Source organism: Tetrao urogallus, assembly GCF_951394365.1.
Source record: "Tetrao urogallus genome assembly, chromosome: 2".
Lineage (NCBI taxonomy): Eukaryota > Metazoa > Chordata > Aves > Galliformes > Phasianidae > Tetrao > Tetrao urogallus.
The window spans coordinates 49,498,476-49,570,564 of NC_136814.1; the positions used below are offsets into that span (position 1 = coordinate 49,498,476).

The following is a 72,089-nucleotide window of genomic DNA, read 5'->3' on the forward strand; positions in this document are numbered from 1 at the left end:
ATTGTAAAGTTGTATTTGAATCCAAACAGAAAACATAATCCATTATTGCAAGTCTCATTTATAAGTCCTTTATATTTTGGAAAGCAAGAGTAAACTTATTTGCAAAACTGAAAGTTTCTGCTATGACTTTCATTAGTCTTACAGAGCACCAGAATTGAACATTTCTTGCATTGAACAGTAAGCTGTCAGTCATTCTGTTCCAGAACAAGGTAAGAAACCTCCTGACGACTCTGTTATGAATAATACCATAGGTTATTGAATTAGGTGGTGTCAGGGGGTAAGGCAGCCTTGTCTCAGAATAAACCATTTTTCTGCACTGTTTTAGTATTACTTCAGTTGTATGCTTACTCAATCTAGAATATCTAGTGTTACGATCAGAGGCATAGTATTCATTCAGTTAACTGCTTTCTCACTCTTGGATGATAGCTAACTCACTGCAAATTCAGAGGTCAATTCTGCATTTCAGAGGTCAAGGATTTGTGCATACATCTAAGTGTGAATCTACCCTTCCTTCTCGGTTTACTTCTTTATTCACTCTTCCCTTTCCTTCTCTGGAAGAGCTTATGCTACTGGAATAAATGCTCTGTAAAAGCAGTCACATGGAAGCTTGTGACCACTTTGAAGTCAATTTCAAAATAGTTTTTGAAGTTTTTTTTCCTGTCCAGTGTAGTATTCCATATATTTTCATGGGCAAAACCAGACCTGCTTCAATTTCACCCAAAAGGAAAGCTACCAGATTCTAGAGGATAGTTCATACCTAAAATATTTGAGTAAGTTTTCCAAAGGAGCACAAAGTTTTACCTGTTTTTGTAATATGATAAACCCCTTGCTCTACAATAATTTGAACAGTTGTCTCTTTACATTGTACTTTCAATTCCCATGGGAAAAGATCAAAGGGGGAGCAAAGGCCATGTACAACCTGGGAAACACGATGTGTTTCTCTTAAAACATTTGTGAAGGGAAGGGCAGCACTATCCTTCTGGTAGAAGACTGCCAGTGTTATTTGGCTTAGAAGGAACCTCAGAAGCTCCCTACCCCAATCTGTGGCTCCAAGTAAGCTCAACTGTGAGTTCTGAGTGGATTAGCCAGAACTTGACCCTCTTTGACCTTGAAAAGGGATGGACACCATGACATTTCTTTAGGGGACCTATTTCTTTAGGGGACCTATTTCCCCCCAGTTCCACCATTTTCATGATGGAAAAGATTTTCCTACTGTTGAGTCAGAACCTGTTCTGCCTTAAGACCGTCTCTTGACTTGATGTGTCTCTGACCAAAAAAGATACCAAGCAGGTCAAGAGATTACTGGATATTATCTCAAAATGATCAAAAATACTTAGGCGTTCTGTTCAGTCACTTCACTTTGTAGGTGCTGGCTGTTATTGGATGACCTCCCTACTTCAAGCTCATCTCTTCTCTACACTGAACTGAAATTCTCCCATCATCTCCAAACAGAGCATTTGCTTTGCCCCTTGATTATGTCTGTGGCTGTTCTTGTGACTATATTGGCTGCTGGAGATGGGCTTTTTCCCTGATTGAACCTGTTGTAGAAGAAAAACCTACAACTCTGCAATGCGATTTATTCTTTGTGTGAGCTCCTGTGAGAATGCAACTGTGTGATTCCATGTGTAGTTTAACTTCTCAGCTTTGCTGATTGTCAAGTGAAGAGCTGGATGCCTTTGGGTGAGATGGTTAACTAATGGAGCACGGAGAACTGCGGGGGGGTTTCGTCTGAGGGGAGCTGGTGTGGGTTTTGAGGGGGAGATAAAGAAAACATACCTGATCTGAACTGCTGTGTGTGTAGGGTCTAAAGAACAGCATAGAGTTCTGGAGAAATTCCAGCTGAATGTGCGCCCGTGACTCCAGCCTGAGCACTTGTGACAGGGTCAGCGCCAGGAGACAGGTAAGTCCTGCAGGAGGCTTTTCTGCCAGGGACAGCAGCTGCGTGACAGGGCTGCTGGTGGGAGCTCAGCGGGAAATACACCCCGGGTAATAAAATGGCCACTCCTCGCCGGACGGGGCTGCTACAGTGCCGCCTTACCAAGTTGTAAACGCAGCTTTGTTTTTCCGGCTTTGCTCTCCGTGAATAGTAATCCTCGGTAACTACTTGTGTCGTCTTCTATGATCTATTTCGCGCTTTCCTACGCCCTGTCGCTCCTTTCCTTGTCGCAGCTCGACGCCTCACAAGCATTCGAGGCGCGCAGCAGATCTGCTCCACGCACCCTCCGTACCGCTCTCCCTCCCGGGCCCGGCCGTAGCGCTCGGGGCGGAGCCCAGCTGAGAGACAGAGAGGGGCGTGCCCCTTTCGGCAGAGCTTCTGCGGCGCGGGCGCTGCCCGGCAGGTGGCGCTGTAGCCGCCTGCGCCGCTCTCGGCTCCTCTCGGAGCTGCGCTGCGAGGAGCCCCCGCGTGTCCGCCATATTGGTGCCCGCGCCGCAGCCGCTGCGCCTTGTTCCTCCATCTCCTCCCGGCGCGGCCCAGCGGAGCCCGACGGGGGAGGGGACGTCAGCGCCGCCGGGCGGGAAGCGGGGGCGAGGAGACCGCGCGCCGCCGGGAGGAGACGGAAACGAGCGGGGCCCGCGTCCCTCCGCGCCCGCCCCCTGCGCCACCCGCCATGGCGAGGAGGCCCGGCGGCTCCTGAGCGCGGCGCGCACGCACAGAGCGAGCCGAGCCCCGGCCCGGCCGCCATCAGCGGAGAGAAGCCGCCCGGCCCCCGCCTCGGCCGCGACATGGAGGCCGTGAAGGCCTTTAACAGCGAGGTGCGTGCCCCCTCCCGCGCCTTCCCCCGGGGTCGGGGAGCGGGCGGGGCCCTGGGGCCCGGCGCCTTCCCTGCCCCCTCCCGCTGCGCGCGCCTCGCCGCGGGGAGGGGGCGGAACCGGGGGGCCGCGGCCGGGCAGCCCCGGCCGGCGGGAGCGGGGAGCGGCCTCCCCCGGGAAGGTCACCGGGGTGCGGCGGGGGCCGCTGTCAGCAGGGCGGGGGGGGCGGCGGGAGAAGCTCCCCAAGCCCGGGCGACTTCCACCGAGGGGCTGCGGGAGACGGCGCGAGGAGGGCGGTGGGGGAGGCTGGGGGCAGCGGGCCTCTTCGGTGCTCCTGACTGGAGGAAAGAGCGGTGCCCGGCCAACTTCACGCAGGGAGCTCGGGAGAGCGGGGCATTTCCTGGCAAGGTCTGCCCCATTCTCCGATCCGCTCGCCTTTTCCGGCACCCCTTCCCACTTTTCTTGTTTAATCGTCTGCCCGCACCCCGCCAGCGTACATCTCGGCACCTCCTGAGCTGCTTGTGGATCGGGGGGTGGGAATACGAGGGCCTGGAGGCTCACCTCCGTGACCGAAAATAGCTCATTTAGAGAGGATAGAATGAAAGCAGACATTCCATACGTGTTATATGGAACCACACTAAAAACTCTGTTGAGAATGATACAGAAGATTTGCAAACACTGCTCACAAAGATCAGTTATTGATAGGATACGTAGCTTCTTTCTTCCTTTTTTTTTTTTTCTTTTTCTTTTTTTTTTTCACCAGTACTTCATCTTATTTCAGGATAGCTCTTAGGATAGCTCTGCTTTGTTCCTCTTCATTGCCAGAGTTTATATTTGAGAGCTCAGGTGAGAATAAGGAAAATAAATACCCGTTTTCTCCATGGGAAGTTCTGTGCCTTAGAAAACTCGACTTTTATTAAATGTAGAAAGTATCAGCTCTGGTTACAATGCGTACTTCTGTAGGCTGCTTGGAGTTGGAGCTCCGGGTTTCTCTCTCCAACATAGAAGTGGCAAGGTTTTAATAATTTAAAAGTTTTCTTTTATTAAATTTTATTAAGTGGCAGTTTTATTTTTTTAGTGGAACAGTGTGCTAACCATGTTGTATCTACAAGCCAAAATAAAATTTTAGAAGTGTTTTTTAAGTGGCGCTTCTTGAGAACTCAGTAGGAACTGACTTGGCCTAATTGATGTACAGTTCTAAGTTTTGCATGTAACACAATTTGAATTCTCGAGCGGAAAAATCATGTTGTAAGCAGAAAAAGAAAATACTAAAAACATTTCTGTTCTACTTTTTACTTTGCTTACATACCGTATTCTTAAGGAGGGAAAAGTCTAGTCCCAACAACAGAAGAACATAAGCAGTTTAGAACCTTTTTCTTGTGTATACCTCCTAGCATGAGCAATTGTTTTTGCTTCTGTATTCAGAAACAACTTCTGGATGAGTTGCTGAGCACGCAGATATAAATACTGTCAAAATAACAGATGAACTCTGCAGGCTTAGGGTAAGGAAGAGGAAAGCTTCAGAGTGTGCCCATCTTTTAAATGCTTGAAAAAGACTGGAGTTTGTGTTCTTGGAAAAAGAGATGCAGAAGATGAACCACATTTTCTCCTATAGTGTTAGTTGATAGCATCTATGAATAGATTTGTTTTTATGACTTCTCTCTGTTTTGGTTTAACGGCTGTCTCTGTATTTGAATACTGGTCTACACTGATAGGAAAGTTTTGAAGATGCTGTAACCAAACCCCTCACCCTGGAAGTAAGTGATACACAAGTTGCTGTGTTTGTGAAGTCCTGAGTATAGTTGCTAGATACTCTAACACCTCCGTATCCACTGCAGTACTTGATTTTAACTTAATTTTCTATAGTTATTTCTGGTCTAACTGACCTATACGTACTCAGCATTTTAGAAATGTGAAATGACACAGGGAAATAGCTGAAGTGGATGTGTCCATAGCTTATGGTCTATGCTATACCTGAATACTTTTGAGTAAGTTACAGAATATTTGTACTTTGCTTCCAAAATTCCTTTTTCTTTTGTACTTTGCTTCCAAAATTCCTTTTTCTTTTGGTTTATATTATGCTCAAATATGAAGCTATACTTCAGACATGATATTGGAGTTTTTTCTTCTAGAGATGTTTGCTTTAAAATAGATGTACATTAAATATAGCATCAGATCCAGTAGACTAAATTCATAGAAGAAAAACTTTTAACTCCTTTCTCTTATGCAGCTTGCATTCAATTCACAATTTTACAATAGTTTATGCAGTTTATGTAACTTACTGGTGAAATCTTAATGACACTTTAGAAAGAACGTTCCAAATACATTCAAACACTTAAATATGCAGACTGGGTACTTCTATTGTTTGTTTGTGCTTTTTTTTTCTTAGGGAAGGAGTTGTGTTTGGATTCTGCCATGAAGCTAAAATGAAAGCAGCTGTCCACCTAGGTAGTGTAAATTACTCAAAATGTTTGTGAACTGAAAGAAGATCTCATAGCTGTCCTATAGGAGAGTCACAGTGGAAGTGATTAACATAGGTCACTAATTTGATTAGAAAGAAATATCTCAAGTTTCCCCTTGTACTCTTAAGTACTGGATGTAATGCCTGCTGCTGCAGGTTCTGCATCGTGTTGATACTTGGCATTGTCATTGCTATATCTCATTGTGAATGTAAAATTAGCTGTTATATCCCATGTCTGGAGGGTTCAGGGTCAGGTTGGATGGGGCTGTTGGCAGCTTGATCTACTGGGTGGCAACCCTGCACGTGGCATTACATGTTTTCATGTAGTGGTTGATATTTTACCTTGGATTCAAAATGCCTAGCAATTAAACAGAAAGATAAAATATTTCACTGACTACATAGCTGACTTTGTATGCTGTTAATTGTCAGTGTTTCACTGCACAGTTTATCATTTACTATAGTTGACATCCTTGAAGCTTAGCTACTGCAGAATCATGTTCCTCCAGGTCTCGCTTCAGACTCCGAGCTTTTTCTCAAAAGCAGAGCATCAAAGTCAAGAACAAGTCTTGACAGTAGAAAATTATTTAAACGTTTAAAGTTCTTTACACATTCCATACAATGGATTTTGTTAGAAGGAACTTGAATGAACTAGAGGCAAGCACACGTACTGTCAAGTTCCAGCAGTGGGATAATAGTGGGTTAGTTGCAAATGTAAGTAACTAAAACATAGTATTTGTTGTATAGCTCTCTAAAAGCTAAAAGCTTTTAAAGAACATTATCAGCTTAGATGCTTATTTCCCTTAAAACTGCAGTAATAATTCACTGATCTAGTTTGATTAAATGCAGCATTCCATTTATTTGATGTTTCTCACATGTCTTAGTGAACTAGCTTAAAGCCTGCCTGTTGGTGATGCTACCCTTGCTGTCTTTTTGTTTTCTCTGTACTTAGAAGAAAAACACCTGATGCTTACCTTGGACAGTTATCTTTCTAGTTTTAAGGCAGCACAATATATTACTGATATCCAAGAGGCAATTGTAAAAAGGTCAGCCATATATTAAAAAAACAGAAAGACATAGCTTCTTGAAGCTCATACCAGGAACAAGAAATCTCTGTGCATTTGGGTATTGATCTTTTCATATGCAACTGAATTGAACGGTGAAATAAGTATCATTGTGGAGACATGGAATGTGCTCCATATTGAAGTGTTTGAAGGTGGGGTGCACATAATGCACTGAAAGATTGAGGAAGTGACTTTAGTTTGCATAAAGAGTGATGTGGATTCCTGTGTCTTTTCTGTTGTAAATCCACTTGTCTTCTAGGAAGAAGAGCCACAAGTAAAACTTGCCCAGAATTACTAGACTGGGCTTCAGGTGTTTTTAACGGATATCCATACATAGGTCATCGTAAAGTGGGGTCGCAGTGAGCATTTGGTGTGCAGGACAGTTTTGAGAGCTATGTAAGATGAAAGGAAATGGTTCATAAAATCTTCATTGTTACATTTGAGCTAACTAACTTCTTCTGAAATCTGTCAGTGGTAGGGATGTAACTGCCACTGATCATTTACTGCTGGTGCAGTTGTCTGTGTGCTCCACTTAACTGAGCTGTCCATTGCTCACCATGGCCATGATGTTTCTTCAGACAGCAGGTTTGCAGTGGTGGCGGGCAGCAGTTTGGTTAGCTGTGGTTTCAGAAATATCCTCTTGGAAATAACTCACACATTCATTACACACATTGGAGTATGGATGCACAAAAGTACAGCGTAAATCAGTTACTCTGTTTTAGAGGGCTGTATTTATATGGCAGCTTTTTTATAAAAGAATTCCAGTCGATGCTTAAAAGAAAGAGCCTAACTGGTGTGCCTCATAAAGGTGCTAAATAGAAATTGATGCTGAATAGTTGAGTAGAGTGATGAGAAGGATGCTCTGTGAAATGAGGAGCCAGGGCTTTGATTAGTGCAAGTAATGATAATAGCAGTTGTATATGAGGAACAGCAGAAGGGCATGTAAGCTACTCCAGGGCAAAACAGATTTCTGAAATCCTGCCTTTGCTGAAGCACCTGTAACATCTGCAGTTTTATTTTCTGTCTCTCATTGCTGAGAAAATGAGAAATCCTCTGCCTGTTTTCTTTTCTTTCTTGCCAATAGTTTAACAGTGGTGGAAAATAGTGATAGGAAAGTGCAACTTGCTTTCACATCCTCTGCTGTTCTAAAGGACTCTGCTACTGATACCTTCAAAGCTTTTTAACTTTTGGTTTTATCTGATATTTCATTTATCTTCTGTTCTTTGTAAGCTTTGTTGTAGCAGATTGGGATTCTTTTATCTCTTATTCGTAATTTTTAGGATTAAAAATTAACCATTTGTATTTGCATGTGCATGTAGATACCTATCCAGAAAGGTGTCTCAGTTTTTCATTCTTAACCTCTGGCTCGGAAGTGAAAATGGTCTTCAGTTTTATTTTGCATTATAATCCTATAGTGCTCCTTAGAGAAGAAAAAACAAACGACAGAGAAAATGCATTTCATTGGGATGCAGCAAAATGTGTAAGAATTTGTTAATTTCACTTTTGCTGTCAGGGCCATGAGGAGCAGTATCAGTAAAATGTAAATATTTCACCCTCTTGCTTCCCAGCAAGAGTCAAACTATTTGCTTTTTGTTAAGAGGGCACAGGAGCAGAAGTCATTTTTCTTACCAGAATATACTAAGTCAGTTTATGAAATCACCCGATTAAATGACTGTGTGTGCTGGATAAATATTTATAGTTTCAGTATCACATTTTCAAAAACTTGTCTGACTTTAGCCTTTCTCCAGTCACAGAATCTTGAGTAAATGATCATGCCAGGCTTTGTCCCAAATATTAGCTGTCTTTTCTGCATACTTTTCTCAATAACCTCACTTCTCTTGTGAATTAGTGTAGGGCAGATATAAAATGTTTTTCTGCCTTCCATTTTACAGTCTACATTTCTTCTTAACTCGTGTTCTAGATTAGAACCCTGTATTCTTGGAGTGTGAGTTTGAATGTAGGTCTCTGGATTCTGCCAGTACTCCTGGGTTGTAGCTGGGTTGTTACAATTATTGGTCCTGTTTGCTACTCATTTAGGGAACACCGAACCATTTTGCAGCTTAATACAAATGCGCTTCTGAACTCTTAGGAGTTCAGATCCTTTGATTTTCACATACTCACTAAAACCATGCCTAAGGCTACAATCTTCTGCAAAGTGCTTGAAATTATCCTGAGTCTTATTTGAGTTTGCCATCAGCAGTCTGTTTTCCTCTGGCAGTTGTAGAGTCTAGTAAGCCAAAAGACTTTCTTATGGAAAAAAACATTCAGAACAAGAGTATTTGATAAAGCATGTCTTCAAACATATGCTAGACATTTGGGTATTTTCCTGAAGATTCTTTCACTTGGAAGGTGGCGGACTTTTTTTTTTTCTGACTGTAATATTGGTTAGTCTTTCTACCTCTGGACTGGCAGTGAGAAATTTATCTCCGGATTGGCTGATTGAGCCTTGCTTAGAGCCTGCCCTCCTGGCCTCAACGAACACTGGTGTAACTCCATGGCGACAGTGGGTTACAATTGTTCGTGTATGTATTCAGAGTTCATCTTGGCTTTAACTCTATACAAGATTAGTCCTTTTTCTCATATCATAGCTTTTCATGAATTGCATGTACATTTCTTCTGTTTCTTCACTTCTTTGAAGTTATTTTTTGGCTGTATTGCTCTGGGACTACTGACAGCCAAGTAGGTAATTTTATTAACCTTCACCGGGAGCTTCTACACTGTATGGAATGTGTTCTGCAAGAGGTCTTCAGCTACTGCTGAACTAGTTTTCATTTTCACCTGTTCTTGGTCAGCTGTACCAACCAATACCAACCAATCTGTTTAAAAACAGATTTTTTTTTTTTTTTAAACTGGATTTGTTTAAATTTGGAGAAAGTAAGAGGAGAAGAGTGCATTGCTACCGTGACCCTCTGCCAGATTTGTTCCACCACGAATGAATCCCCTCTTTACAATGTCAAGCTTTTGTCAAGTGAATTACCATTTGTATAGTATGTATAGCATATATACTATACAAATGGTAATTACAGCCATGTATATCCATGGCTACCAGGGATATACAGTATTTTGCCATTGTCTTTCCTCTTGAGAGCTTGACTACAAAGTATATGTAATTGTGCTGGCAATTTAGATGGTATGAGCTTTTTTTGTTGTTTTAAGTATGTATTGAATAATACTGCATTTCTGTTTTTTTTTCTGGTTTTGTGATTATGTGAGCAAGTGGAGATTTTTCTGATGCTTTGACTACAATGCATGTGTTTGAAGTTAATAAAATGCATTTGCACGTGCAAGGTAAGACTTGGCACGAGAAGGAAAGCAACCTTCTGCATGGCAAAAGCAGTAACAATTTTCAACTTGTTTATTGTTTTGGAGGCTTGACAGACAGTTCTGTGGTTCCCATTTACAATCCTAGTAGATGATGAGTAAAGGAGGAAGAGCAAAGCTTAGACCCGGGAGGCACCACCTGCAAGGTGCAGGGCTTTGGGTAGGTGGCGACTGAGCAGTAGGAGAGCATAGCATAGCAACAGCTGAGAGGTTGAAGGCACTTGTTTTGGTAGCCTTGAGTTTGTTTATTTTGAAGTTCCCTCCTAATTGTAACATCAAGTTTGGAAGATAGGAGTGAGTATTCTTTGATGAACAGATTACAGCTGTACAAGGTGTTTTATAAAAGACAGTGAACAGCTGTCTTACGTCGTTGAATTGGAATTTTTAATTGAAATAACATGCATTTTTGGGAAAAATATTTCAGAAGATCCATCTTCTTGTGCTGTTTCAATGTTTCTGTATACTTGTTGATTTGAAATTGAATGCTGAGAGGTTCCATCTTTCTTGGAATGTCTTTTTTTTCTTTTTCATTTTCTTTTTTTTTTTTTTTTTTTAATTTATTAGATACTCATTAAAACTGATGTGTAATTAACTGGATGAATCCTTTGCTTTCCATACCTGTATTCTATAGCTTCTTTACACAAGCACAAAGTAGTATAAATTGAATGCTGCTTGTTCTAAAACAGATTCTTTAAAAATCTTGGCCTTAAAAGATGGCTTTGTGGTGCTCTCTCGACAGATCATTTATAAGCCAATAATACAGATAGAAAATAGAATTTAGTATTTTGCTATTGATGTGACCGAAGTTTAAAAGAGGAATAATCATGTTTACAAAGGTCTTTGCATTTTCCAAAAGCCAAGAGCAATATATTAAACAGATTGTTGAAGCTTATGGAAATCTGTGATCAGAGTAAAGTTTTCAGAACACTGGAAAAAACAAAAAAAGAACAAAGCTGGTTCAGAAGAAAAGGAATGGGGTTATTCTGTGGATATGCTCTGTATTTTGATTACAGATAACATTGGTCTTTGTAGCTTTGTTAATAGATAAGCAGCTGTAGCTTGTTCTGTTATTTTGAAGTGAAACACTTAGCAGGAAAGGGGAAACATGCATTTAACGAATATATTGGTTGCAGAGAAATCCATCCTGCTACAAACCGTGATTATTATTTTTTAAATTTAATTAATTAGTTTATTTTTAAATCATGAAGCTTTGTTAGGAATGTAGGGAATTTTTAGCCATACCTATGGAGAAAACATTTTGAAGTCAGTGCAACAAGACAGCTTCTGTTGCAAGCCCTTAGAAGCAGTTGGCAGAGAAAATGTGCTGGTCTTTGATTTTCAGAATGGTTGGGTCTGGCCCTGTACTTTGTTTCTCACAGCTGTAGAGATGTGATGGTATTCAGACTTGTCTGAGGCGCGTGACTTCACACTGTGCCACATCCTTGCAGATAAACGCCTTGCTGCGTGAGGAGAGGCGCTTCCCCATCGGGATGGCCTCTGGAATTCTGCAGGCTGACGTCATGCCTGGAGATGATAGATTTTTCAGTTGGTGATAAAAAATTGGCTAGAAGATCGTGAAAAAATGGTATTTATGGGGGAAAAAAAAAATAGTGTCAGGAATACTGAGAGAATTGCAGAAAATGACATACACCCTTTATGTTCCCTGTTTTCTTATGCAGTGTGCTTTCAAGTGTGGCATGGACCTTTTGATCAGTTGTCCTTCTGTTGTTGGGGGCTTGAGCTTTGGTAAAGGACTTAGTCTTGCCCAGCTATTTTAAGTGAACCATTTAAGTTTTTCTAAGCTTTTTGTTCCCAGGCTGTAAACATCCTAAGTTACTATGAAGAGAATAAGGGGAATTGTATTTTATGACTTGTTAAAGGTTTGAAGGCAATAAAGAGTGTTCTAGAGGCTATTCTCAACTAAACATCTGTTTCTTAGTAGTTGCAAACAATTCAGGACACCAGACTTGAATCCAGGTGGTTTCTTTAAATTCTGGTTTTAGGTTCACAGCTTATTGGTACAAAGCAGGTTATACCAACAGGGCTTATAAGCTTTCTTTGAATGCAGGAAAAAAAAAGAGGGTAATAAATTGAAGGTGGGCTGTAGTAGGACTTATGACTCTAAAATACAAAAGCTCAAGTGGAATTTTATAATTGCACCTACAGTTGTTCAGGGCTCGAGGGTAAACTCGAAGTTGTTGACTGCCTTAAAAAGAAATGGGTGGGAGAGGGACTAAATAAGGGCGATGTCAGTAATACCTGGCTTCTTCACATGCTGATAAGTGTTCAGCTAGAAACTGACTAGCTTTATGGCTTATTTTACTCAATTGCTTGTACAATCAGTTAGGATGAACTTTCAGATCACTTCTGCAAAAATTACCATATGCAGGGAGTGGCATGTCCTTAGTCTGGCATGGAGGGAGTAAACTTTTAGAGTGAACATTCTCAAGTGATTTTAAATATTTTGTAAGTCAATGAAGTGCAATATAAAAGGAAAATACTGGGATATCAAGCATGTTGACTGTTGTATTTGTTAATATGAACCACTGTATGGGAACTGCTGAGTCACAGCCTGAACCTCTGATTGATCACCTGAGGCGAGCCATGAGTCAGCCAGAGCAGCACAGCTGAAGGCAATTCACCTGTGCTGCCGGAAGGGGTGGAGCCAGGCTCCATCTCTCCTAGACCTAGTTAAGAGCTGGCTACCAGTGGGGAAGGATCTCGTCTGGAGATCCCTCCTTCTGGTATTTTGTGGTGAGCCCAGCATAAGGGTAAGCCTTCCATTTATTCTCTCTTGTTATCATAGTCCACTTCGCCTAACTCTCTTGTTTATTTTGCGATTGTAACATCTTGATATCTATTGATTATACAACCACATATCATGCACTTTAAATGTTTGAACACAGTTGTATTAGGATAGTTGCTGTTTTGTTCTGTGCTTTGCTAGCATTGGATATTATCAACCCGTATTGATTACTGGAAGATTGGAACTTTTCACTGTTCTAATTCCAGACTAAAATATTTTACGCAGAATGAAATATTTGTCATTTTCACCATCTTAAGTGCACATTTTTAGTCTATAATCTAAAATTTCTGTGCAACACAGGGAGCAACAAGGTGTTAACTGGGTTTAAATAGCAGTTTTCACTGGTAGGTTCCAGTCTGCTCTGAGCAAAAAATTTATTCACTGAGGGATGGGCTCAGATATTTTAATTAACTTCTCCTAGGCAATCAAGAATACATGAAATGCAACAATAAAACTTGTTGTTTCTATTTGTTTTTCAAAGCAATGACTGATAATGCTCTTTTCTTGTTCTTTGCAGTGTGGTGATGTAGATATTTTGGTAAGCAATTCAGTGACTCTTTCTGTATATGCAATTGGATTTTATTAATTTCTAATGTTATTGAAATGTGAAAAATTAATGTAATCTGTTAATATTTATTAGACTTACTGTGAAGCATTTATTTTATCTTCTGCACATCAAAATTGTAAACATTTACTACTGTATTTGATGTCTGGATAATGTTGTGCCCTGATGCCAGGACCAAATGCTTCAGAGAAAATAAAACTATGTCCGTAGAGGTATATGTAATTGATAACTCTGGTACCAATTCTGCTCGTGATCTCAGAGGCTTGTCTGAGTCCTCGTGTGTCAGTATCATGATTTAGCAGAGGGTTGTTAGAGTTTGGGTTGTATGGTTAGGTTGCAGTTGAACTTGATGATCTTTATGATCTTTTCTAACCTGAGCAATTCTGTGTATCAAAAAGTCTGTTCCTTTAGTTGCTGTAATAATGATGTAACTTCTGAGGTACAGATTTGAGTATTCCTTTGGATTGCATGACATCAGAGATGTTCTTAGTTTTCAAGCCTTCTAGTGGCAAAATTTGTCTTGTATGAATAAGTTATTGTCTAGTCAGTCTCTTCTGGCCTTTATAAGACATGACCAGAAGTATGAAAAAGAATATAATACTTATAAAGCTTTGTTTTAATGAAGTTAGCACATTGTTCTGATTTTTAGCCAGGATATCACTGTAGTAGGGAAGCAGTTGTCTGGCTGTCTTGCTTGTTGAATAAGGGTGGTGAAAGACTTTGGAATAAAATACTGGCTATTGTAGAAGTGTGGTATGCCATTGCCTTCCATGGAGATGCAGTGAGTTGCTCTGCTGGCCACTGACCATTCACAGAAGGGTACAGTAGTTCATTTTCATGGTGCCCTATCTTCACTGGAGAAACTTTAGGCTGTAGTTATGTAGTAGACTGCCTTGTAAAATACAGGTTTTTTACAGTAAAGTTCACTTTTTAGAGATACTTACAATAAAAAAAAAAATAATTTTTTAGCACTTTTTGAATTACAGTTTTAATGATATTGTTTGCATTAGTGAACAATCAGAATTTGAGATACGCTGATGATTTCCCGGGCTTTCAGTAATCCTTCTCTTAAAGACTACTTATCTTAAAGGAATTACAGTGAAACTATTGAGCAAAAATTCAGTGCTTTAACTACAGCATCAGCCTGATTTTTGCCTGTAACCCATTCCCAATAGATAATTTATGTAGCTTATTACATCTTTGAGCAAAATATGATTTTTACCCCTCTTCCCGTTCTGGAAGTAAGACTGCGATTTATATAAAATAACTTTGGGGAAAGAGATGATTAATGATGTGGTTAAGCCTTCTGTATGCTGGAATATTGCCCTTTACATGGATTCTTAGCTATCAGTTTTATTGCTTTTTGATATACAAAGCATTAAATTGTTACATTAGATGGGGAAAAATACAAAATTGTGAATGTAACTGGCTTTACTTGCCAGCCTCCTTTCCTGGGCATGACACTTAAATCCAGATTTTTGTGTGTGTAAGACTCAGTGTAACTGATGCATTTGGAACCTCTTAATTCTGAAGGAGATGTATGAGGAAATAATGCATTTTCTTTTGTCTGATAAATTCATTCAAAATCCTTTTGAGTACAGGCAATCCCAACTTATTTTCAGATAATATCAGTTGACTGTAATGAGTGTGAGGGTGGTATGAGAGAAACGCTTGTTTTAATGATCTGATAGTAAAGTTGACTTTCAAGGCTTTATTATTTAACTGGTATCGAGCTCTGAAGAAATAACTGTTGAAGGTGGTGGAAAAATAAGCAGCAGAATTTGTTTGAAACTGCTCGAATAGATGTGATACATGAGGAAGAGTTGGTGTGATTTTTATGACCACCAACCAAATAGTGTGGCATAGTAAGAGAGACCTTTTCAGGGTCTGTCTTTCAGGCCAGCATGTGGACTGTGGAATACTTGGTCATACCACGTGCTGGGATTTCTAGAAAGTAGTTGACAAGATCCTCCATGTCCAAAATTTTGAAAAGAAGTTGAATTATGTGGAGAAAGAGAATTCTTTCTACATCTTTAGATCGTATAGATAACTGCTACAAGAGGAAAAGTGGTAGAAAAACCATTTGTAGAATTTCATGAGGGAATCTTAGGAGATTTTATGGCAGGAATCCATGTGTAGTTATAAATGCTGTGCAAAAGGAAGAAACTTATGAGGTTATGAGCTACAAAGTTATTTGGGATAGTGATAATGAAGGGCTAGATTTGAAGAATTGCAAAATTACACTGCCATACTGATTTTTGGATGACAGACTGCAGTTTCATCTAGTTAAATGTGGAATAATGGCTGGGGAGACAGTACGAAAAAGGCAACCCTTCCTTCATGTACTCAGTGATAGATCCTGAAATTACATCATTTGGCAATTGGTAAGATCTTGCAATCAAGGTGAAATGCCTTTTATGCTCAGAAATATTCCAGAAATTTTTAGGAAAAAAATAGAGACTCATTGTAAATGCCATTATATCTTTGTTTTGTATCACATGTAGTCTAATTTCCAGCTCACAAAGCCATTCTGGCAGTACTGCGTGTACAGGGCAGAAGGGACAGTCAAAGGAACAGAACAGGTCTGCATGAGAAATTAGTAAATATTTATACTCTTTTCAGGCTAGAACAGAGGTCACTGAAGGGTCATTAAATAGGAGTCTATAGTACTGATGACACAGAAGAGGCAGACTACTATTTTTTCCAGTGCGGAACTTGCACAAATCCAATGTGACTTACGAACCTGAGCTCAAAACAAGAAAAGTTGTTTATTTGCACAAGTTTTGATTAAACTACCTGTCTTTGCTATAAGGTATTGGGCATGATAAAGATTTACATGTATTAAAAAAAATAATAAATGTATTGCTATACACGGAGGAAGTTTGGAGATTGTATGAAAACGTTCCCTTAGTGGTGGCTCAGGAATTGCTGAGCTGTGGTTGATGGTGGCTAAAATACTAGAGAAAAAAAAAGCATCAGAGACAGTATCAGTGAAGTGGCAACTGTGTATCTACGTGCTATAAGCATCAACTGTTGGTTGCTGTTCCCACTCACGTTGTCTACACTAGCGGTACATCAGCAAGTAACTTTTGCTGCTGTGCCCTCTTGAGGAAAGGGATAGAAGGTTAAAAATCCGCAAAAACAGAACAAAAGAGAACGTGAAAGGAAAAAAAGAGAGGGGAGTAGATTGTTAAGAATTGAAATGTAAACTAAAAAGAAAGAACTGTGTAGGGACAGAGAGAGCAAAGCAGCCCCAATAACAGCTACCACTTGGAGGTGTCCTAGAAGATCTTGGTGCTCTTTGGTAGTGATGCTCAGACCAGAGGCACAATTAGACAAGGAGCTTGAAATGATTTCCAGGTCTCTGTTGACACACTTCCTGCTTTTCTTGGCAGTTGAAATGGCCAAGTTAGCTGGGATTGGGTGAGGGCTGAAAGGAGCATCTGAAGGCTTGGAGAAGCTCTGGATGTGGAGGGTAAACAAAAAAGGGCAATTTCATGAGATTCCAGACAGAGTGGAAAAGGAACCTGGTATGCTGGGTGAAAGGGTCTTCTTATGGAATGCACATAAGTCAAGATCCTGTGGGAACATCTCTATGGCTTGAATCCTCCACTGAGCATTTTTCAATATATATTTCTGTTAAGCACTGAAGTTGGTTAACAGTACGCTCCACCACATTGATGTTTTTTCACCCTCCTGGGGCGTGTAAGTTGTACTACTTAACGTTTTGGTGTGACACAAGGCCAGCAGGGTGGAATAGCGAAGCACAGTTGTAGAAATGATGGTTTTTGAGGCATGATTAAGAGATGAATTGGTTAGCTGTTACGTGGCCTGCTGAAGAGATTTAGGGAAGAACTGGTGATAACTTTGGAGATGCAATGCAGGTTTGGCCCATTGTTTGTCTCTTACATTTCTGTACAGTTGAGTAAGGATAAGAGCTAATAAAATTGGGAAATCTGTTTTTCAAATTGACACAGTAACAAAACAGGTTGAGAAGACAGTCTTATTATATATAATAAAATGAAAGCAAGAATACACCCTTAAAACTGCCAGTTACTGTGATCAGCTTGAAGACTTTGTAATGTCTGTCTGATAAGCTGTTATGTGCTTACATGGCCGTTTGGCTGGCATCTGATTCTTGCCTTGTAAGATCATTACCCTGGGAATAGCTTTCATTGAGACAGATTAGGATTTGGTGATAAGTATATCTTTGCAGATTCATTTTGTCCCTTAAATGCCATTCAGATTCAGGCCATCCTTTTAAGGTCTTCCCTGTAATTTATATTCAGTATTTAATCAAACGTGAGTACTTCTTTCATGTGTTTATGGATTGTATTCCACCTTGTTATCAGGGTGGTGGTGGCAGGGCATGGCTAGATGGAATTATCATACAGCCAAGCAGTAAAACAGCTTCCCCTCACCCAAATTCATTGCAGATTGCCCTGATATTTATTTTAGTAAGAAATGGGGTGGGAAGACCAATTTCAGTTGTGTTTTGTAGCTTTCAGTTCTATTTGCAGTATATTTGGAGTTGAGCAATGTTTGTTCATCCAGAATACTTGAGACAGGCAATTAAGTATTTTGTCCATAGCTTTCTAAAAGAAAGTAATGGTACATTACATTTCCATTGGCATTGCAAACAAACATGTTAAGTGCACTACTCTGAAAAATCACTGGCACTTTTTTTTTAGAAACCTGAAAATATTCTTTTTATTTTTCTCACAAAGGAAGCTATTCCCAAAAAGTCATGTGGGAAAACTGCATTTGATGTTCTTTATAACTGAATTCCTTAACATTAGTTGCTTGCGTTTGTTTTTGGAAAAACTAAGCCAACAGTTTGGAAGTGATTTCTCTTTTACCAGCAGATCATGACTTGTCTCTGATTATGTCGGGCTTAACTTTCCTGTTTATTCAAGTCAGTTGGACTTAATGAAGCAAAGAAGAAAATAATAACAAAAACAGCACTTTTCCCCAGAGATTCTGTTTGTGTTCTGGTGACTTTTCTCAGGAGAGCCTTCCCATGTTAGATTGAATCGTGGGTGAATACAGAGCTCTGTGTAGTAGTACTCTTCCGGGCAGATGGCAGAAGGCTGTTTTCTTCCCTTCAGATATTAAGATAGCTGAGAAATGAATGTTACTTTTGTTTGGGTTAGCCAATTCTTTTTAGTTTCCAGTGCGAAATCTGACTACTAAATGATACTAAAATGAATACTAATTACTAAGTGAATACAACAAATTGATTCAACATTATCAGGTGGTTTTAGAATAAGATTTTGAACAGATAGGTGTGCACGTCATCAACTGTTGATAGATGTGCCATGTTCACAGAAGAATTTGTATTTTCTTAGAACAAATTATAGAAGAGACTATGAAGTGTGGTGCCCACCACAACAGTGCTTTAAGTTATTGTACTTCTTATTATCTGTTTATGCTAAATATGTGTGTGTGTGTGTATATATATATATATATATATGCAAACATGTTTAAGTATGCAAGTCGTTTCAGCTTTGAAGTTATGAATTTAAGTAGAGAAGGCAGGTTTTATGAGTGGACAGGTATCTGTAGAAATCTGTGACAGATGTCTGTATTGATGCAGATAGGCATCAGTTGCATAAATAAACGCTCATCAATTTGTCTCTTTTTCAGCATTTGGTGTGTGTTGATGCTTATCCAAAAAATAGATAAATGACTAGTGATGGAATTAGGTAGATTTTCTTCAGAATGTGCTGAGTCATGTGGGAGTTCATTTGCTAAGCATGTTTTTTGAAGTTTGCATTATGGTTTGTGTGTGCTCCCATGCTTTCTCATTCCACATTTGTATTCTTAATGTGAACAGCGTGTTTCAGAAACTCTGAAACTTCTTGGTTTCGTCTGCCACAGGAAGGGTGCAGTATTTCACTTTCGCTACCCTTAAGTGAACTTAATTTCTACTGAAGAAAAAAATGCAGCTGCCTGATGTGATAAGGTTTAAACTTCATTTGAAGAAGTTCTTCTAAGTTAAGAGTTGCATTGCATACTTACATACAGATTGCTGACTGTATTCTATATTTAAAAGAGTGGGTGTGTTTCATTGTAGTATCTGGGCAAACATATCAAGATATTCCTGAGTGAATCACATCCCTGTGAGGCATAGAAAAGCACCCCTCTGAGGCAGGGAATTCTTGGAGGAAATAAAAGCCAGCAATCTCAAACCACTTTCACCAGCTTGGTTTTCACTCATTTCATTCTGATTTCATTTGGTGCACTCCTGCATTTAGTCTGCCCATCCATTCCAGGGTGACCTTCCCTACTACTCAGGGTTATATTGGCATCTGCTATTCCCTTAGAAATCCTGTTTGTGTGCTGAAGAGTTCTAGCCACCCTTGTTCTTCACCTAAAAGCATCTCCATATGTTTTGTTAACCCTAATGACTTTCTTGAAGATTAGGAGGGAGGAAACTTCAGAAATACTAAGGACAAGAGTGCCCTGTAGGTTCGTACAGTAAACTAAATAATGGTGTGGTTCTAAAAGCGTTTACTGCTTTTACTGCTGAAATTTTTCTGGTTGACTGTTGTACTGTTGCTCTTGCACCAGCACATCTCATTCCTGCATGACAGTAATCAGCTTCAAAATCCACTACTTCCTGTGTGCTTGCTTTTAGTTTGCCTACCTCTTTATATCTTTGTATCGCTAATGTTCCTTGGCAGCTTTTGGTGGTCAGTCTTCATCTTTCCTATCCAGAACAATCAGAACTACAGAACAGCACAGTCACCAGCACAGATTCTTGGGACTTCCACCGATTTATTCAAATTATTTGTTGGCTACCTTTAAGGAATAGCTGGTCAGGTTATTTGCCATGGCAGTGCCTGTTTAGGAGACCCCAGTTTCATTGTACCCTTTTGTGAAAAGTGTGTAATGTCTTTTGGAATTCCAGGTGGGCTGTAGCTGTGATTTCTTGCAGCGCTTGTGGAGCCTTTCAAAGAACAACAGCCTGAAATGTGGTTTTTCTTTTCAACAGCTGCATGGAATTATACGTGCCCAATAATTCTTTTCTTTGGAGAAATTTATATATTTTTCTGGTACAAATGTTGAACCTAGCTGATATATTGTTTCCTGAATGTCCCCTTGAGCCCTTTTCAGAAACTCCTTTATCTTTGGTCTTTCAGTGCTACAAGATTGAGGCTGTTTGAAGTGAGAATTCAGGAATGGCAGTTAGCAGCAAGTTTTTGATTCTTGAGTTCTTCAGAATTTGATTCTCACAGTCCATTATTTTTCACTTTACAAACTTGTTCTTTGCCACTAGAAGGGGATTGTGGTATGGGAGATCTCCAGACTTTTTCCTCAGTGCATAGGTCTAAAAACAGATGAGGAGAGGCAGGTTCTTCTGCTGGGTTTTCTCTCCTATGAGTCTTTGTGTTTGCACTGATTATCTTTTTTGGCCCCAGAGGAATCCAGTAACATGTCTTTTATTCCTTCTGTCATTTGAAAAAGGCTTATTGTTGTGCCCTTTCATTACTTAACTAGTTTTTCAAACTTAATTACTTTATCTTCTGTACTTACGTTACCAGCTAGAGGGTATGGCCACTTTTTTTTATTTGGCATCCCACTTGGGATAATCAGCATTATATCATTTTGTTTCAGATAATTTCCTTGACTTTACTATTTAGCTTTATTGTTTTTGTTGTTTTTTTTTTTTTTTTTTCTTAGTTTGCTTAGAGGGCTTCTGCCAGCGCCTTATAAAATGATGATCAGGAAATAATTATAGCAAATTGTTTTGACTAAATGCTTGTACAAAAGGACATACAAAAAGAAATGAGCCAGAATTGAACCACAAGTTTTAAAAATAAAATATTTTTGTTTTCATGTTTTATAATTCTGAATAGATGGAATTATTTTACTTTAACTAGATTTGAAATATATTTGATTTCTTTGGTATGCCTACAGTCTTAATAATCCTGTAAGCTAGATGGAAAAAATATATATATAATAATTTCATTGCTTGAGTCTTGCCTCTCCAAGTCTTGCCTCTTTAAGGAGCCTAACACTAGAGCTAGTGGAGGGGAATTCCTGGTTGGCTGTTAATAAGCACAATGTGTGAATTTCCTGAGGATGGAGCTAAGAGCATGGGTGCTGTTGGTAGGTATTCAGGAAGGCATTTGTGCACGTTCAACTTTCTGTATTCAGAAACGTGTGGTTTTGGCCACTACTCAATGAACATCTGTATGGGAACCGTTGATCATGTCCTGAACCTCTGATTGACCACTTTTATTACCTTCTAAGTAGGATTACCTACCTGGTAACCTGGGGGTGTTCAAGGAAAGGCTGGATGTTGTGTTGAGGGACATGGTTTAGTGGGAGCTATTGGGAATAGGTGAACGGTTGGACTGGATGATCTTGAAGGTCTTTTCCAACCTTGGTGATTCTATGATTCTATGGTTATCACGATGAAAAGATAATGAAAAATGCTCACCAATGTTGTAGGCTTGTAATAAACTGCACGAAGAGCAATCTCCAGGAAGAGATCTTTCCTCAGTGGCAGTCAGCTCTTAAATAGGCCTAGGAGAGGTGGAACCAGGCTCCATCCCTCCTGGCAGCGCAGGTGAATTGCCTTCACCTGTGCTCTGTGACTGACTCACTGCCCGCCTCAGGTGGTCAGTCAGAGGTTTGAGCCACAGTTCCCACACAATGTCTATGTTTCGTGTGGGTACATTCTTTACAATGCAGTAAAAAAATAAATAAAAATTATATTTTAATGAATGTTACATTTCTTAATTTTATAAGTGGTTTATTTTTGTCAAAAGTGTTGCATTAAATGTTACAAAATTGCAAATAGGTATTTCACACAGGGCCCTTGTCCTCCCTTGCAGTGTTCCAGATGCTGCTGCTGCTTCACAGTTCTTTTGTCATGCGCTGATGGGCCTAAATCGCTGTCTTGCCAAGTGAATGTTATCTTCAAAATAAAATGTTTATTAGAAATTAAAGCTTCCTAAATCCTTATAAGGACAAATAACTTAGAAGAATTATTTTGTCTTGGCTTCTTCCAAGTACTGAATTTGGGATCTATATTTTCCTTTCAACAGCTGTGAAAGCCTGCAACAGATATATCCGTTGTCCAGAAAGCCTCTCTGTAGAGAATTATGTTCTTAATTTTGCTGATTCTTTTGGTTCATTTATTCTTTAAATGACAGATAGTTTGAAATAGAAAACATAAAGGCAAATATGGCTTTCTACTACCTGGAGTAGAGTAATGGGATGCTATTATAGCATCCTGACTGCACACTGCTTCAGAATTAGTTGTGACTGTTCTGTGTTTCCCAGCACAGTGTTGTAGCTTTCTTGTTGCTTTGATCTGCCCCATCCACCTTTTTGTGGTGATTTCAAAGCTGGTGGAATGGTCAGGTGTGCTACCATCTCATCTACATGAGTCAGCGGTTCTGCCTCCTTATTGCTGCTTCAATCTGTGGTCAAGAAGTTCCTATATTTTCCTACTTTTTCATGCTCAGTTTTTGGATTGGCAAGGTGGCTTCCTGAATTTCATCCTGATTTCAGTCTTGCATATGTCTAGATTACTCCTGTTGTTAGCATTTTAGCTTTGAGTTTGCTGACTAGGAATGCAAACTGAAGCATACTTCATGAAAGTGAGCAAAATGTTTCTGACACTCCCCAGAAATAGTTTAGCTATAGTGGCATGTATCAAGCCAAGCTGTTACACAGGACGAAAATGACCTGCAGTATCACCAGTGTGTAACTGAAGCTTAAGTGGAAGTTGAGCACTGAAGCATGAGTGTAAAACAGAGAAGAAACTGATTGTGGAGATTTTGGATTCCCTTCCTGTTTTCTCCTTTTCCTCAGTACTGGTTAAGAGCATTCATATATTTGAGTTTTGGAAGGTTATTGCTTTTTTTTTTTGTCTTTTTTTTCTTTTTGTAAGAAGGACAGAAGTAATTGAGAACACAGCGAGAGGTAGTAATGTTTGTTTTAGAAGTGGATGTCTAAGTGTGAACTGATTTTAATTTCACAGTTTTAATTAAAATTCCTACAGGCTGAAAAGACTGATATTTAGGCGTGGGCAAAGCAATTTTTTTTCCAGTTCACCTTTTGACAAGTACGCAAGTTTTAGTTAAAACTATTTTTTAATAGGTAAGAATAGGAGTTCTCTTGGGAACTTGTTAATTTCAAAGCAGTGAATTATTATAAGCAGCTCAGAGAGCGTGACTTATATTTACGATTGTCTAATCCTTTCCACTGTGTGATCCTGTTTGCTCTTTCATGTTACTTTGCTAAATGTAAACCATTCTGTATTAGGTTTTCTTAGCTGTTTGCCTAAGATTTAATGAATTGTAGGAAGCTGAAGAATTAAATATTTTGCAACACTTGGAGTGTGTAGTAGGAGAAGTGAGTGGCCTTTTGACTTTATTTCAGATGTTAGCAATCTTACGGAATTAACTCCAATTTTTCTCATCTTTAAGAAGGAAATACAAATTTTCTGTGGATGGCCATTCTCATTATCAGGGCTACATTCTCAAGTTAATGTGCTTCCAACAAAAATACAGTGTAAGCTAAGTCGAGAACATTCTGAAGACTGGCTTGGCCTTTTGTATCTGGTCTTCTGGTGTAGGAAAGCAGCAAATACTGGGTAGTGTAGTGTCAGTTCACGTCTCGGGTCAGGGGAGTAAGAATAAGGCTATTACTGCATCTTTGGAAAAAAAAAAAATGTTGTGAAACAGCTTGTGTACCTTGTCTGTTTTGGTGCTTAGATATGAAGTTACAAAGCTTCAGAAAGAACTGAGAACTCAGGTGGAATTTGCTTAAATGTTTTTAATAATTAGCATATTTGTTTATTTGAGTTAAAACGGTGAATGAAGTGTATAAATCTGCTGTGGTAAGTGGCAAAATGGCTACATGCTCATTCTCACTGGGCTGAAAATTTTTGTTTTATGGAAAATAAAGTAAGATTCAGTAGGCAAGCGATGATGCATGTAATAAGTATTTGGTTAAGTGTCTGTACATTTTTCTTGAGGGTCATCAAGTGCACTATTACTTTTTTGCCCTAAAAAAGAAAACATGAGAGCTGTCACATTTGTATATTGCATATTTCCTTTGTAACTTCACCTATGGTTGTCTGCTGTATTTAGTGCTAATAACTACGTGTGCATTGGCCATTGCAAGGAAGAACCTGCTGTCTTTTAAGCTTTTTGGTTGTTAGATTGTATTTCATTGGGCCTTTCTATTTCTTAAATGAGGATTTATTTTCTGATCTGATACATATGTAAAATTAGATGAATATCAAAAGTGTTATTTCTTTATGAAAAGATACTGTGTTTTTATACTTTTTAGAACTGCAGAATGTATTTCTGATCACTTCATTGTTGTTTTTTTTCTGCAGTTGTACTCGCTGAATGATTATAAGCCACCCATTTCTAAAGCTAAAATGACACAGATCACCAAGGCAGCAATCAAGGCTATAAAGGTAAGGAACTGACTTGCTACTTCTAATTTCCTTTCCATTTCTTACCTCTCACAAAATACGTGAATAGCTTACAGAACGTGCTGCTGCAGGTTTTTCCCCTTTATCATGTGCACAGTTGCCAAATTATGATCAAGTGTGATCATAAGGGTCCCCAGGACCCTAACTAAAGACCAATCTTGCCACGAAGTAGAACCACATAATTGCCAAGTAGCAGCAAAGCAACAGAAAACAGCACTGAAAAATAATGGAGGGAAGAGTGCACAGTAGTAAGCATTGAAACAAACGCTTGGTGAAAGCTGGAGAGTTGAATAAAAAGCATAGAATAAAAGCAAGAAAGGCATGACATGGTCCTTATGCCTGCGTGCTTCTGCAGGGAAGGTAGATACATTTTCATCTGGTGACGTCTGCATTGGAGTTCTGTGTAACTCAGAGCAAATTGATGGTAGAGGAATGGAGTTTATTATGTTTATTAAATAAGAGAAGTCTACATAAATCAGAGTGCATGTGTTGCAGTGTTATGAAAATGCTAGAAATCCATACTGAACTTTACCCAAACTAATAATAAATCATAGAATCACAGAATTGGTCAGGTTGGAAAAGAGCTTAAAGATCATCAAGTCTAACTGCAACCTAACCATACTACTCTAACAACTCTGCTAAATGATATCAGAATCTTGGAAACCTTGAAATGGACAATGCTATATCTCTTTCAAGATTTTCATTATGTATTTTCACCCTTTAATAAACTGGGCCTCAAAGACATAAACCTGCTAAAGTTTTAAAAGTTGTATTTTCCAGTCTTTCCAGTTTTTCCAATATTATCTTGTAGCTACCAGTTTGGTACCTGAGCTTACAGCCTTGGGATATTTAATACAATAGTGGCATACCAAGAAATGAATGTAAGTTTAGTGAGTGGGAGCGATGTCTAGTATTAAATGGGCAGGTTTGTGGCCCTGCATGTGGCAGGGGGGTTGGAGATTCACGATTCTTGAGATCCCTTCCAACCCTGGCTGTTCTGTGATTCTTTGGTGTGTTTTATCACATAGAAATTGACACTTCTGTTGTTCTTAGAACTTAGACCGTATGCAGAGTGTATTGTATTCTAGAAATGCTAGAAAATGTTACTTTTATGTTACCACAGCTTGCTAGTCAAGGCAAAAGAGGATATAAAGTAACTACTGCATTTCCATACTCCCTTTGAGATGGGTGTTTCAGTGCATCTTAGGGGATACTGGGAAGTATTGATCATGCTTTATGCTTATCGTTTCAGTAACAAGGTTTAATTTTATAGAGCATTTATTAAGATGATGTGGAGCTATTGCAATTATATGTGAAATTAAAAAAAAAAAAAAACAAACACAAAAAACAACAACAACCAATAACAGAAAAAAACCTCACAAAAGAAACCAACAGGACTAAAGTATAAGTACTCAGTAAATGTTTTAAAGGTTTTCCTATTTGTATATTGTGTATTTAGATTATCAAAGTTAACATTTGGAAAATAAAATAGAGAGAAATGCTATTAATGTTGTGCTAACATCTGCAGTGAAGTGTGTTGAAATAACAGTATAATTCTCAAGGAGCAGTCACCTTCACTTACTAGATACAGACACTATTCTAAAAAAGATAAGTGCAATTAGCTTTTCCTGATGCTGTTAAATCTTCTGAGGAAGATAGCATATTTAGCTATGGATGTATTGCTGGTTGATCAACTGGAAGTTTCTGATTGTTGTTTTATTGTCAATGCTGCATGACTTGAGCAAGTATATGCATCACAGAATTTTCTCTGCTGTTGAAATACTGTCTTTGTTTTCTAGTTCTACAAGCATGTTGTGCAGAGTGTTGAGAAATTCATTCAAAAGGTAAGTCAGTAACAGATATGTTATCACACAGAGGAGCTTTCAGTGTTGTAGAGATTATTCGCTACAGTTGGGTTTTAGGTATACATATGAATTTCTGTTTCTACCCCAGAATATGTATTTCATTTTTCAGTTGCATTCAACTTCTGTTAGTAATCAGTAGATGATAACTGATCTGCTGAAAAACAAATACATTGTCCTCATTTTATATTTATGTAACATTTTGACTTCAATGACTGCAGATACTGTGTTGGAACTACTTCTGTGTGTGTTCATTTAATGTTAAAAGAAGCCTATGAATCTTCCAGCAAAATAAATGAAAGTAATCTAATGAGTGACGGTTGCTTTTGCTTTTCTACCAGGTTTTTGGCACAGTTTTTAAAATTAAAGATGACCACTTAACTTTTACTCTTTTCTAGAGTGAAATGTGGCATTTTTGTTTGTGCTTTATGCTGCTCTACATCTTTTAAAATAATGTGTCTTTAAAAAAGGTTTGTTGTTCATGTGCTGATTTTTACTAGCTAGACTCTAAAGAGGTTTTTTATTTTGTTAGTGGTAGCAAATGAAATTCAAGCTATATACATATTTGTGGAGTATATGTAACTGTGACAAATTGAACAGTAAGGGCTAGCGGCTTCTGTTTGAGACAGTTTTGCACTTTTCTAAAATCTAATAGATAGTGAACATTTTGAAAAATTAGATGGAGCTGTTTCTGTTTAGTCTGCCAGTAATGATTTGTGTTATTGTTGATGTATGAATATTATAAATTACTGTTATTTGTAGTGCAAACCAGAATACAAGGTGCCTGGTCTGTACGTCATTGATTCGATTGTGAGGCAGTCCCGGCATCAGTTTGGGCAAGAGAAGGATGTATTTGCTCCAAGATTCAGCAATAACATCATCAGCACTTTTCAGAACTTGTATCGTTGTCCTGGGGATGACAAGGTAAAACATTTAGTATAACTTCTTCTAATCAAAGCAGTTTCAATGTGTTTCCTTTAAAGAATAAAGATGTTGATCTCATATTTTGCTTACTAGAGTGGACCTTACTGAAGGCTTCTCCTTACACATTTGTATGTATTTCTTTAATTTTGGTTTTCTGAGCGCAGGGATGGGGGAAGATGCGTATAATTAGGCTAGTTAGTAATTCTAAATTATTTTTTTACTGAAGGATGTGTATCCTGTGTGTGTTATGTACAGCCTGTATATGTCAGGCCAGGTTCATGGGTTAGACATCTTTGATCTAACTATTCCTAGGGTTTGTAGTTTTGTAAATCCAAAGGCGCTTAAGTCTAAACAGATTGGAATTGCTGGTTAAATCTTTAGTAATTCATGATAACAAAAAATGTAATCATGACACAGATCTTCTCTTATCCTTTTTATCATTTTAGAGTAAAATTGTCAGAGTGCTAAACTTATGGCAGAAAAATAATGTGTTCAAGAGTGAAATTATTCAGCCTCTTTTGGATATGGCAGCAGGAATTCCTCCACCAGTTGTGACCCCCGTCTTGCCCAGCACTACTGCTGCTATGAGCAACAATACACCAGGTAAACAAAACCAGATTAAAATTGAATAAATTACATTCTATCGAAACCCTTCTGTCAGCTTTGGTACCTTGGCTGTTAAAGTGCTGGAAGGAAGAGAGAGAGAGAGAGAGAGAGAGAGAAAACAAACCCCAAAAAACCCGCCTCACTGGTTCCCTTTTATAAATCCAATGAAATCCAGAAAGGAATGTACTATAGCCAGCATTCAGATTAGGAAAATAGCAAAACCAAAACAAAGCTCATTATGTTTACTTTCCAACTGTGTATCTTAAGTAATTTCATATTGAGTAACAGTGCAGTAAGACCTACTTTTACACCTTAAAGGCAAAGAAGAAGATACTTGAAAGATACTTGACTGTTGAAAAGAGTACCCATCCGTTTCTTTTTGCTATCTTTAGTACTGAACATGCTGATTAGATAATGTCAGATGGGGATCTTTTACTTTTGCTGGTCAACAGGCAATAATTTTGAACAGAAAACCCCACATTGATAAAACAAGCTGCATCTACTAACATACCTCCTCCTCCCCCTCGTTTGGAGTAAGAGCCAAGTGGGCAAAAAGCTGCTTATAGAGTACATCTAAAGTTACCTAACGCTAACATTTTTATATGCCTTGATCCTCTTACGTGAATAGATGCTAGGGAGCTGGCTTTTCAACATTTTTCATGTTGTGGAGAATTTTTCCTTGAAGATTGGGATGTATGGGAAATTTTATTTATAAAATTATTTTTAGCACATATGGACCTGATTTTATTACTCACCTTTCACTGATCCTTTGCTGAAAATCAAGAAGGTAGATAATCTTATTTTTCAGTGGTGTCTACAAATATGCAGAAGTTCCTATTCTGTGACATAATGCATCTTCTACCTCAGTATTTTTTATTTTCATTAGTTTGATTACTTTAAAATGTTGAAATCACAGCTTTGCTGTAATGCTTTTTTTTTAATTTTGATGCAAATTTCCTGTTTAAGTGATAATCAGTTATGTTGTTGATAATCCGTTATGTTGATACGAAAATATCATGTTTTCACTTGATATTCATCAGCATATCTCTATTTTCGAGCTAAAAGCTCAAAGGGTATTTACAGGGATGAAGAGAGATTCTGGATTATGGAAGGAAAGCAATGATTAGATGATCACAAAGTTCTCAAAGAAATATTAGGAGGAGAACAAAAAAAAGACCAATTAAATGGGCAATCTTAAAGAATCTAATTGCTGTAGGCTGGAATTTTACTAGAAACCTCAAGGTTCCTTCTGAGTGTAAAGTGTAAACCTAGTAAATTTTTTATTAATTGATATTTCTGAATGGATTACTATTACCATTTGAAAGATATTGCTTCCACTGGGTGGTTTAGATTACTGTGTGAAACTGAATTGGGTTGCTTGACCTTCTTGTATTTTACATTTATCGGTGTTATTGTTAGTGGTTCCCTTAGGTCAATAATGGAAAGAACTGTGAACTACACTTACACAGCAAAGCTGCTACTTGAAAAATGCTGATGTGAATCTGTTTTATTTCTTTGTGTTCTGTATGTGTGTCAGAAAAATAGTTTTGCTCATGTTAATGAAGTGTTTCCTAGTTCTCAGTAACTGGTTTTAGTGTCCTAGGAAGGTTAGAGTTGCTTTATAATGTAATTTCTTGCAGTCCAGAAGTCATTGCTCTAGAAAATAAACAAGAATATTCACGTTTGATTTATCATTTCTTTTACAACGGTTTCCCCTCTCCCCCAACACTGTTTCTAAGTCTGTATGTTAAAATATTTTGGCATATTGGATTTTCTTTCTTTTAGGAACACCTGTGACTCCAGTTACTCCAGCCAATGTGGTGCAAAGTTTACCTGATCCTTGGGTATCTCAGATTGCTAATACAGATACGCTTGCTGCTGTTGCCCAGATTTTACAGAGTCCCCAAGGCCAACAGGTGAATATTCTGTAGGCATTTACACTGTACAGTCTTTGATACTCTATGTCTTTAAGGTGTTGTTGAAGGAATGCGGTTTTCATGGAAATCTCATGTCCAATTTTTTGTCCGGTATTCATATTAACTATCCAATGAGGTTATTCATCACAAGTAAGTTCCAGGTAAACCAAAATTTCCTGTTACCTTATATAACCAGCATTCTTTGTTCCTTAAAAAGATTCCAGAATGTGATTTCAGATAAGGTGACCTATAATACGTATAATTTCTTTTATATTTAGTATTGCAAACGACTAAATCCAAAGCAGCATTAAGTTTTCATGACTGCAGGTATGAAATAGAATGCCAGTTTAAGCATATTTCTCTGCTGGATGCTCTGAAGATGCTAAACATTGCACATAATTATGTGGTGGAAATGTTCTCATTCTGAAAGTGCATTCTTTATATTTCAGACAGCTAAATACGTTTTTATTTTTGCAGCATTCAAAAAAATCTTTGTTGAGAAGTGACTGGGTTTGTGTTCAGTTTCTAACTGCTCAACTCATTGATGTGGCTTGAAGCACAGCATGTGATGAACTGCTTGCCCTTGTAGCCCGAAGCTGAGCGCAGGCAGCTTTCTGTAAAAATGTTTCCATCCTCTGTCCATCTCTTCTTCATGTTCTCCAAGTCACTCCACTCGTCCTCCAAAGCTCCAAAATCCTTGATTTCATTCCAAGAGAGTGTTTTGTGGGCGAGAACACGTGTAGGTAAAATAAGAGTCTATAGGAGAGGACAGAGTAACAAAAGTGTGAACGGCAAGAATATGCAGCTAGAATGGTGACCACTCAGGATTTTCCCACTCAAGAGCTTCCATCTTTGCTTCTTCAGTTTGATTCCTTCCTACTCAGAGCATTGTACAGGGTGGATGTGCCGTATTTGCTCATCTTTTGTGGAACAACCAAGAAGGAGGTGGGAAGCTTTTCAGCTTTGTCTATTGCTATAGTTAGTGAAACTCTTAGTAAAGTAAAACAGTAACTGAAGCATTTCCAGAGGATTCTGTACTTAAGGAACAGGAAGTTATTTCATGTTATTAGAAGGTAGCCTCAAAACAATCTTGAAAAAAGATCGAGCATTTCTGATGCATTATGGTGAAGATGGTATAATGAACTTACAGAGTTTCTTGTCAACCCTACTAAAAAGAGAGCAATTGAAGTCTTAATATCTTAGCGTTGAACCTTATGAGCAGGTGGAACAAGAACTTAAAGATAATTGGGCATTTATGTCAGCAGAGTTTGAACTACCTGGATTTGCTCAACCCTTTTCCAGGGATAACCAAAGATTAGTCTGTAAGGGTCTACCGTATGGAAGATCAAAAGACTGTTTTTCTAGTTTTGAGGTACTTCAGGAGGTCTTCTTTCCTTAAAGATTGTACCTTTTCTTTTTTCATTAAGATATATTTGTACAGTTTAATGGGTGTGTCTCTGTTCAACAGATGAACAGATCTGCACATGATAAAGTTAGCCTTTCATTTCCTTCACGGAACAACTGCTTTAAAAAAAAAAAAACTATAGTAAGTTGGGACAGGGAAAACATGACACACTGTAGACAATTGACAATAGACAATATTCTTTTTGGTACGTTAGTTCTAAAAAATCTTTATGGGAGATGCATTATTTTACTTTGTTTTCCTTCTCTAGATTTGAAGGAGACAACTCATAGGGTATCCTAATAAACTCTGATAAAATCTTTGGGTCCACTCTGGAACATTCACTACAGTTCCAAGTATTCCTCCTCTGATGATCTGTAGTATTGTTTCCAGTATAATCCAGTTCTCTTCTGGATTGCAGAATGTGGTTCTTTAAAAACCAACAAACAAAAAATAACGTATACTTTTAGCCATGGTTTTTTTTTTTGTTTGTTTGTTTTGTTTTTAAATGAGAAAAGCAGATTCAGCGCTTGGTTGTACAGTTCTTTGCCAGACTGGATGGAGGAGTTTGGAGTTATTACTGGGCAGTTGTTGTCCCGGAGCTGCAGCTTGTGGTTCCACAGTGCATTAACTGCTATAGGAGCATTTTATCTAAAGATAGAGCTATACATAACGCCAATGTAGAAAGTTAAGTTTTATTGCTAATTCTTGATTAATTTGCTTCTCATGATTTGGTTCACATAGCATGGCAGTTACATTCTTTAAGTGCAGCCCTGAGTTTCAGCATGAGATTTTCCTCAAGACTTACAGAAAGATACAAGCAGAAATTCTTAATGAAGGCTTAAAGTGCATCTAGCAACAGTGCAGTTATTTGCTCTACACAAGTGGTATTACAGGATACAAATTTTCCTAATATAGATGGGTCCTCAGGAAGCTGGAGTGGGCTAACAGATTTTTTTCAGGTCAGAAGGAATCAAACTGGAGAAGCAGAAGAGAGGGAAACGTAGAAAACAGGAAATCCTGAGTGGTGACTGGTCATCATGCAACCTCTCAGAGCAAGTTAGGAGGAAGAAGCATCTGCATGTCTTATCAGCCACTGAAAACAAATTGGCCTGTAAGTGGGAACATAATTTGCCATAAATGAAAACGGATTAAAATAAATTAATAGTCATAGGTTAGACAATACTACATTCATGAGGTTTTTTCCTAGTTGGAAGAGGAAAAGGCTGTTTTTAAAAATACATCTTGTTTAATGTAGTTGTCTTTTCTCTTTTAGCTTCAACAGTTGATACAGACACTGCAGATACAGCAGCAGAAACCTCAGCCTTCACTACTTCAAGCCCTGGATGCTGGTCTTGTCGTTCAGTTACAGGCCCTAACTGCACAACTTACAGCTGCAGCTGCTGCTGCCAATACACTTAATCCGTTGGAACAGAGTGTCTCTTTTAATAAGGTAGAAGTAGAGTAATGGAAATTTTTATTGTTAAAATACATCTAAGTAAGAAAGTCATCTGTTGGATTTCACTGTATGGCTGTAGAGGTATTAAAAATACATAAATATGTGATAGTGCTCTATCTTGAAAATTAAAAAAATGCATGGGGAGAGTAGTATAAATTCAAATTCATAGCTTGAATGAGTTTAAAGCTAAATGGCATTTATATGAATATGAATTTGAATTTAAGAAGTTAAGACGTTGTTCTGTGTTTTTCTTAACTCTTTGAAGCACAGTGGTGAGGAGGATTGACCATGTTTTGTGTTCTTCCCTACCTGAATTTATTATCTAATGCATGAAATGATTTCCTACAGAGCAGTGAAAGAGAAACATATAAAAATTTATATACCTAGTTTTCCAAGAAGAGTAAAAGGAGATTGTATTTGTTGTTTTCTTACATTATGAAGGCCTAAAAACCTTCTCACCCACAAAGTGAGATGAGTTAAGGAATAATAATTTTAGTTAAAGCTAGTCATGGGACATTTTTTAAAGGATATCAAAATGTAGTAACAAACAAAACCTTGAAGTGAAAAAAGTTGTGTGTGCTGCTGTTTATGTGTCTCTTAAATATACTTGGATTTAAAAAAAAAAGAAGATAAAAAATGAATAGGGTTGAATGCCAGGGATCAATAACCATGCTGGCAATTGCAATTGCTATAGGTAGTAGTAATAGTTAACATTGCATCATAGTAGTATGTCAGTAGAATTTAAAAAAACAAAAACAAAAACTTCTCACAAATTAAAAAAAATAGTAGGTGAAAATATTGTTAGAGATACCTTTCTGATATTTTGTTCGTTTTGACACTTGTACAATGAACAGCAATGCTAGATTGTTTACAGCTCTGGAGTATAAGTCATATAGTTGCTTAATCTCTGGGGCTCCAGTCCTTATAAGAAAGTAAGTTATTAACAAATATAACAATGGGAATTACAAATCAACTTCAGTAAGTGAAAATTGTGTGTTGATAATTCTGTATCAAAAGAAAATGAATAAGAACCAGTTAATATACATACATTGACTTCTCAAAAAACCTACTTTAACAGAATCCTTTATAAAGAGACTGGAAAGAAGGTAAATAAGTTGATCAATTAAAATATGTGATGGGAGATGCAAAATGTATAGTAAGTTATCTAGAGCAAGGAGACAGAAAAATCTATTGTCTCAGATTTGTCTTACAAAGACGAAGAAGGACTTTAAGAAATCTGATGTGTATCAGGCAGCAGATGGTCAAAGTTGATCACTCCTACCTAGCACCACAGAATTAGACAACGGTTAAGGTCCAAAGGGATTTCTGGAGGTCTTTTAGTCCTGCTCAAGCAGGGGATCACAGAGTCCAGGACCACATCCAGACAGATTTTGAAAATCTCCAAAGAGACAACTGCACAGCCTCTTGGGGCAACCTGTACCAGTTGCTCTGTCGCCTACACTGTATAGAACTGCTTCCTGATGTTTAGACAGAACCTTCTGTAATCCAGTTTGTGACCAATTGTCTCTTGTTTGCCTACTGGGCATCCACCTACATTTGGAAAAAATGAACTGAAGAAGTGGTGCACATTTTTGGTTTTCAGAACAGTTGAAAGCTACTTTATATAACATAATCAGAATTTCTCTTCAGCGCTCAGCAAGAGTTGTACCTTCTAGTAGGTATTTTTAAAAAAAAAAAAAAAAAAAAAGAGATTAGAGGAGGTCCCTAACAACTGGAAAAGTTGCATCCTTCGAAGCAGGCTAGAAGATCACCCAAGAAAACTACAAACCGGTTAGCCTCGCTTAGCTCTGTGGAGCTAGTACTTCTGGAAGACAGTTTTGGGTGTGCAAAAGACAAATTGATTGGAAACAGCCAGCATGGATTTACCAAGGGCTAATCACACCTGACTGACCTGGTTTCCTCTGATGATGGATAGACTGCTTTTGAGGTTGAGAGGAGAATAGTGAATACAATTACTCTGACTTGAACACAGAATTTGATATCCTCTTGCACAATGTTTTGTGTCCAACTGAATACATTATAATCTCTTCAGGTGGACATCCAGATAGGTAAAACAATTATATGCATAATTGGGTTCAAGTAGCAACTAATTGGCTATACTTTACCTGTGGGTCAGTAGCAAGTGTCTTGTTAGCTATAAGCCTGCAGAAATTTACTCTCGGGGATCTTGTCCTACATAGCACCTCTTGTAATGAACCTGAGGTATATGAATAAAGGATTAATGGCAATGGTCAACTCACCTTTATTCAGCAGTCACTAGACACGCATCTGGAGTGTCACATCCGGTTTTGGCCCCCCACCTGCACAAGAAAGACACTTAGCAAGCTGAGTTTAGAGGGGGACCACCAAATTGGGCAAGTGCTCCGTCATAACTTCTGAGGTTAGTTCTGAGTCAGGCTGAGTCAGTCTGGAACAAAGCTTCAGGGGAGAACAAACACCAGCCCATCAACACTACAGGAAACTGAGCAAGAAGAGAACTGGCTGACTGGCAGATTTCAGAGGATTGCGATCATTGGTGCAGTCTAGTTGGAGGTCTGCAACTAGCAGTGTTCCCCAGGGATCAGTATTGGATCTGATCATGTTCAATATCTTCGTCAGTGACCTGGATGGTGGGATAGAGTCCACCCTCAGCAAGTTTGCTGATGGCACAAAGCTGTGAGGAGTGGCTGACGTACCAGGAGGCTGTGTGGCCATTCAACAAGACCTGGACAGACTGGAGAGTTGGGCAGAGAGGAACCTGATGAGGTTCAAGAAGGGCAAGTATAGAGTCTTGCACCAGGGGAGGAGTAAACACATGCATCAGTACAGGTTGGGACTGATCTGCTGGAGAGGAGCTCTGCAGAAAGGAACCTGGGTATCCTGGTGGACAACAGGTTGGCCATGAGCCATCAGTGTGCCCTTGTGGCCAAGAAGGCCAGTGATATCCCAGAGTGCATTGAAAAGGGTGTGACCATCAGGTTGAGGGAGGTGATCCTCCCTGTCTGCTGCTTCAGAAGAATTTTATTTCCCTTGCAATAAAAAGCTTTTTTTCATATATTTTACAATTCCCATTGCTTTTTCTGAATGTATTCTTAAGTAATTAGATTAATAGGTGTGGCATTCATAGAAGTTCCGGTTTTATACATGTTTATGTGTAGTGGATTGATGTTAGGTATCCTAATATTTAGTATACTTAAATGCTTTGGAAAGACAATTCTCCTCCAACTTAAAAATATTTAAATTCAAAAATTTCCCTTTAATATCTACTATTTTATATTTACTAAAGGCAAATTTAATCAGAAATCATGCTACACGTTTGCCTCTATTGGCTGGAATTTCTTTGATTTTGGCTTATGACGGTATAAAATTTTTTTGTATCATCAGTTGTTGAATTCATTGTCTGTGATTATTCCTATTTAAATTGTACTTGCTTTTTTATTTTCCTTTCTACTTTATAGTGGTGGAAGATATGATATTAATTATATTTTTAAAGAGGAGATTGGGTGCTTTCTAAAAATGCATATTTTGTTCAGAGATGCAGTATTTTGCAAGTTTTCAGTGAATATATCCTAACAAAGTAAAGCAATTTAAAGATAAAACAAGAAGCTTTCTTTAAATGGGTGGGATACGTATGGTCCACATTACTCAGGATTTTCACATCTCACCCTTAAGCTCTCTCAATTTTTTAACTGCAAGAGCAGTCAAACACTGGAACCACCTTCCTAGGGAGATGACTGTTGCTCCACTCCTGTCAATGTTCAAGTGGTGTTTGGACAATGCCCTCACCTGTTTTCTCTTAGAGACAATCCCACTTTCATTTGTACTAGATTATTTCACTGGGAAAATAGTTCTAAAAATTCTTGGTTGGTCGGAGTCTCTTAATCAACTTGCGCTTTATTCTTCATGGACTCCAGTAACTGGAAAGAAATAAAGCATCGTGAAACAGAAGGGCTACTAAATCATGACAGTGGTTCAGCCTTTTTTTACCTTGTTATTTCCAAATGCCTTGCCTGGGTTCCATACTCTAGTCTTTTCTTCTGAGAGAACAATATTTGAGAAGAAGTTAGGATATCTTGAAGTACAGTAATAACTGCTTTTTGGAAGACTTCCAAGGTGAAGGGTTGTATGGACATGAATTCGATAGCACTGCTCTCTCGGTGCATAGTTAAAGAAAAAACTCGGTCTGAGTAAGAAGTAACATTTGTTGCAATTTTTCATACTCCTTCTTTAGTCTTGTCTTAAGAAAATAAAATGCTGCTGAACCCTAACCCTAACACTGTGATTTTCTGTGAGGTAATCAAGCTGTAGATCTTCTCATGATATGAGCACAGTAGTTCATTGATTGCCAAAGGATTGAATAAAGGTACCATCACATAAAATTAATCTCTTTGTAAGCCTTTTTCCAAATAAGCTGTTATTTACTATGGAAAGCACGTGTAGTTCTGCTTGCAACAGCAGGCAGAGCTCAAGAAAGCCACAGCTGAGACTTGGGGTTTGATGCATTGAGAAGTTTGGTAGTGATACTAGTATGGCATTCAGTTTTCAAGTGATTGCCAAACTAATTTTTTTTAATTGAGAAATAAAAACATTTTTCTTTTGAAAACTAAATGTACGTAAAACATATATTTTATGAGGAGTGCTCACTCAGTAAGGCTTACTTTGCTTTCTCCTAGAAGCTGATGGACAGATTTGACTTTGGGGAAGAATCTGAACAAAATGAAGAGTCTAAGAAGGAAACTCCCACTTCCCAACTGTAAGATCAACTATGTTTCTAAAGGAAAATGCTAAAATTTGGCTGGCACTAATTGAACTTGAGGATTAAATAGAAAGGAAGATGTTTGTTTGAGAGCATAAGTAAACCAAAACAACGTAAAGAAAAAAGACGTTTTACTAAGTGAAGTGTATACATTTTTAAACATTGTATATGTGTGCCAGTTTTTCTGACTTTATCTTGAAGTTAACACATTCTTTGCTTTATTAGTTATATAAATGTCAGTGGTGCAGTAATGATGATAACAAATGATGTTACATTGTCTGCATCGTTATTATTCTGTATCTCTAATTAAACTCAAATCTCAAGTGTGAAAGTCTCTTTATCAACCACTTGGAGAAAATATGCTTATTTAAAAAAATTCTTTCTTTTTAGGCCGTTAGTACCAGAATCTGTGAACAACTCACTTTTTCACCAACTAGCTGAACAATTGCAGCAACAAAATTTAGAACATCTCAGACAACAACTTCTGGAGCAACAGCAGCCTCAAAAGGTAAGAACTCCATCTTGTGGTTGTTGTCATTTAGTAGAAACTTGCAGAGTAAATAAAATAAGCAGTAGAAAGTGCATCAAGCAGAAAAATAAATAGAATCAAATGTTGGATATACATTTTGCTTCTTTTAGGAAGGAGTACCCCTCAGCTGAGTTACAGACTGACTGTTCTTTGACTGTTCAGCTTGTTTTACTGGAAAAATAAAGTTGTTTTTTTTCTTTTTCTGCTGTTGTGAAGGAGGAAATGAGCCCTGAAGTCAATATGCTACTGTCTGTGAGAGAGAGCAGTGCACGATCTGCTGCTACAGAACTACCAAAGGACAGAATACTAGATTGCACTGTAGTTTAAATTTTCCCCTTCCAAGCTTTAAATCTTGACAGTAAACGTATTATTCTGCTAAAGAATCTGAACTAAAGAATAATGTCCAGTGTTTCCTGTGAGGTTCTTAGTTAAGAATAGATACTTGAGACACTGCAAGGTTGCTTCTTAACTGTGTAAATTGAGTCTTCTCTACAGCAGAGTAAATTGGCTTGTTCTTCTGAGGTTATGCTGTGTTGTTATGCTCTCATTCTGATGTCAGTTTCTGATTCGGTTAGAAAATAAAAAGTTTATTCTGTCTCTTTACTGGCCAGATATAAAGTGGATATGCTATAGGGTATTTGGATCAGTTTATCAGTAAAATGGAAATTTCTGTATTGGATGAAAATCACAAGAAGCTTAACAGTCTGTTGAGAATTTTATTTTAATGAGTGCAAAGGTGCAATCCCCAGCTTTCAATCAGAAATGTCAACAGGAATTTTGAATTTGTGACTTGGAGGTTTTAATTCTATAGAAACTAAAATCTTTGTTTTATTTAACTATACTAACAGGAAGTTTGTACAACATAGATACAGATTAAATTTTTTTATGTAGATGTGTAATCTAGCAATTTCTGGCTTAAACTCTGTGTAGATTGTACAGAAATATAACTCTGGAAGGTGAATCTGTTTGAGGAGCTTTTGATATGACTTATCTAAAAATAGCTAATAGTATGTAATTTGAAATAATAAGCTAAATGGCCTACCTTATTGTAGAACAAACTATTAAAAAAAAAAAAAAAAAAGCAGAATTGGACACTAAATTAGATTTCATTTATGAAATTAAGTTACATTACATGTATGGGTATTGAGTTGATATGACTCATCCCCTATTATTTGATCTTCTATTCCAAATGGTTTTACAGAAATTATTTCCCTTCAGGTCCACTCAGCTTCTTGATTACATGGTACATAGAATAAGTTTAACATTCATGTTGATCGCAGCTAAAAGACACAAAGTTCTACTGGATCTCCTCAGGACTGACTGCAGTGTGTTACAAGGAATATTTTCTTTAATTCCATTCTTAAGAATCAGTGAGAAGGATTCAGGGAAAGAAGAAGGAAAATGAAACACAAACCAAAAGTATTAAACACCTAATTAGGAGCAGAGTGGGAGGAGGAGAAGATAGGAGCAACAAGAAATGTAGGAACTGATACCAAGAAACAGAGGTTATATAGAAATAATTAAATACATGGAAAATGAAGTAGATAACATTATTAGAAGACGAAAACATTAAATAATTGTAAAAACTAAGTTATAAAAGTTGTCAATTACTTTTCTGAAGATTTTCATTTTATTTCTTGTATTTCTTGCATTTATTTTCTGTCTCATAAGTATTTATTCGAAACCTATGCTTCTGTATTTCTCAGTAGATAATTACTCCATATGAATGAAAAGGAAGAAAATAAAAGTAGATTGTTTTTGAGAAATATTTGAACAATTGTTTCGTGTATTCTTGATTTCTGACACAATAAACAATTTGAATTATGAGGCTTCTTATGACTTATAATTATTTGCAATTTAGGCAAGCCCTGAGGAAAATCAGGAAGGGAATTTTGGTTCAGAACACTCTGCATCACCTTCACAAGGGAGCAGTCAACAGCAGTTTTTAGAAGCAGAAACAAATGTAGATGATTCAATGGATATTCAACAACAGGTAAAAGAATTTTAAATTTTAACTGCAAAAGTTGAAAACATTATATTGATTTCAAAAGAAGTAAAATATGTGCATTTTTTCATATACTTGGATAGATGGTAAGTGTATTTATTAAATCTTTATGAATATCTACTGTGTCTCACCTCAGGACATGGACATAGATGAAGGACAGGATGTTGCTGAAGAAGAGATTTTTGAACAAGAAGAAAAAAAATCTGCTGTTCGTTCAAGATCAAGAACTCGTTCAAGATCTCGTTCAAGGTAAAGTAATGAACTTGTATTAAGAAAATGAAGGTTTTTTGTTTTTTGTTTTTTTTAAACAGGATTTCAGTCTGTGATTACTATTCTCAATCTTGTATTTTTCAAAGTTTTCATGGGTAATTTGTTCATTTAGTGTTTGTGAGCTAGATGAAGATTTAATGTACGGCAGCTTGTTTTGCATACCTTTGGACTACCTTAAATTTTTTAGGACTGGTCAGGTAACAAAAATAACACGAGTGAGTTTGACAGGCTTTCTCTGCCAGAAGAACAGGTACTGTTACGGAAATCTTGAGGCGTGTTTTGTTTTGGTTTATTATTTAAAGCCCTGTGTATATGTTCTATTCCCCACATTAATGGCAGTTTGAGTAAATATAAAGGAAGTATTTGTAACAAGCTTGAAGACTGTAGTTAAAAATAAAACTGTATTACTTTTTTTTTTTTTTTAAAGTCAGCATACTGAAGTAAAGTATTTTGTAGGTCACCAAGGAAAAGAAGGTCTAGATCACGATCTGGTTCTCGTAAGCGCAAACACAGAAAGCGTTCACGCTCAAGATCAAGAGAAAGGAAGAGAAAGTCATCTCGGTCCTACTCCAGTGAAAGAAGGGCTAGGGAAAGGGAAAAAGAACGTCAGAAAAAGGGATTGCCTCCAATACGGTCAAAAACACTAAGTGGTAAGTGGCAACAGTTTTCTGTTCTAATAATATATTTCTAAAGGGAGAATGCCTTATTTTTCATTGAAAGAAAAATATCCAGCTTCTACAAAACTTTGATAGACAAATTCTTTTTGTAAGTTTAAGTTCTGGTGTTTCTTACAACTTAAGCAGGTACATGATCTCATCTTAGAGAAGAGCAAATATCATCCTGTTCTGCTGATGATTTTACTTGTGCTATTACATTGACAGTTTTAGCTCCAAAAAGAAAAGTAGCAAAAGTGTCACTAAGTTACTGGATGCTTTTTCTTTAATACTGTCTTTTACAACGCATTTGAAAATGGACAACACTTGGTCTAAAATTTGTTACTGGGATTTGTAAGGGATTTATGTATGTGGTGGACACTGTTCAGAGGTGTGCACTTTGGTCAGTTTGCTGAGTGCTTTAAATAGAATTAATTTTGTTACTGTATCAGCATGGTGTTTTCAGGATCCTGGATTCTCCGGATGCACACATTGCACTTAATTTATTTTTGTAACAAACTTGCACTCCCAAATTTAACTTTAGTTAGATAACATAGTTTCAGATGTAGGTTCTGTGTTTATTTGGTGTCCTGAATTCTGTCACGTATCTGACAAGTTAAGTAATTCAGAATTCATTTTTCTAAGAGTGTTCTGTTCTCTATACATGAGTATTTAACATCTTTCCAAGATGCTGTAAACTCAGAACTAGAGTTTTGATGTCTGGTTTTTGTTCTCTGGCTTTTCATGTGATAAATAGCAAATAGTTTTTATGGTGTGGATTTATCCCAGCTGAGTACAAAGCAGGGAACTATAATCAGAATGGATGGGGACTGGGAAGCAGGGATGCTAAGTGCGATATAGAAGACCATCAGCACTTGAAGTACTTGGAGGTAGTCTGTCTCATGTAGAAGGGGGATACTAAGGAGTGTAAGTGAGGTTGGAATTGGAGGAGAACAAAAAAATTTTCTATTGACTTCAATTTGTTAAGCAACTCAAAATATGACAACCACTGTTATCACTAGTTGAGGTCTGAAGAATTGTTTCTTACGCATTTTGTTGTGAGAAATAAATTGACTTCTGTGAAATTTCAAAAGATAAGGAGCCAGTTGTGTCTAAGAGAAATCTGAGGGCTAGTCCTTCTCAGCATTACTGAGTCAATTGAAAGTCTTTTAATCGTACAGGTATGCTTTTTAATGGCAAATTGCTATTACAGCTTGCTATAGCTGATCATAGAATATTTTGACTGGGAGGGACCTTTCTGCTGCAGGCAATAATAGCTGACATTTCATTGTTTTTAAACAATGTTTTTCATTGTTTTTAAAACAACTATTTTGATTAAAAGAAAGTAAAACAAGAAAAGTGAAGGCTTGTACTGAACAGCTGTTTTTGTTTCATTTAGCCTTTTAATATTTCTATTAATTTACCTACTCTCTGCTTAATAAGTTATAGATTTACTATTCTTGCTTTTGATCCATGATTTCTGTGCCTATTATATCCATTCTATAATGTGTTCTGTAAGCAAACATTTTAGTACTTGTTGTAACATGAATGCTTCTCTTGGCAGTTTGCAGCACTACTCTTTGGGTAGGACAAGTAGACAAGAAGGCAACACAGCAAGATTTGACCAACTTGTTTGAAGAATTTGGACAAATAGAATCTATTAATGTAAGTGTGCATATTATGATCCATTTTTAAGGATTTTAAGCAACTTAAACATACCTAGGCCTCTGGATTCCTTTTTAGCCTAAGCTTGTGTTTAGGTGATTGATACGTATATTTTTTATCACTGTTTAGAAACTGTAGCTTCATGTACTTTTGTTTGAAGCACTGAAGACAGTATGCTTCATGGTAAAATGACTTTTCCATGACAAAAACTTTGGTTGCACAGTTTTAAAAGTTTAAAACAAGTTTGTTTGTTTGTTTGTTTGTTTTTTTGAAGTTGGATTTTAACAAGTACAAAGTTGTGCCTTTTCACTTTGTGTTGTGACATAGGAATAGAGATCATTTTTTATTTCACTAATCGACAAGAGTGCGATGTGATGTCCTCAATGGCTTGGTTATATGCATACATAGGGGTGCTAAATAGCAGTCAGTGTATCTAAATCATTTATAAAAGGATACATGGTACTGTAAACAAGAGCGTGTTTATAAAATGTGACCATAAAAGCATGCTTTCCTTAGGAGCTATATTTCTCATGATTTAGAGTCATTTAGGTTTAGTCTAGTAGAATCATAGAATGGCCTAAGTTGGAAGGGACCTTAAAGATCATCCAGTTCCAACCTTCCTGCCAACTTCCTGTGCACTTCATCCCACTATCTGTGTCACTGATTCACAAGTGAAGACTGAGGCAAAGAACTTGTTAATTGTTCAGTACCTTTTGCCATAGCATCTCTGCTTTCTGCTTGTCATTAAAATCTGTCATGCTGCTTTTAGCGCCCATTCTTCAGCTTGCTGCTGCTTCTAGGAGATGTTGTAACTATTGTACTCTACTAACTTCACTCTTAGTTCTTGCTGATGCTCAGAATTGTTAATTATGCTTATTACAGTGATGGTTACAGTATAAGTCCCTCCTTTTTTTTTTCTTTTTTTTTTTGTTATTTTAGTATTCAGTGTAGATACGTAATCTGAAGTACCATTTTTCCTACTTTTTAAGACCACGGATCTTTTTTATTCAATAGATGATTCCCCCAAGAGGTTGTGCATATGTCTGCATGGTTCATAGACAAGATGCATATCGTGCTCTTCAGAAGCTTAGTTCTGGGTCCTACAAAATTGGATCTAAAATTATTAAGGTAAGTTGAACTTAGTCCAAAGATGGTGTCCATTTCAAAAGCAGTACAGTTTTTTTTATCAGTTGATCAATTATTTAACAGCTATTAATTCAAACTGACAGTATGGAAAATAAGAATGAATCGTTAAGGTACATATGGCATACAGTGCAGGTTTGGACAGGTAATACGGAAGATACTTAAATAAAATTGTGACTTAATACTTAGAAAACATCTGGGAAATGTTTTAAATACATGTTGGTGATAAAAAATACTGTGAAATACTAAAGTCCTGTACTTGACCACATAGATCACTTAATACTAAAATTGCTAGTGTTGTTGAAGTTAATTATTTGATTAGGTGCTATGCTTTTTCTGCTTTCTTTGACACTTCAGGAAGAGTCCTTTAAATACCGTATTCTTGATTTCCCTATCTGTATGTTAGAAATAACGCAGAAGAAATTTGAGGTTTTAAATGTAATTAATGTTCCTATTGTTGCAGAGGCCAGGTGAATGTCCTACATTTCACAGGTTATACATAACCAGATAATCTTTTGGGGTTTTATTTTCAGATTGCCTGGGCTTTAAATAAAGGTGTGAAAACAGAGTATAAGCAATTCTGGGATGTGGATCTGGGAGTTTCATATATTCCTTGGGAGAAGGTAAAACTGGATGATTTGGAGGGCTTTGCTGAAGGTGGCATGATTGATCAGGAGACAGTAAATACAGGTATGAACATTAACAGTGATACTTACAATGTGTTTATTTCTTTATAATTGCAAATCCTGAGAAAGTTTATTTCTTTAGGTAACACATACTCTTTTAAAGCTTACATTAATATTACTAACTGCTTGTTTACAATATAAATGGCATTGAAATGTAGATTATTTTTGTAGGGGAGTAATTAATTAATTGTCATGACCTGTTGTCAGGGGGATTAATTTAAGGAAGATAATAATTAACAGTTCCAATTTGCTGTATGCTCAAGTCTAAGTATGTTATTTATGTAACAATTATGATCTAGTTGTGATTTTGAAAGATGTTATATTCTGGTATGAGACTAAAGTTGGTGTTGGAACTTGTCCAAATAGGACCAACTTAGCTGAACTTTGAGGTATTTCCTCTATTAAAGTCAGAGACAAGAAAACATGTAGTGTTAGACCTATATACTGAAACCTATTTGAGAAGTTTGCTAAGTCTGTAAAAGATACATGAGTACTGTATTTTCTTGAAATTGTCTAGCACCAAATGACAAGACTACATTGAAATAAGCAATGTATTAAAACTGTTTCATTATAGAGACAATTTTTCAGGTAAAAATGCATTCACAATGCTTGGAGTAAAAATTTACTGTAGGTACCATAAGAATTAAATCATGAAATATTATTGGAATACATTCACTATTTTATACTTGAAAAACACAAACCTTTTTTCTTGGTACCGTTGGAAGTTAATATGAGGAGGTGGTAAAAAGGAGTTGTGCTTGGTTGATTGGTTTGTTTGGTGTTTTTTCTCCACTTGAGGATCTGTCATTCTACTGCAGCCAAATTTTTAGAAATCTGAAACATACTCTGTATTGTGAATTATTAAACAGAATAATTGGTGAAAAACTTTGGCAAGTTTTAAAAAGTTTGTGTACAGGCACAATTAAATAGTGTCAAGCAGGTGTTTAGAAACATTTAACATTCTTATAATGCATAATAATAAGTAAATAATTGTATTTACTGTTTAAAATAGAAAAGAACTTTTTAAAAAAAACCCACATCAGTATCTTTTTATGTTAAAAATGCATCTTTTTTTTTTTTTTTTTTTTAATAAAGAATGGGAAACAGCAAGGAGCTCAGAGCCTCCTAAAGAAAATATTCAAACTACGCAGAGTACTGCAGTTGATAAGAGCACAGTGATTACAACACAGACAGAAGCTTACACACAGCCAGTCACTATGCTACAGGTTTGTATTAAAGTTTGAATTTGCAGAATCTCCACACAGCTGGAGGGGTAAGTTTTTATTCAATACAGATTAACTTCAATATTAAGGAAAGTACCTAAGCAAAATATTTAAAGCCCTGTGTTCTGAATAGATTGTTGTAGTCTATGATACACACAGTAATTTGTGAGAGCCACTGAATATCTACTGTGTTTTCTTCCACCTGATAAAACATGATTTTATTAGCATCTAATCAATAGCTGTTTATTATGGAAGGCTGGAAGAATGTGGTGTAATTTTCCTTGAGTATAGCACAAGTGTAAACTCCGATGCCTTATGTCAAACTCTTAAAATCTTTTTTGTTATGACCACTGAAATTGTAAAATGAGAACAGTTGTTAAATAAAAAAAAAAAAAACTTGTATTCATATTGTCATTTTTTCTTAACATGTCTAGACACTGGCAGCACTTGAGCTGACGTGATGGTACTATGCAATTAACATTTTTGCATTTACTTGTGCTGAAGTCTGTGCTTTTACAGTTTTTTCTATGTTGTCCCTGGTCTTATTTCAACTTCCTCCCAGCATAGACTGTGATTCATTAAAAAATACATGTATATGTGTCTATATGTGCATATTGCTTTTATTCTGCTCTGTATTACTTCTGAGTATTCTGCATTGTGCCAAAATGCACAGCTCAAACAGAATGTAGAACTATTATATGATTTCCAGGATTTCATCAGGTTTGTTAGTTAGAGTATCACATGTGCTAACCTCACAACACTCTGGCACTGTTCTGAAATATATTGTTCCTTCTAATGAGAATGGAATGATTGTTTCTTAAGTGCCCTCAAATTGCCAGATTTTTTCTCTTACCCTCCCTCTCTCTTTTCTTCCTTTTTCACCCCTACTTCTCACCACACTTTCTTTCTCTTTCCCTCTTCCTTTTTTGTATTCCCCTCTCTCCCTAAGTAATTTTCTATACTTCAATTAGCATAATGTCTAACTGTGCATTTTCTGCTCCTTTAGAAAAATGAAAAAATAGCATAGGATTCATCCAGTGGCCTTATTTATCTGTTATGCAGATACTATTCCAGAATGCAGTCTAATTCTTCAGAGCCTTCAAAATATAAAGTTTTTGGGTACATTTAACATTTTGCATGAATTGCAGGCAAGGCAGTGAATAAACTCTTTTAATGTTACTGAATGCTGTAGGCATTTAAATTACTTTTTTTTTTCTTTCCATTAAAAAAAAGATTCCAGTAGCTCCAGCTGTGCCTGCTGTTAGCTTAGTTCCACCTGCGTTTCCTGTCACAATGTCTGTCCCTCCTCCTGGTTATAGTGCCATTCCTCCTCCGCCCTTCTTGCGAGCAAGTTTCAATCCTTCACAGCCACCTCCAGGTAAGTCAGTAAGGAGAAAATTGAATATGTAATAAGTATTCTCAACCTGTGTGCTATGTATATTTTGCTTTGCACAGTTTTCCAACAACTTCTGGTTATTGCTTGAGCGAACTCAAGAGTCTCTAATTTTAACCCAATATGAAATTCCTAATGTCAAAAAATGACATTACTCACGTACTTTGTGGAGCATATTACTAAAGCTGGATTTTTTTTGTTTTCTGATTGTTTTTGTTTTTAATTTTTGGGGAAAAATCAAAATTAAAAGATTCTTAAAATTCATCTCCTTTCTTTGGAAGATTTTGAAACTCCTAATGAAAATACGATACCTATTTGGGTATTGCTGACATAAATCCCTTTTAGAGATGAGCATGCAGATCTTTTACAATAAAGATGGATTGTTTTTTGAAAATAACAACTGTTGTCACATCTTCATGTACTTGTGTTGTTCACTGGTTTTGAGTGATGCAACTTTCCAGGATAAATAATATAAGTAAGGTTTTAATGCAAAATTATATTTGTTTGTCATTGTAATAATTTGTACATTTTCCACATAGGTTTTATGCCTCCCCCAGTTCCTCCTGTTGTTCCTCCTCCTGTTGTCCCACCACCTGTTGTCCCACCAGTTGTTCCAACATGTAAGTTTGATTCTTCTCATAGTTGCTGTATGTCATTAAAAGCTTGCTTGTTTGATATATTGCTTATCACTTAATGAAAAATATATTAGTCCTGTCTAATGGAAAATAGGAATATAGCATGGAGTAACTGGGGAAAAAATAATGACAAATGAGTTATTTAATATTTGTATGCATAGTTCAGTATTTTTACTTGGCTATAACAGATGTATCTATTACTTAAGCTGTCAAGTGTTAGTTGCTGAGTAATTTATAATGATTTATTTTTAGTTAGCCTTTTAACTGTTATCAGTTTAACATGTAAGAGTGTTTTTAAAGAGTACTGATTGGTTATGGTGCCTGCAGTTCAAATTCTCTACAAAAAAGTAAAGATTAGAGTGCTGATTGAACATAAAAAAAAAAAAAAAAAAAAGATTATTAAAACTACCATAATTCTTACAGTAATTAAAAGAATATTGATTTATTATCTTGATACCTAACAAACTAAACATGGAGGATGCAGATATGGTTACTGTGATGCACTTGTGTTTTTTCTCTACAGCTTTAGTACAGCCTCCATTACCAATTGCTCAAGAGTCGATGAAGGATGTACCTTTTACTGGCCTGGTTCTACCAGTTGTTGGCACAGTTAGTAGCAATCTAGCTACTCCAACATTATCTTCTGGAAGCATCTTTAATCCTCTGCCAATCAACAAACAAGAATCTGATGAAAAGGGATCTCATCTTGCAGACCTTCAGATTTCTTCCAGTGAAAATGGTAGAGCTGGTAAGAAATGTTTTTATTGTCTGATACTTTCACGTACAAGAAACATCATCAAGCTTAAGAGGTTTTTTTGCTGGTCCTTGTCCAATACACTAATAAATAGAGTTGGAAGTTGTATGCTAGGTATAATTTTCAGTTTAAAATGAAGGAGTAATGGAGATCATCTTTATCACAATCTGATCATTTATTCCTAACAGCTTTTTCTTGGGAATCTTTTCTTTGTATATTTGAGAAATAGAGCTAAATCTCTTGAAAACATTTTAGAAGTGCATTTGTTCTACATGAACAGTAATGCAAAAAAGCAGAGTAGAATAAAGTAGTATAAAATTTAAAGACCTATGTCAAGTATTTTAATATTTCACTTGCGTAAATTGGGTGATAGTTGTGGAGTTTGTCAATTTTAAGCTGCTGTACATTCTTTACTATATACAGGTGTTAATTTCTATGGCTTAATGTCTATTCTCAACATGATTAAAATGATCTATGTTCACTATAGAAACTGAGACAGACCTCATCAGCAGTATCATCACTCTGAATGTATTACTTGAATAATGAATTAAGTTCTGTTTTGTTTCCAATATTATGTTGCATTGGCATTTTCTGGTAACTGTTCTTCTTGTTGCTTCATTTTAGTGCAAAGTGATGTCTCAAGTAGCTCTGGGCTTGTTGGAGGAATGCAGCCACCCAGCGTCTCAAGCAGTTCTGGGTTAACTGGAGAAGGCCAGCCACCCAGTGTCTCAAGCAGCTCTGGACTTGCAGGCGGAGTACAGCCACCCAGTGTCTCAAGCAACTCTGGACTTGGAGGAGGAGTGCAACCACCAACTGTTTCAAGCAGTTCTGGTCTTGCAGGAGGAGTGCAACTACCCAGTGTCTCCAGTAGCTCTTCTCTTGCAGGAGGAGTTCAGCCAACCAGCGTCTCGAGCAGCTCTGGACTTATGGCTGGAGTGCAACCACCAAATGTCTCAAGTAGCTCAGGGCTTCTAGCTGGAGTGCATCCACCCAATATCTCAAGCAGCCCTGGCCTTCTACCAGGAATGCAGCCTCCCAGTGTTTCGAGTAGCTCAGGAGTTCTGGCAGGAGTACAGCCACCGAGTGTCTCAAACAACTCTGGTCTTCTCCTAATGCCACCACCGAATGTTTCAAGTAGTTCTGGACTTATGGGAGTGCCACCACCAAATATTTCAAGTAACTCTGGACTTCTGGCAATACAGCACCCAGCTGGTGTTCAAAATATGCCTCATTTAAATATTAGTAGTCAAAGGATGCCAGGAATGCCTCTCATAGATATCCGTCCAGGCCTAATGCCCCATTCTCCTGGACCAAGGTTTCCATTAATGCAGCCAGGAATACCACCACAGCGTAGTATTCCTCCTCCAGCAATCCTTGATCCATCTCTTCACCCTCCGCCTCGAGGTCCTTTTCCTCCAGGAGATATTTTTAATCAAACAGAAAGACCTTTTGCAACACCAGGAAGACAAAATATTGATAGCATTTCTAATCCAGAGAAAAGGTTACCACTTGGAGGCGATAATATTCAGCAGGAGGGAGACAGAGATTATCGCTTTCCTCCAGTGGAAAACCGAGATAATCTCAACAGACCATCCCAAGTGGATGTCAGAGATTCTGTTGGACGACCACCAGTTGATCCAAGAGAGGGCATAGGAAGACCTCCAGTAGATGGAAGAGAACATTTTGCAAGACCTCATGTTGACATGAGAGAAAATTTTGGAAGACCAGGTATAGATAATCTTGGTCGAAGAGAGCATTTTGCTTTCAATTCAGATAAGCACTGGGGACAAAGAGGAGATTATGATGAAAGAGAGCACCATGCCTTTCCTATTTATGGTGGCCCTAAAGGCTTCCATGAGGACAGAGAGAGATTTCGGCATGTAAACTATAGGTTTGATAGTAGAAGTGGTCCCAGCTGGAATAGAGGATTTGAACAAGATGCTCACAGAGATTTTGATGACCGCAGAAGACCCTGGGAAAGACAGAGGGACAGGGATGACAGAGATTTTAACTTCTGCAGAGAAATCAATGGAAACAGGTTTGGAAGAGACAGAATGTCAAACAACTGGATCCCCCCTCCACACCCACGGGTTTTTGAATACTTTGATGGGGCCACTTCCCAACGCAAAGCGGATAATTTGCCCCAGGTAAACGGTGAAAATACAGAGACAGAAAGTCAACCACCAACTGCACAGGTGCAGGACGATCCAGAACTTTATGAAAAACTGACATCTTCCGTCGAGATAAACAAAGAGAAGAGTGACACAGAAGCTGATATAGAAAGTGAACCAGTGGTAGAAAGCACAGAAACTGAGGGGACATAATCATCACTCAGTAGGTAAAAGATACCTTTTGTAAAGTTGTCATCTCTCTGTAATAGATAAATGGCTGACTGGACCTTAGTAGTTCACTTTTGTCTGCCAGAATTAAGTTAATCTGATGTTCATGTTCATCTTTCACTTAAATAACTGTACAACTGACTTGTATAGAACACTGTTCTTAATTTGAACATGGTAGGTAAACTTTTTTTTTAATTTCTCTGGTAAAACATAAACTTGCCCCCACTTGCTTTTAATTTCATAAAGGTAAAATAACAGCTTGTCAAACAAAGACTTCCTATGGAAGACAGTGGAATTTTTTAGATACTACCCCTAGGTTGGCTATTGAAATTGTTATACTTGAAAACAGGTGCTGGTGTATCTTGTCCGTGTTTTTAGGCTGCTGCAGAATTTTAAAGTATAGACAAAGCTGTGATATCTTATGTTCCTACAATTTGGCAGAAAATGAAATGGCCCATGTTACTTAAGGAGCATAACACAGAGATTAAAAGTGATTTTGTAAAATCTACACTATAGTCTCTGTTTTCTCTAAAGTAAGTGTTTTGTGGTTTGTTCCTCGTACTGCAGTGGGTTTAAAAAACAATGCAAAAGTACATTTTAATGTTGGGTGCATTTTGTTTTTAGATGCCAATAAAGCATATTTGTTTGATAACAGTGTTCTAGGTATTGTATTTTTTTTTTTTTAAAGAAACCTGCAAGCTATAAAAACTTGGAACCAGCTATGATATGTGCTTAGCTAGTTGTTGCAAAAGGTTTATACTACTTTTGTAAGACCAATGCAACAGCTATCATGTGCAAGAAAGATGTGTATGGTTTTTACATGGAAAATCATGCAGTCATGCTAGTTTATGTGTATAACATATGTATGTAAATATTTGTGTAAACTCTTTGTAGATACTACTTTCTCTGTGCGTGCGTGTATGTACACACACTCACAGAATATTGCAGACAATTCAATAAAATTGAAAAAAGTAGGTTAGAAAAATGTTCACCTTCTTTAAATAGTAAGATTACAAAGTGCGTATCGCTGTGATACTGTCAAGCTTACATTTACCTTCTTATGCTAGTAGATGTACGAAGTTCTTACTATTTACAGAAGGTGAAATATGAGACACTGTAAGAATATACAGTAATATTTTAGCTTTTCTTTTTTAAAATGAGGATACATGTGAAGCCAAAATTAAGTATTTGCATTGTCTTGTTTTGTAACATATTGGGTATTCTGGATAGACAGTGGTAGTGTTTAAGTACTTTGTGGTTGTTTTTATTGACTCAAAGTCCCAAAGTGTTGCATGAAGAGTAAAAAGCTGTTGTTGGTCTGAAAAATCCTCTTTTTTTTTTTTTTTGTTTGTTTGTTTTAACAGAAATCAGGGGGCTTTGTGTTTTGGTGGCTTAATACTGAAGGAGAAAATCTTGTTAAATTGCTGAGAGGAATTGGCTGCTTAGGTAAATGAGTAGCGCTGTTCTCTCTTATTTCACATACTTTGCTGCTTATGTCCTTCAAATTGGTGGTGGAGCATTTAATATTGTAAGATTTTCAATTTGTTTCATTGAAATGCATTCCACCAACTTCTTTCAACGTAACTTTTGTTAAAATTCTGTCTGAAGGCATTTCATTTAGCTCTGAAGAAGTTGTTATTCTCTTGCATAGTAGTATCAGAGAGGTGGATTCTGTTATCCCAATGCCTCTTTTCTAGAAGAAATGTTTTTAGCTCAGATTAGAATTTTGATCTTTACTGTTAAAGTGTAAACATGCAAGTTTTAATTCCCCTTCCAATTCTTCCAAAGGATTGAAAATATGAGTGTGTCATGTGAGTGTAAAGTACAAGCAAGATTTTGGAAGCAGAATCAAGTTGTACATGTGTTTCTTGCCATCTTCCTCTGGTACATGGGTTACTTTTTCATGCTGTGACATGGTTCAGTTTATCAATTATAGGGATTTTTATTCTGGACAGTAAAGAGCCAGCTTAATGAAGGTAATCCTTTGAAAAGAGTGGACATGAGTGGTTCTTTATCTACTATGCAATCAGTAGTCATTAGGGTGTAGTGAGGTGTGAATTAAATAATTATTGCTTTGACCTTGCTGATATGTTTATTACTAGAACATGTCTTGCGATTTGAGGTGAACAATATTTAAAGTGAAAGTACCTTCATGTGCAGTCTCTATGGCTCAAAGAAGTTGCTTGATAATGCTGCGCAACCTAGTAGTAGTATTCAGGTCAGGCAGATACAGTTCTGGAAGTCCAAACATGCAAAACAGGTGTGAGGGCACTTCATGTATTTAAGGGATTTTCTTTTTTTTGTTTTTATGTTGTAGACTGAAAATGCTTCAGCCATGTAAATACTCAGAATCAAACACATATTGGCAGTAGCTTTTGTTTACAAATGTTTTGTTAAATGCTTTTTTAAAACTAAAAGTTAATCTGTTTCTCTAAACTGAGATCTACAGTATGCTAAATTACTCATAGTATGATGGTATAGGTAAATTACTAGGTAGAGAGTTTAAATAATTCAACTAGTAGTGGTATAAAACAATGTATTATTTAATGACTTTTCATCTTTGTTAATATCTTTTAAACGTTAATAAATTGGCTACTGTACGTATGTGTTACACCATCAATTTCTAACAGCATTTTTTTTCTAGAATAAAATTTTATTGTACAGTTTTCAGTTGCATCTTGTTTACAGCTAGAACTGTTTCATTTCTCATTTTACTGATTTGGAGTGCAGATGAATATTACCAGAAGAACAATATTCAGTAATACTAGCAAACATAGTATGGTCTCTTTAACTTGCTGGTGAAAAAGTTTGAGTGAAAACCTTCTCATTTTAGATTAAGCCATGGTAGAGCAACATTTGCCTTGAAAGGAGCTGTCCTAGCATCCAACACTTTGATGTAGTTAGCAATAGTGTTGTACTTTTTCCTAACACAAAGGGAAGAGTAAGAGAGGGACATAGAGAAAATAGGGGCCAGGCTTCTAGGGAGCAGTTCTCATTAATGCCAGGTTAAAGCCTTCTACCATGACAAAAGCTGTTCATTCTAGCAACTTAAAGCAGCTGATCCATACTTGGTCTTTTTGTCTACAAAAGTGATATGTATGAATAACTCCAAATAGTTCTGCAGATAACACAAACAATATGTTTGAGTATGCACATTTACTTGAAAACCTCATGCATTAGTAAGTTGTTTAATGTTTGTTTACCATTTCAAACAGCCTGTGATTCTGACTTCACTGTTCGGTACTTGAGCAGAATGCTACATCCATTAGTATTGTAAAGATGAAACATAGCCTTTATTTACTATAATGACACAGTCTCTTTGCTGAAGATATATTCTGTGAAATATTGTACACTTTTGTTTTTATACACAGTGCTCCACATTGTTACTGCAAACTCAAGGGAATAGGTTGTGAGATTCCTACAATTTACTAGAGTAATGTACCACCCTTCAAGCCATGTCAATGATTTAAATTGCTTTATTTATGAAAATGCCTTGAATAAGGCAATACAGGAGTACTGTAATCAAGACTACAGTGTGGAATGAATAGACATTAGTTAAGCCAGTATTGGAAGACTGTCAAATAAATTGTCTGTAGAAGATATTTGTAAAATAAGCCAATTTATTGCGGAGATCTCTCAAAACAATATCAGCAGTTTTGACCATGTCCAGGGATACATTATGCCAGTCTTCATAGAAACACAGAATGGTTTGGTTAAAAGGGACCTGAAAGATCATCTAGTCCAACTCCGTTGCAGTGGGCAGGGACACCTTTCACTAGATCAGATTTTACTATATTAAGTCTCATCCAGTCTGAACTTACACGCTTCTGGGGATGGAATATCTGCAACTTTTCTGGCAACCTGTTCTTCCAGTATCTATCAGTCTCATAGTGTAGAATTTCTTCCTTACATCAAATCTAAATCTGTCTTTTTTTAATTTAAAGCAATTACCTTTGTCATATCACTTCACTTCTTGATAAGTCATCCCTTATTGTCTTTCTTGAAAGCCCTCGTGAGTACTGGAAGACTGCAATAAGGTATATATTACTTCCCTAGAGCCTTCTTTTTTTCTAGACTGAACAGCCTGGACTCTGACTGCCTTTTCTCACAGAAGAGGTGTTTCAGCCCTCTGATCATCCTTGTGATCGTCCTCTGGACTTGCTCCAACAGATCTGTGTCTCTCTTGTGTTGGCATCCCTGGATCTGAAGATAGTGCCTGCAGGTGATGTCTGACAACAGTGCAGTAGAGAGCATCAGTCAGCCATGTCACTTTATCTGGTTTCTCTACTTTTAATGCAGCCCAGGATAAAATTGGCTTCCTGGGCTGCAAACACAAATTGCGTGAAGATTTTCATCCACCAGTACCCTCTCATAATTTTCTTCAGGACTGTTAGCATGTTCATCCGTTCTGTACTGATTTGAGATTGCACCAGCTCAGATGCAGCAGCTTGTACTTGTCCCTGTTGAATTTCGTGAGGTTCATGTGGGCCCATTTCTCAAGTCTGTTCAGGTCCCTGTAGATTGCATCCCTTCTCTCTAAGGTGTTACCAACACCACTCAGCTTGGCGTCACCCACAAACTTGCAGAGGGTTCATTCGACCCCACTGTCCATGTCACCAATGGAGATATTAAACAGTATCGATCCTCATGGATTGTCCCATGAGGGACACTACTCATCATTAGTCTGCCTGTGGACATCGAGCTATTGACTAGAACTCTTTGAATGTGACCATTCAGCCAATTTATCCATGCAATAGTCCATCCGTTAATTCCGTGTCTGTCTAATTTGGAGATGAGAATGTTACGAGGGACCATATCAAAGTTGACATCAAGATGACATCAATTGCTCTTCGCTTTATCCATCAGTGCTGTCACTATCGTACAAGGCCACCAAATTAGACATGTGTGATTTGTCCTTTTTGAAGCTATGCTGGCCATCTCTAATCACCTTCCTGTCTTCTGTATGCCTTAACATGGTTTCCAGGAAGATCTACTTCATGATCTTACTGAGCATTGAAGTGAGGCTGACTGATCTGTAGTTACACTTCTTAAAAATGGGTGCTATGTTTCCCCTTTTCAATTTACCAGGGACTTCCCCTGACTTACGAAAGGTGATGGATAATGGCTTAGCTACTTTATCTGCCAGTTCCTTCATTGCCTCATCTTTTGCATGTAGCAATTAAAAGCTCTTATGCTCTTAGAAAAATATCTTTCAGTATCTGCCAGCTCCTTTATCTCCTGAGATACTCTCCCAGGAGGTCCTATATCCACCTTTAGCAGCTGAAAGTTTGCCTCCCTGAGATCCTTACTATATTTTTAGGCCAGACTAAATTCCTCAAGAACATGAATCCTACCAGGACATAATCACTGCAGCCCAGGCTACCTCCAGTCTTGATTTCTCCAGTAAGTTCCTGTGCATCAATGATCAGCAGATCCAATGACACTTTAAAGTGCTCATTTTGTTGATAGATTTTCCACTAAGTCAAACCTTCGGATCATTTAATTTGAAACTGGTAAAAATTTCATTATTTTTCATTCCAGTAATATAGTTTTAAAATAACAACAACCGAAAAATGACTTTTCTATTTTAATGGAATTTTCTATTTTACGTAATGGAATTTTCTATTTTAAAGGAATCTTAAGAGTAAGAAGTTTAAAACATAAAGTGTCAGAAGATACGGAGAGTAACTAGGACAATTTTATTGTTGTTAAGTAAGGTGATAAAGGGATCTTTATTGATTAGCTGAATTGCAATTAGCTACATTTGCCCTTCAAGTGCTGAGCTTTCACGTGTAAAGATGTTCTGAGAAGCCATCTACTTCTTGTGTAGCTGAGAGAGACTGAAAAAATATGGAAGCAGAATCTCTTAATTTTGCTGCAAAATTTCAAGCGTTGTTGTTGTTGTTTTAATTTGAAGCCATTTAAGTGGACAAGAATTGCAAAAAGGTTGGACTTTCGCTTTTTTTTTTTTCTCTCCAGGGGCAAAGTTTATATCATATTGCAACTAGCCTTATATTTCTCCTTGAAGGATCATCTTAGTGGTGGTATTCATCCCACAAAGTTTGTGCAAGCACTTTGAATACTCAACATTTAGAAGTTTTGTTATATCTCGTAATCAAGAAAGATTAAATAGAGCTACTGAAAACAAAATCTGTAGCACCTCTTTAAGAGTAGTAACTTTTAGGGAAGGTGTATAAGGTCTGGAAAGTGATTCTTGAAAGCAGTAGGATACTTAATAGTTGAGTTGGTAGGTTTTTGTTCTTTGTTTCTCTGAAGTCGATAAACTGTAAAACTGTATTTGCCAAAATTATTGTATTCCATTCTATTTTGCACAGACTTCATGAAAAGGGGAAGTTTCATTGAACTTCTACTGTTACTATCTTACAGATGTTCAGCTACCATGGATTAGAGGAAGGCAAAGTCTGATGTGTGCACTCTTAAAACTCAAGTAGTAGCTTGATTGATTGATGTGCAGTTGAAGATGACTGTATTTCTCTTTTTAAGAAGTTTAAAATGCACTTGCATGGAAACAGTGCAGTCTGTTTAGTAATCTTATTCTGTAGTTTGTCATTTGTCTTTTAAAGTTAACTCCCTAATGCTAGTTTTAATTCTCTTCCTGTAAAACTAAATCACACTGATTCCTTTAGATGAGGAATTTATTTTGTTCTTTACAGATAAAGTCTTCTCAAGTAGTATTTCAACCTGTTGAAAATTCTGGCAGACACTATGAATTGGACCTAATACAAGCAATAGTTAGATAGTGTCCAAGAAGGAATGGCTTGCCAACCTAGATTGATATAAAATAAAACTTACAAAATGTGAATAAAACTTTCTTTTTTAGATTTAATGAAAATTAATACATACATTCTGATTAAATATTCACTCAATAAGAAGCAAGCATCCAAAGATATTACTAGTCCGGAGCATTTTCCCAAATGTTGTTCATATGACAAAAGAAAAAAAGGAAAACTAGGAAGGGTCAGATAGATGTGTAAATATTTGTAAGTTTACAATATCTTGGAAAAATTACTTGATAGAAACATGAATACATTGCTTTTGGCTCTTTTAAGTAGTAGGTGCTGCAGAACACAGAAGGCTCCAGGTAAAGAGTGAACCAACTTGTCTGGAAGAAATGTGTGGAACTGAGATGTTAGTGTAAAATCCAAGAGTTACATTGCCTTGCTTTTGTTACTCCAGTCTGAATGCTGATTAGAGGATGCTCAAATTTGTTGCATTTTCAATTACTTCTGGTGTTCAGGTATATGACCAATACAGACACAGTAAGTGACAAGTTGTGAATGATGAGGTTGGTGGCCCTGCGTGTGGCAAGGTAGCTGGAACTTGATGATCCTTGGGGCCACTTCTAACCCAAGCCATTCTATGATTCTAAGACCAGTTGTTTACCTGTGAGATTTTGCCATTGGCTTCACTGAATCCAGAATTTCAGACTCTGTCCAGGTGTTTTCTCTTCAGCAGCCATTAGAAAAGCTAAGGTGCTAGATTATCTGGTTCTAGTTTCATTTTCTGATTTCTACTCTTTAAAGCCTAAAGCCCTCTAAGAGGTAGAATGTGTTTGTTTTTATGATTTAATTCATAAGTAAGTATTCATAAGAAGTATTCATGAGCAGGCATCTCTGTTAAAGGCTGTTCCAAGACTCTGAGAGTAGAATGGTATGAAATATTTGAAAAAACTGCAGGTGTTGTACTTGTATAATCCTCAGCAGGATAATTCATGAAGTGAAAGAAAGAAAGCTAGTTTAAACACACTGATCTTACCTTCTTTCTCTTTCCAAATGACCTTGCTTTCTAAGGAGGTCTTTTCAGTGCTGCATGCAGAGAAGCCCCATACTACATGGTCACTGTTCTTGGTTTAGAATCCAATATGTATGCACTGGTTTTCTTTTCTCCATCTTCTTACTGCTTTTTGGAAAGGTTGGGATTTATATTTAAGTAGCTCTATCATCAAAGAATTTTTTTAAAAAAATGCACTAGGTTAATAATTTTTTCTTATTTCATTTGAGAATGCACTGCCCAGTTCTTCTCTATGAATTTCCTTTTCCAACAAATTCTTGCATTTCTGTTTGACCAGAATAGAAATAAGAATGGATGGTATGATAAAAAAAAAAAAGAGACATGATAGTCTGGTTCCAGTATATTCAAGAATATAAGTAAGATGACATTTCTCACAACACACAACAGTTTATGCTATTAAATGCAATTTGAAAAGTTGAGATCACAAAGTGACTTCGGGAACTGTCTCATGCAACAGCTGCACATCATAGTGAATGCCAAGATCTTGCATTTCTCCTCTTCTTCCCTTGCCTTGTTACTAGAATATTTAGTCTCTTTTTCATAATGAAGAAATTTAACAAAAAAATTATCTGTATTTCACTTCTCCCAACTTTGAGAATTAATTTGTTCTGAATGTCCCTGATCTTGTGACAGAAAAACAAACATCAATCCAAAAGGAACAAATATGTGAAAGCAATTGTCTAAACACTTCCACCGTTATATCTGTAAAATAGTAAGACACAGGGAAACGCTGCTAGGGAAAGGTTTTAATTCACAATCTGCTTTACCAACTGATTGGCTTCATTTTTGAAAGCCCTCTGAAAATTTTCTATTTCAGATGTGCTTCCTAAGCCATTTCACTGTTCTTTTGTCTCCTTAACGCATTTCAAAACTGGGACCTATTAAGTATCTTACAGTATAACTTTGTAATTATACATCTCATCTTAGAATGATTGTTTAGCACTGACTTGAGGTACATATGAGAAGATAGACAATATGTTAGAATTTGTTATTGTTAAACTACTGATATGTACACACACACACACACACCCCTAGGTTGCTCTGAAAGTAATGCCTCCTGTTTATTTCCATAGAAATTACAGCAGATACAAGAAGCACAACACTGTATGATGGAGCAAATTCTCAGCTATAAAACAGTTTTTGAAGTTTTTGAACAGTTTTTGAACAGTCACCAGCAGTTTAGCTATGCATTTTTGCCAGCGATGAATAAGAGCCTGCACACCATGCTGCGTGCTGTGCTCGTAGTGATCTGCACCAGTGAAGGTGAATCTCAGAAACACACCACTCACCAACTCACTGTGCTCACATCCACTGTTTGGTCTCTATCAGCATTCAGTAAGCATTGATGAATGTCAGTGGGTGCAGTCTTTCCATTATTGAGGAATTCAGTAACACCCCTTACCTTCATCCACACTACTGTGGCAAACGCCGTTTTGTCAGACTGCCCCTCTGCAGCATCTGTCACATGTCAACAAAATGTAGTGGAATATTGGTGGGAAAGTTCAACATCTGCTGCCATAGACATCTGCCTCGTGGGCCAACATCATAAAACAGGAGGCATTACTTTTGGAGCAGCCTTCATGTTTATTCTGTAGATTTCTGTTTCTAGGTCCCATTTTCCAGAGAAGGGCCAGGAATCAAATTCTGCAACATTGCAGTGTTCCAAACTTCTGCAGTACTAGTGGGTGGTTGCCTCAAATGTACTGTCTGCTCATCTTTGCATACCCACTTCTTATGCAGTCTTCATGCTTGGGAACTACTGGCATCCTGCTGTCATCACTGTTCCTAACCAAGGTGTTCTTAGGGCTCTTTTAGAAACCTCTAGAATCCTTCTAATTTCATTCTTCTCAATTTCTGAAAAGCTTGAAATAGGAAACTTCACGTGTTATCCTTAGGCACACAAACTCTATTGGAGTGACAAAATACCCATTTATATTTCCACTCTTGTTTCGTTTCCTACAGTTATATAGAATGTTTTAAGTTGGAAGGGACCTTAAAGAGAACCCAGTCCCAACCCCCTGTCTTGGGCAGGACTTCCACCCACCAGCTCAGGCTGCTCAGGGCCTCATCCAACCAGGCCCTGAGCATCTCCAAGAAATTGGGCTTCCACAGCTTCTTTGGGTAACTTGTTCCGGTGTCTGAGAAACTTGTCTGGTTGTCTGAGAAAGTAATTTCTTCCTAACATCTAACATAAATTTCCCTTCTTTTAGTTTAAAGTCATTCCTCATTATTCTGTCACCATCAGACCACATAAAATGTCTGTCCCCCTCCTGCTCCTAAGTTCCCTTTAATTACTGGAAGGCCACAATGAGGTCTCCCCAGAACTTCTCCTATCTAAACAAGCCCCGTTTTCTTCAGCAAAAGGTCTCTTCAGTGAGCATTTTGAAGCTGATTATTATAGCATGATTTCCAGTGTCTTCAGTCTGAAACTAAATATATTCTTCAGAGTTTTGAGGAAACAATTTTTGTATACTCTTACTATTCTTCTATGCTTCTCCCACCTACATGGGGGAAGAAGCATAAATACATGTGGCATCCAGTCCAGGCACCTCAAACTGCATTCTTGCTTCCTTAATGAGGAAAGATGCAGTATGTCCCCAAAAGATTTACAGGTTCTGTGAAGATCAGCTCCTCAGGGTATGTGCAATAAAACAAGCATGTGAAAAGAGCAAGCCTCTGTTGTCAGGCTACCTTATCCAGGTTTTGAACCTCTCTTTGCAGCCCTTGGGTAGAGGAAGACTGAAAAGGCAGTCGAATGACCCCTCACTGACCTTTATCTTTATGGGGGCTCTCAGTCCAGCAGCTGGTTATTATTCCTTTCATAAAGTGTGGCCAGCTCTGAGTCATTCATTGCAATCACTTCTGAAACACTAAGCAAACCCCAAACCATGCTAAAAGTAGCAAGGTACGCAGATACTTGGAATCACTAGGTCATACCTGTGACATAGGTGAGATGTGCTGTCCCTGCCACATGCACCATTTTCTATCTCTTTAAAAAAAAACAAAAAGACAAACTTGAAATAAGCAAATCAAAAAACAACTACTATTGATCTTTCAATGTTTAATTTTCTTCTGTGTGAAATAGAGCTGATTTAATACCATAGCAATGAGGGCAGTTGCATATCCCCACCCAGAAGTAATTGGTAGGGTGAGGATCTCCATGCCAGTGTTATTTGATTTGTTGTTTTCAGGTGGTTGTCAAATCTTTCTTTGATCACTGCACTTCTAAAACAAAAAATGTTCTGGTTGATTTGAATTTAAACATTTCAAATTTGCTTTATTTTCTTTTTATTCTTTTACCTTTTATCTTTCAAATGTATGTATATCAGTTGAATGCACCTTTGAAAAAATACCTTAATTGTTTAGTAGTTAATTTCTTCTTTTAGAAATGAAGCTTCTGAAGCTTTCTGCATTTATTTTCATTTAAGTGTATCGCAATATAGTGGAGGAGGATGCAAAAAAAGAAAAATAAAAATAAGAAAAAAAATTCAAGCATCAGCAGAATTGCATAGAAATAGGGAAAGCTTTTCTTTCAGTTAACTGCACTGTATTTTATTCTGCACTCTAAAATTATGGACACTTTCATAATCAAATCCATAGATCATAACAAATTGTTACACGATAAAATATCATGAGATTTTTCTTTCAAGAGATCGTAGTTTTTTGGAATTAAAATGGACCACTGTGGAAGCTCCTTTTGGAAAGATGCAAAAGAGTACATATTCTGTAACTCTTTCTAAACGTGCAGATTTGTTAGCAACATCAAACGTGAGATGTGAAGTTCTCTTCTTTAGTGTTCTAGAATTGATTAAATGTGTATTTGAAACCAAAAGATTTACTGTAGTTTTGAAGAACTGTGAAATGAAAAGATTTCAGAGGGATGTGCATTTGCTGGATTTTATGTGTTCTCACGGTTGTGATGTAGAGTTGATGCCAAGCTTGCTCAAGTAAGGCTACTGTTGAGTGTTAGCACTATTATGCTACGGTGTTTTGATTTGCTTTAGTTTTTGTTCATCTCAAATACGTAAAGGTTTGGATTAAGGCAGCTTTGCAAACCATGGCAATTCGTGTGTAAACCTGTGAACAGCTGAGAGGAGTATTGCAAACTGGAGAGAAGCAGTAATTTTACAATAGCTTTACTATTTTACATAGCTTTTACAAACTGCGATGTTTGTAAAAGCTATGCTAAAGAGAAGAAAGTGATTCTGAAAAGAAACACTAAATGTTGACTCCTATTTTCTTTACTTTGTGAGTAGGATGTCTGTCTTAGTTTGAAGCCATAATGAGAAACAGCTGAAATAGCTGCCAGTGAAAGGGGTGGTTTCCTTTTAAATACAATATAGTCACTGACTTCAGTTTCCTTGCTAAGGTTTTTAAGATTCACCTGATCTACTTGTTCTTTTGAGGTAGGACAGAATACTAAAATACAAATGCTTAGTTTGAACTATTACAGAAAAAAAAAAATGCTAGTAGATTTAAACGAGTGTTTAGAAGTTACAAGTAAAAGCATAGGAGCATAAAACTTGCAGAAAATTTGGTATGAAACATCCTTGAGCAAGTAAGTAGTGTCCACTCACTCAATATTAATTTTCATTTTGCACTTATAAAATAAAAAGTTTTTTGCAAACATTTATTTTTGAATTTTTGAAAATGAATTTGGTATCTCTTCTTACTGTTGCTTGCAGTTGACATTTCTTTTTCTTTTTTTTCCCTGGATTTTGCTTCAGCTTTATTAAATTGGTGTCCTGACATTTGGCTGCTTGCTGCTCTGAAACCAGCAGAGGGTGCACAGAATGTATTCAGCTGTAGCTGTTTCTTCACGATCCCTTGTGTTACTGCTACATAGGAACCAGACAACTGCCCTCCTAGGCCCTATTCAGGTATCACTTGAACATGATTCTCAAAATAGTTCACAGCTGTGCTTCAGTGCATGGTTTTCCGTCCACCTAGTGGAATTTTCCTGGCACTATCTGTCATATCTGATTCAGAACAGTGCCAGTTCCTATGTGCTTGTTCTTGCTAAAACGAGCAGACGTTACACGTTCATAATTTCATGGATCTGAACCTACTTGAAAAGATGTTGTTTGTCACTCTGATATTTTAGGAGAAAGGTCTGTGAAAGTGGCTGTTGAGCTATTTCTCTGCTTTTTAACTGAACTGTAATTGACCTGGCAGAGCTTTGCTGGGAGCTGCCACCTCTCTCCCTACTCTGACCAGTGAGCAGTGCCTACTAGGTCCCAGATCTTACCTGTCACATTACAAAGTAGTTTGGACTTAGAAAACTGTCAAAAGTTTGTTTCCTTCTACATGTCCTGATGAGAGCCAAGCAGAGTTTTCTCTGGGCTACTTTCTGCTCTTCTCTTTGTGATCTTCAAACACCTGTTATTTTATAAATTGGAGAAATGTGATCAGGAGAGCTCAGTTGAGGGAGTTGCTTTACACTGTCTTTAGAATGTGATTTTTTCTCTGAGTGTAAGAATCCTCTGTTTAACTGCTGTGTGGTGTTTTATTATGTGAAATTGTCTTTTTTTACAGTATGACGCATCATGTCTGAAAGGAGACTAGATGCATGTGCTTCTGGAAAGTGCTGAGAAAAGAGCTTTTACCCAAAATTGTCTGCTCTTTTACTGGGTGCTTGGTAGATTTGTCACAGTGACGATTTTGATCCTACTAACTTTTAAATATTATTCCCCTATATTTATATAGAATATGTAATTGCTCTCAATGAGATCAGTTTTCTTTTTGGAGTAACGTTCATGGGCTCATATATAGGTAATAGAATGTATATGATCGTTCCGTGGATACTATACAGGAGCACTTTAGCCCAGTGAATTATAGAATCACAGAATGGTTTGAGTTGCAAGGGACCTCAAAGCCCACAGATCCCCAACCCCCTGCCAGGGAGAGGGCTGGGATCAGGCTGCCCAAGGCCCTGTCCAATGTGGCCTTGAATACCTGCAGTGAAGTACTGATAAAATTTGTTTCCAGAACAGGACTGCTGTAAATGTGTTCATGCATTTTTGATGTTTCTGGATAGCACAACTCTGGCAGGTGAGAGTTTCAGCAGATTCCTTGTTATTAGACAGTTTGTGTTGTATTGCCAGTGGCATGCAAAAGGAGTGTGCCAACAGGAACCCCTTTTCACATCCTGTTTCTCTGTCAGTGACTCCTCTTTCTTTTCACCCACCTTCTGCTTCTCTGCAGGCCTTATGGCACCTTGCCCTTGCTAGGTAGCTAATGGAGTGCAGTGCATCTTTTGATCAGCATATCCCACCAAATGCAGATGTCAGAAGTGGGAAAGTAGCTGCTATCTTACATCCTTACCTATAAACCCATCCCCTACGTCAGTCCTGTGAGAAATGCTATGCTTCCTTAAAAAAACTGCATAATAATTGGTCATTTATAGGATCAAGTCTAATGAATAAGAAAAGATAGACCTTCAGCTTTAATCACCTGCACATTTGCTCCAAGTTGATAGTATTTATTTTATTACACCCATCACCTGAAAGATTTCTTCATGAAGCCCTTGCCTTTATGCATTCTGTTTAACAGGTCATGTATTATGATAGTGAATATGCCAAATAACATATGGAAATTATATATATTTTTATTCATATTCTATAGTAACATTCAGTAGTGAGTGTATTGGATGCATGAGCACGTTTTATATATAGTTTCAGTGGATTAACATAGTATACATCACAGAAACTATTTTCTAAAACATAAAAAGAATCTTTTTAAGTTTAACATGTAGGAAGATATAGCTGTGGCACTTGAACAGTCCTAACTTAATTTCTGTAATATCTGAAGTAAAGGCAGAAAGAAAATAGTACCTAGTTTACTTTGTAGTAAATTTTAAGATACATTTACCATTAATAAAATACAGTTATATAATACTGCTTTGAGAGAGTTTCCATACCACAGAAGAGTATTTTTATCCTCTTTTTTTCTGGATTTAAGTTTATGTGTATGTCTAGATATCGGCATTTCTAATGCTTGACTGTTAGAAACAGTTGCATATGAATTAGCCTACTATAATTCACTGAAAAACACTATTTAGCTTTATTTCATGTTAATGTATTTCTGCTTGGTAATTTCTCCCATTGGTCATTTTTTTTTCCAAAGCGTCTAATTTTTCTAGCATCTTGTTGGAATCAAGTTCATTGCATCAAACACAACTTGTTTTCTTCTTATTTCTAACAGGCCAAGCTCCATTCTAGATGCATTATAAATTAAGTTTCTTACTTTGAATCTCAAAACTTATATATATATAAGTTATATAAAAGTACATATATATATATATAAGTTATATAAAAGTACATATATATATATATATATATATATATATATATATATTTTTTTTTTTTAAACTTGTAAGAAAATGCTAATTCAGGGCTTGAAGCAGTGATTGAGCACCTGGTGGGAAGGCAGGGCCAACCCAGGGGAGCTCAGGTGCAAGCAATGCACCTGAGTGACCCAAAGGGGTGGAACCAGGATCTACCCTTCCCAGCCCTCATTTAAGGGCTGGCAGTGGAGGTGAGGGTTTCCTGTTGGAGATCCCTGTGTATTTGAGGTCTCCTAAGGGTAAGCAGATCTTTTTCCTTTGTTTCTGTGACTATGGCTGCTGCATTTGAGTGTATCCTTGCTTGCTGCAGCCTGGGGCTCATTACTACACTGTTATTGCTGCATTTTCAATGATGTTACAATACTTATTGAGTGTTTTTTATTTGTTTGTTTTGAAGCTTTTGAGAGAAAACAGAAACCCCAAACTGTAGTTGTCTGGAAAACTTTTTCTTTTGTGTTTACAGAGATCATTCTGTGCTCTTCCTCTCATGCCACAGGTGATTAATCTTGGAGAAGTAGGAAAAACTTAATCGAGATCCAGAGTACATTGATTTTAGTAACTAGACTTAAGATTTGAAATTTCTTGAGCTTGCCTGAGAAACGATAATCTTCATTGATTTTCATGCCATAGCCTTCATTGTGTCTAATTCATCTATTTAATGAGATCCTTGGAAGTCCTTCTCTGAAATTCCAGTTCTTTTGGTTTTTCCTCCATGTTGCAGTGAATATCTTCTCGCTCTGCTTAAGAATGAGGTGATTGTAGTATTCTCTCTAGCTACAGAATAAGGATTAAAATATGGTTTTGCTTTGAATTAAAAGTAAAGGAGTATCTGGGTTTACGTTTCTTTGGGATTTTAATTTAAATACACTTTCAGTTGTTACTTAGGTATGAGAAATTGTCAAATACAGATTCATTAAGTTAAGATAGTGTGGTAGGTCCAGCATAGGCATCTTTAGGATAGGTCTTAGTGTGCATAAACCAAAGGCTAGAAGCTGTCTCAGACACAGCCCCGTGTTTTTGTATGTTTGTCTTTGCTTCTTGTGCTCCCTTTCTGTCTTGCTGCCGTGCTAGTGAGGAGTGCCAGTGCTGTAGTACCTCCTGGGCCCTATCCTTCTGCAGGAATTTGTTGTCTTCACTCTTCTTGTAGCAGTATCTTTTTTCCCAGCTTTCATATTTCCAAGTTAACAACGCCGCTTCTATTGGTACAGACAAATACCAGAATTTCAATGACTTGTGTTGGTAGTTGGACAAGAAACAAGTGGAGTGGGTAGAGATGCACAGCAGCAACTACTGTTGTAGGGACATGTAAATGCTGGTCTGCACAGCACATGGTGAAATAAGGAGATGGAGGGGCAGTAATTCTTTCTCGCTTTTTTGTTGATCGGTTGGGTTTTTGTTAGTTTATTATGTGTGCGTTGTTGTTGTTTATGTCTTTATATGACTGATGAAAGAATGCATATGGCTATGCCAAAGAAAATAGTGTTGCTTTATGTAAAGCAAAAGGCAAAATTCAGTATGTAGGAAACTTTAATGCAAATGGCAATTTTGTTAATTGTTTGAGCATTCTTTATGGATAATGACTGTTCTTAGATTCGAAGGGTGAGAACTGAAGATAATTAAAAACTTTCACCTGGAAATAAGATGCATAGTACTTTTAATTCTCTCAAGTAGAAGTCAAGTTCCAAATTTGTAGTTGACTATATCATTGCTAAGCAGTTTTAAGGAGATGTACAGTGTCCTTTCAGCAAAAATTATAGTAGTTAAATTCCAAATCAGTATATTTGGGTTGTTATTTTAGTAAGACTTATCCTAGCTGTAGGGAAAACAAACGAACAGGAAAACAAACAAACAAACAAACATGAGAATACAAATGAAAATCAAGATTAAATGAATTATCAGAATGCCAAATTCCTTTTACTGGTTTAAAAATCTTCAATAGGCCTTCTAAAAGCAATATTGCTTTTTCTTGTTTTGCACTGGCACACCTGAGCTGTGCTGGCCCTGTGTCAGGCTGCAGCACAAGGATAGGCACACAGCCTAGCTCCTGTGCCATGCTGTGCCCGCTCCTGCTCCTCCTGCCTGTGCTGTAGGTGCACCCATTGCCTGTGTTTGCTGCATGGCCTGTCCTCAGAAAGTGCTGCCAGAGTAGTATAGTGGGGGGAGCGGGGTGAGGAAGTCATCCATTTTCCTATTTACTTGCCAAGTGTGGGAGGTTCTCATTCCAATAAGACCAAAGTGCAAGCTGTCACTGGTGTTTTCTAGAGGACGATTTACTACTGAATAGTATTCAATTCCCAAAGGTCAGCTTTCTTAGAGCTAGTCTAAGTACCCAGTAAATATTTCTTCACATGTTCATGTCATTGTGTTATGAACCATCCACCTTACACTGCTTAGCCACAAAGTTGAAGTGCTTTTAGCCAGGTGATGTTTCCCAAATGTGTTTCATTGAAACACAAAATTTCAAACAGGTTCTGCTGAAGAATATCTCTGAGTATCTCTCTAGGCACCTTGACAAGCCTTGGAAAAATGAGTGCAGGTCAGTATGGGGGTGCCAAAAAGAGCATTGTACCAGCCCAGGCAGAGGATGTTCTGAGAGTGTGGGGTTCCTTTGCGCTAGGCAAGCTCATGGCATCATCACACTATGTTTGTGGATCTGGCACAGGGGAGCAGAGTACAACCTGGTTTTAATAACAAAAAAAAAAAAAAAAAAAAAAAAAAAAAGGCAAGTCCAGGAGGCTGAGTATGTTGTATCTGCCCAATACCTCAGCAGGGAATCACATAAAAAGATTTGCTCAGCTTCCCTGTAGCTGAGCTGGGTTTTTATGGATGTTATGGTTCCCTATCATTCGTCTAGATGTGTTCTATATCCCTAAAAAACATTTATTAAGGGTATATTAAATATGTAGTAAAGACACAACTAGAAGCCTTAACAGTAACTTAGAGGCCAATATGGAGAGCTAGGTTTGATTATGTTTGAAATTGTTCTTGTGCGTACTGGAAGAAAGCAGCTGCTATTATGATTTAGAGCACTGACAGTTGAAAAAGCCAGACTGTTCCGGGGAACAAATGGCTTGCGTAAAGGAGCACAGCAGGCATGTGATGGAGTAAAGTCTTTGGAGTCTTGGGAATTTGGCATAAGATCACAAGGGGGTGTAGCTGCTAGTAGTTGCACTGGTAAGATGTCTACCTCACTTGTTTTCCAAATTCCCATCTGATGTTAAATGAAGAGCCCAGGGAGCTGCATCTGAGCTGTTGTATGAAGATCTGTGCCAGGCTGTACACTTTTTAAGAGAGTACAAAGACAAATGCAACTTAACAGTAGAAAAAAGACAAATGCAACTTAACAGTAGAAAAACAATATACGGTTCAAGCATATAAACAGGTGGATAGGGAAAATAACTAGTTGTGTTATGTCCTATGTTAGTAGGACTAGTTGTGGAACTTAGTCAGAATGAAATATCTGTGGTTATGAAATATCTGTCTAGAGTATCCCTTATTAAAAATGAGAATGATTAGACTATTCCTTTTCAAAGGACATGCCGATGAATTTAAGAAAACTCATGCTGCGTTCCTGCCACTTCAAATGATACTGATACTATTATTCTAGAGGAGGTATTATGGTCTTTCATTTCACCTTATGCATAAGCTATTGGTAGATGTGATGGATTTCATTTTGGTAGCTCAGTTCCACAGTCGCTTTGTGAGTTTAAGGTTTCAATAGTGACCATCTGAAAGCAAGTACTACAAATTATTTAAATATACTACTGAATTTAACTCCCTTCTACCTTCTCTTTAATCCTTGACAATTTTCAGGACCAAGCCACATTTGAGAAGACTAAAGGACAAAGCTGACAAAAAGATGGAAAAAAAAAAAAAAAAAAATCCATTAGAATTGTGATATAATGCAAGACTACTCACTGAGACATTCAGTAGTGCTGCTACAGAAGTGCTTTTGATTTTTCATTAATACACTGAAAAGTAGATTGAACTTCTCATCCCACTTATTATGTTGTTTAACTATCTCTTTATGACTAATACTAAATTTTAGAATTTAATCTTTCATCTGAGGGAGTACATGAGATGAGACATTGGCTTAGAGTAACTGGAATTTTGTGTGCTGCAGTTTAAGCACAGATGAGTGCATAGTTGCAGCACTGTCTATGTGAAAAGGGATAAATAAGGCAAGTATGGAGAAACAGAAGAATGTGAAAAACACTCTTAAAAATTGAAGATTAGTTAAAAAACAGTACTCATGCAAGCTCAATTGCTTACTTGATATTAGTATGACTGACAAAATTGTGGCAAGTTTCAAAGTCTAATAATGCTAAAATGTATTATGTTGGTCTTTCTGCTCAGTTCATGTTTCTGTCTGCCAGCTGTCTTTTTTCTAACATTATGGTTTAAGTTAGATGAGCTCATGAGAGTTTTTCATTGTTGGTTTTCTAATGAAACCATCTTTTTCTATGATTGAATGTGCAATACTATCCAAATAAAGCATTTTCTGAAATTTGGTTGATTTCCAAAGTTTCATGTTAAAAGAAAGTTAGGAAAATGTTATACAGAAACTACTCTGCCACCAGTCAGCTCTTCTTTAATAGCACTAGCTTTGGCAAATTTCAAAATATTTCACATGAAGGAGTTCCATCCCCTAAAATACTTTGTGTGAGCTTTCTCACATCATTCCTTGAAATTTCCCTTCCTCCTATCTACTTTCAGAAGCACTTAATTCAGGATATTTTTGATAGAATCAGAAGGCAGATTTCTCATTAGCATTGAAAGAGCTGATACATTCTTTGGCTTTCAATTTGCTTTTCATAAAGCAACTTCCCAGGTTGCATGATATTTAACTGAGATGCATTTTTAGTGTTGTTAATGTGTGCTAAAATATGTTTTAATGCCTATAGATGTGAGTTCATAAGTCTGGGTGTTGTCTGAGTAAATACCTTGGCATCAGACTCCTAAAAGTTTTATTTATGGCATTCCTAGTATCTGACAGCATTTGGAAGATATAAGTAGGTTTTTGTTCTAATTTGTCTCCATATCTGCTTTTGTTTTACGTGACCTTCGAAACAGTATTATTGAATTACTGAATAATTTACACAAAAGACAACAAACTAAGACATGATTTGTAAGGAAATTGCTTTACAAAATAAAGCTGTACTTTGCCTCCAAAAATCAGTGTGTCATCACACTAAAAAGGACTCCTCTGCCATAATTATTTTTGTGCTGCAGTGCAGGATATGAAGATGCCATTTTATTCTTTGCACTTGAAAAATCTTTATTCCAGCACAGGAAACAAATTCTACATCATCAGATTTATTCAGCTTATAATTGTATACCCATGAACAGTAATCAGTTGCAAAACATAGCAATCTGACCTTCAGTACTAACAACAAAGGGATAGATTTCAGTCTGAGGTTATGCAAGTCTGTTGTTCCCTTCCCGTAACATATCTGTTCATCCTGAGTGTAGTACAGAGCAGAGTATGGAAGCTCAGGTTTTCAAAGGCACAAAATTTGTTCCCCAGTAAATCCTGAGGGAACTGTGCCTGAGAAGTAAATAAGATTTTGAACTGAAATGTTTAGTGGTTCCTGGTAGGTGTGTTGAAATCAGCCTACCCCAAATTAGATTATCACAGAAAAGTCATTGTGTATGCTTATAAATGAGTACTTGCACAGTTTATGTTGAATTTTCCTGTATCTTCCCATGAAGTAGTGTCTCAGTCATATGAATTTCACTTTATTATAGGAATCCCCAAGCAATCATCACCTGATTTTTTTTTTCAAGGCACTTAAACCCATACCTTGTGCACCAAGGTTTTAATTTGAAATGCTTGACACGTAATCCTGAGAGTCTGTATTTAGAACAAACATTGTGCTACTTCATCTTTCAGGCCTTCTTGATCAGATATTTCTAAGATAAAGCCATAAAGTCAGAATACAGAATCCTATGGCAACAGTTAAACAGTTGTGCTTACTAAATTCCTGCAAATCCTTTATTCCTTCCAATTTTGCGGAGATCAGAGGAAATTACAGTGTTTCTTCCAGAAACCTTTCATTCCTCATCATATTTCCATTTTTTTTTCCTTCTTACTGTTTCTAATCACCTGAGCATTTTGACTAACTTGCTTCTGTTTCTGTGCTATTCTCTTCCCATTTCAGATAAGAAGCACCTCACGTTTTAGGATGGGGACTCAATCTCTTATTTAAACACGTCAATAAGAAAATTTGAGAAATGTCAAGGGGATTAGACTTTTGTGTTCCCCTTTGTGTTTCATATA

The 72,089-nt window shown here is 37.3% G+C and overlaps 1 protein-coding gene across 2 annotated transcripts; it reads left to right on the plus strand.

Moving 5' to 3' along the window:
- Positions 1–2,724: 2,724 nt before the first annotated feature.
- SCAF8 (SR-related CTD associated factor 8) lies at positions 2,725–50,637 on the plus strand (the record flags this gene model as incomplete). Of its 2 annotated transcripts, XM_079532813.1 has the most annotated exons (21): positions 2,725–2,754; positions 12,918–12,938; positions 24,331–24,414; positions 26,232–26,276; positions 27,057–27,218; positions 27,665–27,821; positions 29,610–29,740; positions 32,419–32,595; positions 37,275–37,354; positions 37,748–37,865; positions 39,748–39,879; positions 40,028–40,140; positions 40,618–40,811; positions 42,379–42,479; positions 43,494–43,607; positions 44,156–44,312; positions 45,404–45,534; positions 46,765–46,909; positions 47,464–47,544; positions 48,083–48,307; positions 48,938–50,637. In XM_079532813.1, 21 exons carry the CDS (start codon positions 2,725–2,727, stop codon positions 50,635–50,637), a joined length of 4,098 nt encoding a protein of 1,365 aa, XP_079388939.1. The 2 variants fall into 2 exon arrangements, with proteins under 2 accessions (XP_079388939.1, XP_079388940.1); XM_079532814.1 differs by lacking the exon at positions 12,918–12,938.
- Between the last annotated feature and the right edge of the window lie 21,452 nt (positions 50,638–72,089).